The following is a 72,089-nucleotide window of genomic DNA, read 5'->3' as shown; positions in this document are numbered from 1 at the left end:
GCTATAGGGTCACCAGGAGCTAACAGTCAGTATTGCTATAGGGTCACCAGGAGCTAACAGTCAGTATTGCTATAGGGTCACCAATAGCTAACAGTCAGTATTGCTATAGGGTCACCAATAGCTAACAGTCAGTATTGCTATAGGGTCACCAATAGCTAACAGTCAGTATTGCTATAGGGTCACCAATAGCTAACAGTCAGTATTTGGATCATATAGGGTCACCAATAGCTAACAGTCAGTATTTGGATCATATAGGGTCACCAATAGCTAACAGTCAGTATTTGGATCATATAGGGTCACCAATAGCTAACAGTCAGTATTTGGATCATATAGGGTCACCAGGAGCTAACAGTCAGTATTTGGATCATATAGGGTCACCAATAGCTAACAGTCAGTATTTGGATCATATAGGGTCACCAATAGCTAACAGTCAGTATTTGGATCATATAGGGTCACCAATAGCTAACAGTCAGTATTTGGATCATGTGTGTGCAATGCTTGGATAGTGCGTGTGATGTTAACAGAGAGGTCTATTTTTCTGGGTGACCCTGAACATTGACTGGTTAGAAACTCGTTGTCCTCTCAAGAGGAAGCTTCTAACTGTGACTAATGCCTGTAATATGACCCAGGTTACCATTCAACCAACTAGAGTGTATATCAATAGTTTTGGATCTGTGACATCCATTTGTATTGATCGTATAGTCCAAACACACCAAGACAGTCGTGAAGAGGGCACGACAAAGCCTATTCCCCCTCAGGAGACTAAAAAGATTTGGCATGGGTCCTCAGATCCTCAAAAAATTATACAGCTGCACCATCGAGAGCATCCTGACTGGTTGCATCACTGCCTGGTATGGCAACTGCTTGGCCTCTGACCGCAAGGCACTACAGAGGGTAGTGCGTACGGCCCAGTACATCACTGGGGCAAAGCTCCCTGCCATCCAGGACCTCTATACCAGGCGGTGTCAGAGGAAGGCCCTCAAAATTGTCAAAGACTCCAGCCACCCTAGTCATACCCTAGTCATAGACTGTTCTCTCTGCTACCGCACGGCAAGCGGTACCGGAGTGCCAAGTCTAGGTCCAAAAGACTTCTCAACAGCTTCTACCCCCAAGCCATAAGACTCCTGAACAGCTAATCATGGCTACCCGGACTATTTGCACTGCCCCCCCACCCCATCCTTTTTACGCTGCTGCTACTCTGTTAAGTAAGTACTTATGCATAGTCACTTTAACTCTACCCACATGTACATATTACCTCAACTACCTCAACTAGCCGGTGCCCCCGCACATTGACTCTGCAACGGTACCCCCCTGTATATATAGCCCCCCTACTGTCACTTTATTTTTCTGTATATATAGCCTCCCTACTGTCACTTTATTTTACTTCTGCTCTTTTTTTCTCAACACTTTTTTTGTTGTTGTTTTATTCTTACTTTTTTTGTTTAAAATAAATGCACTGTTGGTTAAGGGCTGTAAGTAAGCATTTCACTGTAATGTCTGCACCTGTTGTATTCGGCGCATGTGACCAATAAAATTTGATTTGATTTGATTTGATATTCACTAATACTGCAGAGCTTTGCTCCAAAGCAATATCAATTCCCATTGGCTGTAGTGACCATAACATTATCAATTCCCATTGACTGTAGTGACCATAACAATATCAGTTCCCATTGGCTGTAGTGACCATAAGATTGTGGAAATGACAAGGAAAAGCCAAAGGTTGGGCCTGAAGTTATTTATATTGTTACAGTTATTCAAAGCCAGTTGTTGACAGGCACACAGCTGTTGAGAAACTAACGGTGAGAACAGTTAGAGCCCTCTGGATTGATGACGACGAACTGAACAAACGGCATGTTTCAAAGACATGATGCAAAAAGAGGTGGCCAACAAGTCAGGCTGCTCAGCTGATTGGTTGGACACACTGTCAATGGAGACACTTTGTGACTTAAACTCAACAAAAACAAAGAAGAAGAAGAAGAATACATTATATTGCCAAACCAAGATAAATGACATAAAACCTCAATGGGAAAAAACTTTAGACAGAAACCCCAATTCATCTCCATCATTTACTGAAGTTTATGGGTAATTTATAACGAAACCTTTTGGATATTGCCAATCACTTCAATTACTATTTCACTAGTAAAGTGGAAAAAAATCCTAAGTAAAATGACAACATTGAACCGTCATATTTTTGTATAAAAGATCTAATAATGAAACAGAAGGATTGCTGTTTTGAATATGGTCAAGTTAATGTGAAAGAGGTGGAAAAAACGTACAGTTATGAATGTATAACATATAACTGTTTCCTGAAGGAGGGAAAGAAATAACCTACTGCGGGGAGTCATATTCACGGATTCATATTCACTTTCAGAAAACTGAAATCACGCCAAAACGGGCAAGTGGATGCCGAGCCCGCCCTCGGAAGCCCCGCCTTCCTGGCTATAAAACCGGGCCTCGCATCCATTTCCTCAATTCAGTGCTGCTCTTCAGCGAGCTTAAATCCCCCGACGGCGCAGGGCCAGAATATGGTACACCTCCTTCCATCCTTCAGGAAACAGCAGTTATATTCATACCTGTACGTTCCCTTTCAGTCGGTTTAACATATTATAGGGGTACCAAACTAGGAGGCCCGTCGGTAACCGGGAATAACATATTATAGGGGTACCAAACTAGGAGGCCCATCGGTAACCGGGTATAACATATTATAGGGGTACCAAACTAGGAGGCCCGTCGGTAACCGGGTTTAACATATTATAGGGGTACCAAACTAGGAGGCCCGTCGGTAACCGGGTATAACATATTATAGGGGTACCAAACTAGGAGGCCCGTCGGTAACAAACTAGGAGGCCCGTCGGTAACCGGGTTTAACATATTATAGGGGTACCAAACTAGGAGGCCCGTCGGTAACTGGAAATAACATATTATAGGGGTACCAAACTAGGAGGCCCGTCGGTAACAAACTAGGAGGCCCGTCGGTAACCGGGTATAACATATTATAGGGGTACCAAACTAGGAGGCCCGTCGGTAACCGGGTATAACATATTATAGGGGTACCAAACTAGGAGGCCCGTCGGTAACTGGGTTTAACATATTATAGGGGTACCAAACTAGGAGGCCCGTCGGTAACCGGGTTTAACATATTATAGGGGTACCAAACTAGGAGGCCCGTCGGTAACCGGGTTTAACATATTATAGGGGTACCAAACTAGGAGGCCCGTCGGTAACCGGGTATAACATATTATAGGGGTACCAAACTAGGAGGCCCGTCGGTAACCGGGTATAACATATTATAGGGGTACCAAACTAGGAGGCCCGTCGGTAACCGGGTATAACATATTATAGGGGTACCAAACTAGGAGGCCCGTCGGTAACCGGGTATAACATATTATAGGGGTACCAAACTAGGAGGCCCGTCGGTAACCGGGTTTAACATATTATAGGGGTACCAAACTAGGAGGCCCGTCGGTAACCGGGTATAACATATTATAGGGGTACCAAACTAGGAGGCCCGTCGGTAACCGGGTATAACATATTATAGGGGTACCAAACTAGGAGGCCCGTCGGTAACCGGGTTTAACATATTATAGGGGTACCAAACTAGGAGGCCCGTCGGTAACCGGGTATAACATAGTATAGGGGTACCAAACTAGGAGGCCCGTCAGTAACCGGGTATAACATATTATAGGGGTACCAAACTAGGAGGCCCGTCGGTAACCGGGTATAACATATTATAGGGGTACCAAACTAGGAGGCCCGTCAGTAACCGGGTATAACATATTATAGGGGTACCAAACTAGGAGGCCCGTCGGTAACCGGGTTTAACATATTATAGGGGTAACAAACTAGGAGGCCCGTCGGTCATGGCAACCCAAACACACACAGGTTCCACTGGCTCCATAAAGGGGTTACAGAAGACACCTTTTTCCCCTGATACTTACCCGAGAAGACTGAACTGTCAGAGCCTCATATAGAGAACCAGAACCTGCTGCAACTTGGCTATGGGACACTGACACGCTGCAGCCCAAATCCATAGGACCCCCCACGGTTCCAAGAACAATACTTACCTTGCGAGTCTGAAATGTCAGAATTCGTACAAGGAACCACGAGTCCAAAAAAACAACAGAACGCCTGTCGTGACTTGGTAAAGCACATACACACACTGCGTAGCATGGACCAGAGCCGATGAACCACGGCAGCCCTCAAACCCCACAGGAACCTGTGGTAACCCTGATAATGCCCACTTTACGCGCTGCCGCACCCCAAGGTAGCCCAAGACTCAAACCCCACAGGAACCTGTGGTAACCCTGATAATGACCACTTTACGCGCTGCCGCACCCCACCAAGGTAGCCCAAGACTCAAACCCCACAGGAACCTGTGGTAACCCTGATAATGCCCACTTTACGCCCTGCCGCACCCCAAGGTAGCCCAAGACTCAAACCCCACAGGAACCTGTGGTAACCCTGATAATGCCCACTTTACGCGCTGCCGCACCCCACCAAGGTAGCCCAAGACTCAAACCAATCAATCAATCAATCAATTTTATTTTATATAGCCCTTCTTACATCAGCTAATATCTCGAAGTGCTGTACAGAAACCCAGCCTAAAACCCCAAACAGCTAGTAATGCAGGTGTAGAAGCACGGTGGCTAGGAAAAACTCCCTAGAAAGGCAAAACCTAGGAAGAAACCTAGAGAGGAACCAGGCTATGAGGGGTGGCCAGTCCTCTTCTGGCTGTGCCGGGTGGAGATTATAACAGAACCATGCCAAGATGTTCAAAAATGTTCATAAGTGACAAGCATGGTCAAATAATAATCAGGAATAAATCTCAGTTGGCTTTTCATAGCCGATCATTAGAGTTTAAAACAGCAGGTCTGGGACAGGTAGGGGTTCCATAACCGCAGGCAGAACAGTTTAAACTGGAATAGCAGCAAGGCCAGGCGGACTGGGGATAGCAAGGAGTCACCACGGCCGGTAGTCCCGACGTATGGTCCTAGGGCTCAGGTCTCTCAGTTGGCTTTTCATAGCCGATCATTTAGAGTTGAAAACAGCAGGTCTGGGACAGGTAGGGGTTTCGTAGCCGCAGGCAGAACAGTTGAAACTGGAATAGCAGCAAGGCCAGGCGGACTGGGGGCAGCAGGGTGTCATCATGCCCGGTAGTCCTGACGTATGGTCCTAGGGCTCAGGTTCTCAGAGAGAAAGAGAGAACGAGAGAATTAGAGAGAGCATACTTAAATTCACACAGGACACTGGATAAGACAGGAGAAGTACTCCAGGTATAACCAACTAACCCCAGCCCCCCGACACATAAACTACTGCAGCATAAATACTGGAGGCTGAGACAGGAGCGGTCCGGAGACACTGTGGCCCCATCCGAAGAAACCCCCGGACAGGGCCAAACAGGAAGGATATAACCCCACCCACTCCGCCAAAGCACAGCCCCCGCACCACTAGAGGGATATCCCCAACCACCAACTTACAATCCTGAGACAAGGCCGAGTATAGCCCACAGAGGTCTCCACCACAGCACAAACCAAGGGGGGGGGGGGGCGCCAACCCAGACAGGAAGATCACGTCAGTAACTCAACCCACTCAAGTGACGCACCCCTCCCAGGGACGGCATGAAAGAGCACCAGCAGGCCAGTGACTCAGCCCCTGCAACAGGGTTAGAGGCAGAGAACCCCAGTGGAGAGGGGAACCGGCCTGGCAGAGACAGCAAGGGCTGTTCGTTGCTCCAGCCTTTCCGTTCACCTTCACACTCCTGGGCCAGACTACACTCAATCATATGACCTACTGAAGAGATAAGTCTTCAGTAAAGACTTAAAGGTTGAGACCGAGTCTGCGTCTCTCACATGGGTAGGCAGACTGTTCCATAAAAATGGAGATCTATAGGAGAAAGCCCTGCCTCCCGCTGTTTGCTTAGAAATTCTAGGGACAATTAGGAGGCCTGCGTCTTGTGACCGTAGCGTACGTATTGGTATGTACGGCAGGACCAACTCGGAAAGATAGGTAGGAGCAAGCCCATGTAACGCTTTATAGGTTAACAGTAAAACCTTGAAATCAGCCCTTGCCTTAACAGGAAGCCAGTGTAGGGAAGCTAGCACTGGAGTAATATGATCAAATTTCTTGGTTCTAGTCAGGATTCTAGCAGCCGTATTTAGCACTAACTGAAGTTTATTTAGTGCTTTATCCGGGTAGCCGGAAAATAGAGCATTGCAGTAGTCTAATCTAGAAGTAACAAATGCATGGATTAATTTTTCTGCATCATTTTTGGACAGAAAATTTCTGATTTTTGCAATGTTACGTAGATGGAAAAAAGCTGTCCTTGAAACAGTCTTGATATGTTCGTCAAAAGAGAGATCAGGGTCAAGAGTAACGCCTAGGTCCTTCACAGTTTTATTTGAGACGACTTTACAACCATCAAGATGAATTGTCAGATTTAACAGAAGATCTCTTTGTTTCTTGGGACCTAGAACAAGCATCTCTGTTTTGTCCGAGTTTAAAAGTAAAAAGTTTTCAGCCATCCACTTCCTTATGTCTGAAACACAGGCTTCTAGCGAGGGCAATTTTGGGGCTTCACCATGCTTCATTGAAATGTACAGCTGTGTGTCATCCGCATAGCAGTGAAAGTTAACATTATGTTTTCGAATAACATCCCCAAGAGGTAAAATATATAGTGAAAACAATAGTGGTCCTAAAACGGAACCTTGAGGAACACCGAAATGTACAGTTGATTTGTCGGAGGACAGACCATTCACAGAGACAAACTGATATCTTTCCGACAGGTAGGATCTAAACCAGGCCAGAACTTGTCCGTGTAGACCAATTTGGGTTTCCAGTCTCTCCAAAAGAATGTGGTGATCGATGGTGTCAAAGGCAGCACTAAGGTCTAGTAGCACGAGGACAGATGCAGAGCCTCGGTCTGACGCCATTAAAAGGTCATTTACCACCTTCACAAGTGCAGTCTCAGTGCTATGATGGGGTCTAAAACCAGACTGAAGCATTTCGTATACATTGTTTGTCTTCAGAAAGGCAGTGAGTTGCTGCGCAACAGCTTTTTCTAAAATTTTTGAGAGGAATGGAAGATTCGATATTGGCCGATAGTTTTTTATATTTTCCGGGTCAAGGTTTGGCTTTTTCAAGAGAGGCTTTATCACTGCCACTTTTAGTGAGTTTGGTACACATCCGGTGGATAGAGAGCTGTTTATTATGTTCAACATAGGAGGGCCAAGCACAGGAAGCAGCTCCTTCAGCAGTTTAGTAGGAATAGGATCCAGTATGCAGCTTGAAGGTTTAGAGGCCATGATTATTTTCATCATTGTGTCAAGAGATATAGTACTAAAACACTTAAGTGTCTCTCCCGATCCCAGGCCCTCGCAGAGCTGTGCAGATCCAGGACAGCTAAGCCCTGGAGGAATACGCAGATTCAAAGAGGAGTCCGTAATTTGCTTTCTAATGGTCATGATCTTTTCCTCAAAGAAGTTCATGAATTTATCACTGCTGAAGTGAAAACCATCCTCTCTTAGGGAATGCTGCTTTTTAGTTAGCTTTGCAACAGTATCAAAAAGAAATTTTGGATTGTTCTTATTTTCCTCGATTAATTTGGAAAAGTAGGATGATCGAGCAGCAGTGAGGGCTCTTCGGTACTGCACGGTACTGTCTTTCCAAGCTAGTCGGAAGACTTCCAGTTTGGTGTGGCGCCATTTCCGTTCCAATTTCCTGGAAGCTTGCTTCAAAGCTCGGGTATTTTCTGTATACCAGGGAGCTAGTTTCTTATGACAAATGTTTTTCGTTTTTAGGGGTGCAACTGCATCTAGGGTATTGTGCAAGGTTAAATTTAGTTCCTCAGTTAAGTGGTTAACTGATTTTTGTCCTCTGACGTCCTTGGGTAGGCAGAAGGGGTCTGGAAGGGCATCAATGAATTTTTGTGTTGTCTGAGAATTTATAGCACGACTTTTGATGCTCCTTGGTTGGGGTCTGAGCAGATTATTTGTTGCGATTGCAAACGTAATAAAATGGTGGTCCGATAGTCCAGGATTTTGTGGAAAAACATTAAGATCTACAACATTTATTCCATGGGACAAAACTAGGTCCAGAGTATGACTGTGGCAGTGAGTAGGTCCAGAGACATGTTGGACAAAACCCACTGAGTCGATAATGGCTCCGAAGGACTTTTGGAGTGGGTCTGTGGACTTCTCCATGTGAATATTAAAATCACCAAAAATTAGAATATGATCTGCTATGACTACAAGGTCTGATAGGAATTCAGGAAACTCAGAGAGGAACGCTGTATATGGCCCAGGAGGCCTGTAAACAGTAGCTATAAAAAGTGATTGAGTAGGCTGCATAGATTTCATGACTAGAAGCTCGAAAGATGAAAACGTCATTTTTTTTTTTTGTAAATTGAAATTTGCTATCGTAAATGTTAGCAACACCTCCGCCTTTGCGGGATGCACGGGGAATATGGTCACTAGTGTAACCAGGAGGTGAGGCCTCATTTAACACAGCAAATTCATCAGGCTTAAGCCATGTTTCAGTCAGGCCAATCACATCAAGATTATGATCAGTGATTAGTTCATTGACTATGACTGCCTTTGAAGTGAGGGATCTAACATTAAGTAACCCTATTTTGAGATGTGAGGTATCACGATCTCTTTCAATAATGGCAGGAATGGAGGAGGTCTTTATCCTAATAAGATTGCTAGGGTGGACACCACCATGTTTAGTTTTGCCCAACCTAGGTCGAGGCACAGACACAGTCTCAATGGGTATGGCTGAGCTGACTACACTGACTATGCTATTGGCAGACTCCACTAAGCTGGCAGGTTGGCTAACAGCCTGCTGCCTGGCCTGCACCCTATTTCACTGTGGGGCTAAAGGAGTTAGAGCCCTATCTATGTTGGTAGATAAGAGGAGAGCACCCCTCCAGCTAGGATGGAGTCCGTCACTCCTCAGCAGGTCAGGCTTGATCCTGTTTGTGGGTGAGTCCCAGAAAGAGGGCCAATTATCCACAAATGTTATCTTTTGGGAGGGGCAGAAAACAGTTTTCAACCAGCGATTAAGTGCTGAGACTCTGCTGTAGAGCTCGTCACTTCCCCTAACTGGGAGGGGGCCAGAGACAATTACTCGATGCCGACACATCTTTCTAGCTGATTTACACGCTGAAGCTATGTTGCACTTGGTGACCTCTGACTGTTTCATCCTAACATCGTTGGTGCCGACGTGGATAACAATATCTCTATACTCTCTACACTCGCCAGTTTTAGCTTTAGCCAGCACCATCTTTAGATTAGCCTTAACGTCGGTAGCCCTGCCCCCTGGTAAACAGTGTATGATCGCTGGGTGATTCGTTTTAAGTCTAATACTGCGGGTAATGGAGTCGCCAATGACTAGGGTTTTCAATTTGTCAGAGCTAATGGTGGGAGCCTTCGGCGTCTCAGACCCCGTAACGGGAGGAGTAGAGACTAGAGAAGACTCAGACTCAGACTCCGACTCGCTACATAATGGGGAAAACCGGTTGAAGGTTTCTGTCGGCTGAATGAGCGACACCGGTTGAGCATTCCAACAGTATTTCCCTCCAGAAGCCATGAGAAAGTTGTCCGGCTGCAGGGACTGTGCGGGGGGAGTTATACTAACGTTACTGTCTGTACTTACTGGTGGCACAGACGCTGTTTCTTCCTTTCCTACACTGATAATACTCTTGCCTAACGATTGCGTCTGAAGCTGGGCTTGTAGCACAGCTATTCTCGCCGTAAGGCGAGAATTCTCCTGTATATTATGAGTACAGCGACTGCAATTAAAAGACATCATGTTAATGTTACTACTTAGCTTCGGCTGTTGAAGATGTTGATGAGCCATGTCCAGATAAAGCGTCCGGAGTGAAAAAGTTGAATAAGGGAAAAAAAGTTGCGATGGAAAAACGGAAAATAACGTAAAGTTGGCAGCTAAAACGCACAGGAAAATGACTCTTCTGTCTCGGGATAAACGTCCGGGGTGAAAAAGTTTAACGAAAAAAGATGAGTGAGGACAAAACTAAAAAGTTGGTAAATTTGTTGAACACAGAGATTGATTAAACGTTTATTAAAAGTAAAACGTGAATAGTTTGGCAGGTAGCCAAGTAGCAACAAACAGCAGAGCAGCACGGAGACAATGCGGAAGCGAGACGGAAGTCACGTGTCACTGATCTGTCAGTCCAAAGTACAAACCCCACAGGAACCTGTGGTAACCCTGATAATGCCCACTTTACGCCCTGCCGCACCCCAAGGTAGCCCAAGACTCAAACCCCACAGGAACCTGTGGTAACCCTGATAATGCCCACTTTACGCCCTGCCGCACCCCACCAAGGTAGCCCAAGACTCAAACCCCACAGGAACCTGTGGTAACCCTGATAATGCCCACTTTACGCCCTGCCGCACCCCAAGGTAGCCCAAGACTCAAACCCCACAGGAACCTGTGGTAACCCTGATAATGCCCACTTTACGCCCTGCCGCACCCCAAGGTAGCCCAAGACTCAAACCCCACAGGAAACTGTGGTAACCCTGATAATGCCCACTTTACGCGCTGCCGCACCCCACCAAGGTAGCCCAAGACTCAAACCCCACAGGAACCTGTGGTAACCCTGATAATGCCCACTTTACGCCCTGCCGCACCCCAAGGTAGCCCAAGACTCAAACCCCACAGGAACCTGTGGTAACCCTGATAATGCCCACTTTACGCGCTGACGCACCCCACCAAGGTAGCCCAAGACTCAAACCCCACAGGAACCTGTGGTAACCCTGATAATGCCCACTTTACGCGCTGCCGCACCCCAAGGTAGCCCAAGACTCAAACCCCACAGGAACCTGTGGTAACCCTGATAATGCCCACTTTACGCCCTGCCGCACCCCACCAAGGTAGCCCAAGACTCAAACCCCACAGGAACCTGTGGTAACCCTGATAATGCCCACTTTACGCGCTGCCGCACCCCCAAGGTAGCCCAAGACTCAAACCCCACAGGAACCTGTGGTAACCCTGATAATGCCCACTTTACGCCCTGCCGCACCCCACCAAGGTAGCCCAAGACTCAAACCCCACAGGAACCTGTGGTAACCCTGATAATGCCCACTTTACGCCCTGCCGCACCCCAAGGTAGCCCAAGACTCAAACCCCACAGGAACCTGTGGTAACCCTGATAATGCCCACTTTACGCCCTGCCGCACCCCAAGGTAGCCCAAGACTCAAACCCCACAGGAACCTGTGGTAACCCTGATAATGCCCACTTTACGCCCTGCCGCACCCCACCAAGGTAGCCCAAGACTCAAACCCCACAGGAACCTGTGGTAACCCTGATAATGCCCACTTTACGCGCTGCCGCACCCCAAGGTAGCCCAAGACTCAAACCCCACAGGAACCTGTGGTAACCCTGATAATGCCCACTTTACGCCCTGCCGCACCCCACCAAGGTAGCCCAAGACTCAAACCCCACAGGAACCTGTGGTAACCCTGATAATGCCCACTTTACGCGCTGCCGCACCCCAAGGTAGCCCAAGACTCAAACCCCACAGGAACCTGTGGTAACCCTGATAATGCCCACTTTACGCCCTGCCGCACCCCAAGGTAGCCCAAGACTCAAACCCCACAGGAACCTGTGGTAACCCTGATAATGCCCACTTTACGCGCTGCCGCACCCCACCAAGGTAGCCCAAGACTCAAACCCCACAGGAACCTGTGGTAACCCTGATAATGCCCACTTTACGCGCTGCCGCACCCCACCAAGGTAGCCCAAGACTCAAACCCCACAGGAACCTGTGGTAACCCTGATAATGCCCACTTTACGCCCTGCCGCACCCCACCAAGGTAGCCCAAGACTCAAACCCCACAGGAACCTGTGGTAACCCTGATAATGCCCACTTTACGCGCTGCCGCACCCCACCAAGGTAGCCCAAGACTCAATCCCACAGGAACCTGTGGTAACCCTGATAATGCCCACTTTACGCCCTGCCGTACCCCAAGGTAGCCCAAGACTCAAACCCCACAGGAACCTGTGGTAACCCTGATAATGCCCACTTTACGCCCTGCCGCACCCCACCAAGGTAGCCCAAGACTCAAACCCCACAGGAACCTGTGGTAACCCTGATAATGCCCACTTTACGCCCTGCCGCACCCCACCAAGGTAGCCCAAGACTCAAACCCCACAGGAACCTGTGGTAACCCTGATAATGCCCACTTTACGCCCTGCCGCACCCCACCAAGGTAGCCCAAGACTCAAACCCCACAGGAACCTGTGGTAACCCTGATAATGCCCACTTTACGCCCTGCCGCACCCCACCAAGGTAGCCCAAGACTCAAACCCCACAGGAACCTGTGGTAACCCTGATAATGCCCACTTTACGCGCTGCCGCACCCCAAGGTAGCCCAAGACTCAAACCCCACAGGAACCTGTGGTAACCCTGATAATGCCCACTTTACGCCCTGCCGCACCCCACCAAGGTAGCCCAAGACTCAAACCCCACAGGAACCTGTGGTAACCCTGATAATGCCCACTTTACGCGCTGCCGCACCCCACCAAGGTAGCCCAAGACTCAATCCCACAGGAACCTGTGGTAACCCTGATAATGCCCACTTTACGCCCTGCCGTACCCCAAGGTAGCCCAAGACTCAAACCCCACAGGAACCTGTGGTAACCCTGATAATGCCCACTTTACGCCCTGCCGCACCCCACCAAGGTAGCCCAAGACTCAAACCCCACAGGAACCTGTGGTAACCCTGATAATGCCCACTTTACGCGCTGCCGCACCCCACCAAGGTAGCCCAAGACTCAAACCCCACAGGAACCTGTGGTAACCCTGATAATGCCCACTTTACGCCCTGCCGCACCCCACCAAGGTAGCCCAAGACTCAAACCCCACAGGAACCTGTGGTAACCCTGATAATGCCCACTTTACGCGCTGCCGCACCCCACCAAGGTAGCCCAAGACTCAAACCCCACAGGAACCTGTGGTAACCCTGATAATGCCCACTTTACGCGCTGCCGCACCCCACCAAGGTAGCCCAAGACTCAAACCCCACAGGAACCTGTGGTAACCCTGATAATGCCCACTTTACGCCCTGCCGCACCCCACCAAGGTAGCCCAAGACTCAAACCCCACAGGAACCTGTGGTAACCCTGATAATGCCCACTTTACGCCCTGCCGCACCCCAAGGTAGCCCAAGACTCAAACCCCACAGGAACCTGTGGTAACCCTGATAATGCCCACTTTACGCGCTGCCGCACCCCACCAAGGTAGCCCAAGACTCAAACCCCACAGGAACCTGTGGTAACCCTGATAATGCCCACTTTACGCCCTGCCGCACCCCACCAAGGTAGCCCAAGACTCAAACCCCACAGGAACCTGTGGTAACCCTGATAATGCCCACTTTACGCCCTGCCGCACCCCACCAAGGTAGCCCAAGACTCAATCCCACAGGAACCTGTGGTAACCCTGATAATGCCCACTTTACGCCCTGCCGCACCCCAAGGTAGCCCAAGACTCAAACCCCACAGGAACCTGTGGTAACCCTGATAATGCCCACTTTACGCGCTGCCGCACCCCAAGGTAGCCCAAGACTCAAACCCCACAGGAACCTGTGGTAACCCTGATAATGCCCACTTTACGCCCTGCCGCACCCCACCAAGGTAGCCCAAGACTCAAACCCCACAGGAACCTGTGGTAACCCTGATAATGCCCACTTTACGCCCTGCCGCACCCCACCAAGGTAGCCCAAGACTCAAACCCCACAGGAACCTGTGGTAACCCTGATAATGCCCACTTTACGCCCTGCCGCACCCCACCAAGGTAGCCCAAGACTCAAACCCCACAGGAACCTGTGGTAACCCTGATAATGCCCACTTTACGCGCTGCCGCACCCCAAGGTAGCCCAAGACTCAAACCCCACAGGAACCTGTGGTAACCCTGATAATGCCCACTGTACGCCCTGCCGCACCCCAAGGTAGCCCAAGACTCAAACCCACAGGAACCTGTGGTAACCCTGATAATGCCCACTTTACGCCCTGCCGCACCCCAAGGTAGCCCAAGACTCAAACCCCACAGGAAACTGTGGTAACCCTGATAATGCCCACTTTACGCCCTGCCGCACCCCACCAAGGTAGCCCAAGACTCAAACCCCACAGGAACCTGTGGTAACCCTGATAATGCCCACTTTACGCGCTGCCGCACCCCAAGGTAGCCCAAGACTCAAACCCCACAGGAACCTGTGGTAACCCTGATAATGCCCACTTTACGCGCTGCCGCACCCCAAGGTAGCTCAAGACTCAAACCCCACAGGAACCTGTGGTAACCCTGATAATGCCCACTTTACGCCCTGCCGCACCACACCAAGGTAGCCCAAGACTCAAACCCCACAGGAACCTGTGGTAACCCTGATAATGCCCACTTTACGCCCTGCCGCACCCCACCAAGGTAGCCCAAGACTCAAACCCCACAGGAACCTGTGGTAACCCTGATAATGCCCACTTTACGCGCTGCCGCACCCCAAGGTAGCCCAAGACTCAAACCCCACAGGAACCTGTGGTAACCCTGATAATGCCCACTTTACGCGCTGCCGCACCCCACCAAGGTAGCCCAAGACTCAAACCCCACAGGAACCTGTGGTAACCCTGATAATGCCCACTTTACGCCCTGCCGTACCCCACCAAGGTAGCCCAAGACTCAAACCCCACAGGAACCTGTGGTAACCCTGATAATGCCCACTTTACGCGCTGCCGCACCCCACCAAGGTAGCCCAAGACTCAAACCCCACAGGAACCTGTGGTAACCCTGATAATGCCCACTTTACGCGCTGCCGCACCCCACCAAGGTAGCCCAAGACTCAAACCCCACAGGAACCTATGGTAACCCTGATAATGCCCACTTTACGCGCTGCCGCACCCCACCAAGGTAGCCCAAGACTCAAACCCCACAGGAACCTGTGGTAACCCTGATAATGCCCACTTTACGCGCTGCCGCACCCCACCAAGGTAGCCCAAGACTCAAACCCCACAGGAACCTGTGGTAACCCTGATAATGCCCACTTTACGCGCTGCCGCACCCCACCAAGGTAGCCCAAGACTCAAACCCCACAGGAACCTGTGGTAACCCTGATAATGCCCACTTTACGCGCTGCCGCACCCCACCAAGGTAGCCCAAGACTCAAACCCCACAGGAACCTGTGGTAACCCTGATAATGCCCACTTTACGCCCTGCCGCACCCCAAGGTAGCCCAAGACTCAAACCCCACAGGAACCTGTGGTAACCCTGATAATGCCCACTTTACGCGCTGCCGCACCCCAAGGTAGCCCAAGACTCAAACCCCACAGGAACCTGTGGTAACCCTGATAATGCCCACTTTACGCGCTGCCGCACCCCACCAAGGTAGCCCAAGACTCAAACCCCACAGGAACCTGTGGTAACCCTGATAATGCCCACTTTACGCCCTGACGCACCCCACCAAGGTAGCCCAAGACTCAAACCCCACAGGAACCTGTGGTAACCCTGATAATGCCCACTTTACGCCCTGCCGCACCCCACCAAGGTAGCCCAAGACTCAAACCCCACAGGAACCTGTGGTAACCCTGATAATGCCCACTTTACGCCCTGCCGCACCCCAAGGTAGCCCAAGACTCAAACCCCACAGGAACCTGTGGTAACCCTGATAATGCCCACTTTACGCCCTGCCGCACCCCACCAAGGTAGCCCAAGACTCAAACCCCACAGGAACCTGTGGTAACCCTGATAATGCCCACTTTACGCGCTGCCGCACCCCAAGGTAGCCCAAGACTCAAACCCCACAGGAACCTGTGGTAACCCTGATAATGCCCACTTTACGCCCTGCCGTACCCCACCAAGGTAGCCCAAGACTCAAACCCCACAGGAACCTGTGGTAACCCTGATAATGCCCACTTTACGCGCTGCCGCACCCCACCAAGGTAGCCCAAGACTCAAACCCCACAGGAACCTGTGGTAACCCTGATAATGCCCACTTTACGCCCTGCCGTACCCCACCAAGGTAGCCCAAGACTCAAACCCCACAGGAACCTGTGGTAACCCTGATAATGCCCACTTTACGCGCTGCCGCACCCCACCAAGGTAGCCCAAGACTCAAACCCCACAGGAACCTGTGGTAACCCTGATAATGCCCACTTTACGCCCTGCCGCACCCCAAGGTAGCCCAAGACTCAAACCCCACAGGAACCTGTGGTAACCCTGATAATGCCCACTTTACGCGCTGCCGCACCCCACCAAGGTAGCCCAAGACTCAAACCCACAGGAAACTGTGGTAACCCTGATAATGCCCACTTTACGCCCTGCCGCACACCAAGGTAGCCCAAGACTCAAACCCCACAGGAAACTGTGGTAACCCTGATAATGCCCACTTTACGCGCTGCCGCACCCCACCAAGGTAGCCCAAGACTCAAACCCCACAGGAACCTGTGGTAACCCTGATAATGCCCACTTTACGCCCTGCCGCACCCCACCAAGGTAGCCCAAGACTCAAACCCCACAGGAACCTGTGGTAACCCTGATAATGCCCACTTTACGCCCTGCCGCACCCCACCAAGGTAGCCCAAGACTCAAACCTACAGGGAATTGTGGGCGGCGGGTAGCTTAGTGGGTTAAGAGCGTTGTGCCCAGTAACCGAAAGGTCGCTGGTTTCTAATCCCCGAGCCGACTAGGTGAAAAATCTGTCGATGTGCGGTTGAGCAAGGCACTTAAGCCTAATTGCTCCTGTAAGTCGCTCTGGATAACAGCGTCTGCTAAATGACAAACAAAAAAACAAAAACTGGATAAATGCGCAACCTGAACGCTGCTTAACAACCTCATCCCCGGACCCAGCCATCAGAACACTGTGAGCCACAACGGGAGCAGCTACAGCCAAGCGATTAAAACTTAACGAAGGTATGTCGGGGGAATCCCAACTCGCCGCGGCACAGATATCACCACGCCGCCTCCTGAACAACGCCCAAGCAGCGGCAAACGCCGCCCCAGTGGAGTGAGAACCTCACGCGGCAAGGCAACCCTTTGTCCTTTGCTGTCATTCGCCAGGGGAGATCGCCTCCGCAATCCAATGAGAAAGACGCTGCTTAGAGAGCGCCCTGCTGTGAGCTGGATTAGTGAAACAGATCATTTTATTTGTTACATGAATACAAAAATAAAAGCAGTAAAATAACAGTAGAAATAACAGTAGGGAGGCTATATACAGGGGGTACCGGTACAGAGTCAATGTGAAATAACAGTAGCGAGGCTATATACAGGGGGTACCGGTACAGAGTTAATGGGAAATAACAGTAGGGAGGCTATATACAGGGGGGTACCGGTACAGAGTCAATGGGAAATAACAGTAGGGAGGCTATATACAGGGGGTACCGGTACAGAGTCAATGGGAAATAACAGTAGGGAGGCTATATACAGGGGGGTACCGGTACAGAGTCAATGGGAAATAACAGTAGGGAGGCTATATACAGGGGGTACTGGTACAGAGTCAATGGGAAATAACAGTATGGAGGCCATATACAGGGGGTACCGGTACAGAGTCAATGGGAAATAACAGTAGGGAGGCTATATACAGGGGGTACCAGTACAGAGTCAATGGGAAATAACAGTAGGGAGGCTATATACAGGGGGGTACCGGTACAGAGTCAATGGGAAATAACAGTAGGGAGGCTATATACAGGGGGTACCGGTACAGAGTCAATGGGAAATAACAGTAGGGAGGCTATATACAGGGGGTACCGGTACAGAGTCAATGGGAAATAACAGTAGCGAGGCTATATACAGGGGGTACCGGTACAGAGTCAATGTGAAATAACAGTAGGGAGGCTATATACAGGGGGTACCGGTACAGAGTCAATGTGAAATAACAGTAGGGAGGCTATATACAGGGGGGTACCGGTACAGAGTCAATGGGAAATAACAGTAGGGAGGCTATATACAGGGGGTACCGGTACAGAGTCAATGTGAAATAACAGTAGGGAGGCTATATACAGGGGGTACCGGTACAGAGTCAATGTGAAATAACAGTAGGGAGGCTATATACAGGGGGTACCGGTACAGAGTCAATGGGAAATAACAGTAGGGAGGCTATATACAGGGGGTACCGGTACAGAGTCAATGGGAAATAACAGTAGGGAGGCTATATACAGGGGGTACCGGTACAGAGTCAATGGGAAATAACAGTAGGGAGGCTATATACAGGGGGGTACCGGTACAGAGTCAATGGGAAATAACAATAGGGAGGCTATATACAGGGGGTACCGGTACAGAGTCAATGTGAAATAACAGTAGGGAGGCTATATACAGGGGGTACCGGTACAGTATATTTGTGTAATGTATGACATAGAAAGGGAGAGGTTGTTTGACAGGGTCGGAGAGGTTGGACGGTGAATGGGATTGGGTGGTGTTTTTGGGGTGTGGGTGATGGGTAGTAGTGTAAGTTTGTAAGGAATTGTTATTTGTTGTTAGAAATGCAGGGTTAGTTAAGAGAATAATTATCGGTGTAGGTAGGTCGTGACCGGCCTCACTCCAGTACAGTAGGTGGCGGTGTATTCACTTCTCGGTTGGTTGCGATCTGCCAATAAAAACTCAAAGAAGAGGAAGAAGGAGAACAACAACAGCTCGTCGGCCACCTCCGTAGCTTGCTAGCCAACATAACCGAACCAATAAAGCTCTTTAGACGCTTTCTGGTATATTAGCCACTGTGTTTTAAACCCACTTCTGTCGTCTAGCTATTTATCCCATTTAATTTCATATTTACTTTGTTGTTATTAGTCTGGCTTGATAAATTGGCCTAGCAATAGGCTAGTCGCTAATGCTAACTAGCTAGCTAACATCCCCGACCATGAGCTCACTAAGCTACTCTCCTCCTGCTAAAGAAGAGGAGGTCTGCTGGACGGAGGAAGAGGGTCTGTGGCTGAACGTTGTCGTGAAAGAGGAGGAGGAAGAGGAGGATGTCACAGTAAAGAAAGAAGTAGAGGGTGAAGCTGTTACCGTGAAAGAAGAAAATATGGAAGTTACAGTGAAAGAAGAAGAGAAAGACGTTACAGTGGAAGAAGAGGAGGAGGAGGAGGAGGATGTCACAGTAAAGAACGAAGTAGAGGGTGAAGCTGTTACAGTGAAAGAAGAAGAGGATGCGTTCAGAGTGAAAGAGGAGGAGGATGTTACAGTGAAAGAAGAGGAGGAGGAAGAGATAGAGGAGGATGCAGTTTTTAGAGTGAAGGAGGAGGGAGAGATTACTGTCACATTGAAAGAGGAAGAGGAGACAGGAGATCTGATTAACACCAGTAAGTAACGTTACTGTCTCAAGAACGGAGGCACTTACTCTGCAGTTGTTGAACTGATGTGTGATTTTTAAAAAGGGGAAATCTGCGGTTGTTACATCCATATTCGGACTATAAAGTAATTATATATATTGTGACTTAATTAATGATATAGCCATTGATTATTGAAGATTATAAACTGGGGTGGTTAAAACCCTGAATGCTGATTGGCTGACAGCCGTGGTATATCAGGCCGTATACCATGGGTATGACCAAACATTTTATTTGTACTACTCTAATAACGTTGGTAACCAGTTTATAATAGCAATAAGGAACCTCGGGGGTTTGTGGTATGTGGCCAATATACCACGGCTAAGGGCTGTATCCAGGCACTCCGCGTTGCATTGGGAAATATTGCTTAAATATAACTTATAAAATGCCTTATGAGCTTAGTTAAAATGTTGGAGACACCAGTTAGACCTCTCACCAAACCCTAATTCATCACACTGTCTGCGTGGGTGGACCATTTCAGTTTGTCAGTGGAACTTGAAGCTTTCCACCTTCTCCACTGCGGTCCCGTCGATGTCGATAGGGGGGTGCACCCTCTGCTGTTTCCTGATTAACCCCAAACTAAATCTACGTGTTGATATTAGTTGTCAGGGGTAATTTCCCCCAAACTAAATCTAAGTGTTGATATTAGTTGTCAGGGGTAATTTCTCCAAACTAAATCTAAGTGTTGATATTAGTTGTCATGGTAATTTCCCCCCCAAACTAAATCTAAGTGTTGATATTAGTTGTCAGGGGTAATTTCCCCCAAACTAAATCTAAGTGTTGATATTAGTTGTCATGGTAATTTCCCCCCCAAACTAAATCTAAGTGTTGATATTAGTTGTCAGGGGTAATTTCCCCCAAACTAAATCTAAGTGTTGATATTAGTTGTCAGGGGTAATTTTCCCCAAACTAAATCTAAGTGTTGATATTAGTTGTCAGGGGTAATTTCCCCCAAACTAAATCTAAGTGTTGATATTAGTTGTCATGGTAATTTCCCCCAAACTAAATCTAAGTGTTGATATTAGTTGTCAGGGGTAATTTCCCCCAAACTAAATCTAAGTGTTGATATTAGTTGTCATGGTAATTTCCCCCAAACTAAATCTAAGTGTTGATATTAGTTGTCATGGTAATTTCCCCCAAACTAAATCTAAGTGTTGATATTAGTTGTCATGGTAATTTCCCCCAAACTAAATCTAAGTGTTGATATTAGTTGTCAGGGGTAATTTCCCCCAAACTAAATATAAGTGTTGATATTAGTTGTCAGGGGTAATTTCCCCCAAACTAAATCTAAGTGTTGATATTATTTGTCATGGTAATTTCCCCCAAACTAAATCTAAGTGTTGATATTAGTTGTCAGGGGTAATTTCCCCCAAACTAAATCTAAGTGTTGATATTAGTTGTCAGGGGTAATTTTCCCCAAACTAAATCTAAGTGTTGATATTAGTTGTCAGGGGTAATTTCCCCCAAACTAAATCTAAGTGTTGATATTAGTTGTCAGGGGTAATTTCCCCCAAACTAAATCTAAGTGTTGATATTAGTTGTCAGGGGTAATTTCCCCCAAACTAAATCTAAGTGTTGATATTAGTTGTCAGGGGTAATTTCCCCCAAACTAAATCTAAGTGTTGATATTAGTTGTCAGGGGTAATTTCCCCCAAACTAAATCTAAGTGTTGATATTAGTTGTCAGGGGTAATTTCCCCCAAACTAAATCTAAGTGTTGATATTAGTTGTCATGGTAATTTCCCCCAAACTAAATCTAAGTGTTGATATTAGTTGTCATGGTAATTTCCCCCAAACTAAATCTAAGTGTTGATATTAGTTGTCAGGGGTAATTTCCCCCAAACTAAATATGTGTTGATATTAGTTGTCAGGGGTAATTTCCCCCAAACTAAATCTAAGTGTTGATATTATTTGTCATGGTAATTTCCCCCAAACTAAATCTAAGTGTTGATATTAGTTGTCAGGGGTAATTTCCCCCAAACTAAATCTAAGTGTTGATATTAGTTGTCAGGGGTAATTTCCCCCAAACTAAATCTAAGTGTTGATATTAGTTGTCAGGGGTAATTTCCCCCAAACTAAATCTAAGTGTTGATATTAGTTGTCAGGGGTAATTTCCCCCAAACTAAATCTAAGTGTTGATATTAGTTGTCAGGGGTAATTTCCCCCAAACTAAATCTAAAGTGTTGATATTAGTTGTCATGGTAATTTCCCCCAAACTAAATCTAAGTGTTGATATTAGTTGTCAGGGGTAATTTCCCCCAAACTAAATCTAAAGTGTTGATATTAGTTGTCATGGTAATTTCCCCCAAACTAAATCTAAGTGTTGATATTAGTTGTCAGTGGTAATTTCCCCCAAACTAAATCTAAGTGTTGATATTAGTTGTCAGGGGTAATTTCCCCCAAACTAAATCTAAGTGTTGATATTAGTTGTCAGGGGTAATTTCCCCCAAACTAAATCTAAAGTGTTGATATTAGTTGTCATGGTAATTTCCCCCAAACTAAATCTAAGTGTTGATATTAGTTGTCAGGGGTAATTTCCCCCAAACTAAATCTAAGTGTTGATATTAGTTGTCAGGGGTAATTTCCCCCAAACTAAATCTAAGTGTTGATATTAGTTGTCAGGGGTAATTTCCCCCAAACTAAATCTAAGTGTTGATATTAGTTGTCATGGTAATTTCCCCCAAACTAAATCTAAGTGTTGATATTAGTTGTCAGGGGTAATTTCCCCCAAACTAAATCTAAGTGTTGATATTAGTTGTCAGGGGTAATTTCCCCCAAACTAAATCTAAGTGTTGATATTAGTTGTCAGGGGTAATTTCTCCAAACTAAATCTAAGTGTTGATATTAGTTGTCATGGTAATTTCCCCCCCAAACTAAATCTAAGTGTTGATATTAGTTGTCAGGGGTAATTTCCCCCAAACTAAATCTAAGTGTTGATATTAGTTGTCATGGTAATTTCCCCCCCAAACTAAATCTAAGTGTTGATATTAGTTGTCAGGGGTAATTTCCCCCAAACTAAATCTAAGTGTTGATATTAGTTGTCAGGGGTAATTTTCCCCAAACTAAATCTAAGTGTTGATATTAGTTGTCAGGGGTAATTTCCCCCAAACTAAATCTAAGTGTTGATATTAGTTGTCATGGTAATTTCCCCCAAACTAAATCTAAGTGTTGATATTAGTTGTCAGGGGTAATTTCCCCCAAACTAAATCTAAGTGTTGATATTAGTTGTCATGGTAATTTCCCCCAAACTAAATCTAAGTGTTGATATTAGTTGTCATGGTAATTTCCCCCAAACTAAATCTAAGTGTTGATATTAGTTGTCATGGTAATTTCCCCCAAACTAAATCTAAGTGTTGATATTAGTTGTCAGGGGTAATTTCCCCCAAACTAAATATAAGTGTTGATATTAGTTGTCAGGGGTAATTTCCCCCAAACTAAATCTAAGTGTTGATATTATTTGTCATGGTAATTTCCCCCAAACTAAATCTAAGTGTTGATATTAGTTGTCAGGGGTAATTTCCCCCAAACTAAATCTAAGTGTTGATATTAGTTGTCAGGGGTAATTTTCCCCAAACTAAATCTAAGTGTTGATATTAGTTGTCAGGGGTAATTTCCCCCAAACTAAATCTAAGTGTTGATATTAGTTGTCAGGGGTAATTTCCCCCAAACTAAATCTAAGTGTTGATATTAGTTGTCAGGGGTAATTTCCCCCAAACTAAATCTAAGTGTTGATATTAGTTGTCAGGGGTAATTTCCCCCAAACTAAATCTAAGTGTTGATATTAGTTGTCAGGGGTAATTTCCCCCAAACTAAATCTAAGTGTTGATATTAGTTGTCAGGGGTAATTTCCCCCAAACTAAATCTAAGTGTTGATATTAGTTGTCATGGTAATTTCCCCCAAACTAAATCTAAGTGTTGATATTAGTTGTCATGGTAATTTCCCCCAAACTAAATCTAAGTGTTGATATTAGTTGTCAGGGGTAATTTCCCCCAAACTAAATATGTGTTGATATTAGTTGTCAGGGGTAATTTCCCCCAAACTAAATCTAAGTGTTGATATTATTTGTCATGGTAATTTCCCCCAAACTAAATCTAAGTGTTGATATTAGTTGTCAGGGGTAATTTCCCCCAAACTAAATCTAAGTGTTGATATTAGTTGTCAGGGGTAATTTCCCCCAAACTAAATCTAAGTGTTGATATTAGTTGTCAGGGGTAATTTCCCCCAAACTAAATCTAAGTGTTGATATTAGTTGTCAGGGGTAATTTCCCCCAAACTAAATCTAAGTGTTGATATTAGTTGTCAGGGGTAATTTCCCCCAAACTAAATCTAAAGTGTTGATATTAGTTGTCATGGTAATTTCCCCCAAACTAAATCTAAGTGTTGATATTAGTTGTCAGGGGTAATTTCCCCCAAACTAAATCTAAAGTGTTGATATTAGTTGTCATGGTAATTTCCCCCAAACTAAATCTAAGTGTTGATATTAGTTGTCAGTGGTAATTTCCCCCAAACTAAATCTAAGTGTTGATATTAGTTGTCAGGGGTAATTTCCCCCAAACTAAATCTAAGTGTTGATATTAGTTGTCAGGGGTAATTTCCCCCAAACTAAATCTAAAGTGTTGATATTAGTTGTCATGGTAATTTCCCCCAAACTAAATCTAAGTGTTGATATTAGTTGTCAGGGGTAATTTCCCCCAAACTAAATCTAAGTGTTGATATTAGTTGTCAGGGGTAATTTCCCCCAAACTAAATCTAAGTGTTGATATTAGTTGTCAGGGGTAATTTCCCCCAAACTAAATCTAAGTGTTGATATTAGTTGTCATGGTAATTTCCCCCAAACTAAATCTAAGTGTTGATATTAGTTGTCAGGGGTAATTTCCCCCAAACTAAATCTAAGTGTTGATATTAGTTGTCAGGGGTAATTTCCCCCAAACTAAATCTAAGTGTTGATATTAGTTGTCAGGGGTAATTTCCCCCAAACTAAATCTAAGTGTTGATATTAGTTGTCATGGTAATTTCCCCCAAACTAAATCTAAGTGTTGATATTAGTTGTCAGGGGTAATTTCCCCCAAACTAAATCTAAGTGTTGATATTAGTTGTCAGGGGTAATTTCCCCCAAACTAAATCTAAGTGTTGATATTAGTTGTCAGGGGTAATTTCCCCCAAACTAAATCTAAGTGTTGATATTAGTTGTCAGGGGTAATTTCCCCCAAACTAAATCTAAGTGTTGATATTAGTTGTCAGGGGTAATTTTCCCCAAACTAAATCTAAGTGTTGATATTAGTTGTCAGGGGTAATTCCCCCCAAACTAAATCTAAGTGTTGATATTAGTTGTCAGGGGTAATTTCCCCCAAACTAAATCTAAGTGTTGATATTAGTTGTCAGGGGTAATTCCCCCCAAACTAAATCTAAGTGTTGATATTAGTTGTCAGGGGTAATTTCCCCCAAACTAAATCTAAGTGTTGATATTAGTTGTCAGGGGTAATTCCCCCCAAACTAAATCTAAGTGTTGATATTAGTTGTCAGGGGTAATTTCCCCCAAACTAAATCTAAGTGTTGATATTAGTTGTCAGGGGTCTTTACTTCAACATGATTGTGTTTTGATGTATTTCTATTAATACCTTTTAAATATTTTTTCTGGTCGATGTTTTCCAAGAACCGTTTTCCATCTGTTTTGTCAAGAAATCAAAGCCTTTGCTTATTCCTAATTTTTAGGATGGAAAATTGTTGAAAAATCTATATATGCCTTAATAAAACAAATTATATATATATATAGACTCTTAGCTTTCATTTGATACCCAATTCGACAAAATGTATTCGACAACAGTATCTCCTATGAACTCCACCTGTTGGTGCTCATGGGACGTATTACATGGAGATGACCAGGTTTAACCAGGGTTTGAGGCTTTACGTTTACATTGTAGTCATTTAGCAGACGCTCTTATCCAGAGCCACTTACAGTTAGTGAGTCATTTAGCAGACGCTCTTATCCAGAGCCACTTACAGTTAGTGAGTCATTTAGCAGAACGCTCTTATCCAGAGCCACTTACAGTTAGAGTCATTTAGCAGACGCTCTTATCCAGAGCCACTTACAGTTAGTGAGTGCATACATTTTTCATAGTTTTTTTTTCTTTCGTACTGGTCCACCGCGGGTATCGGATCCACAACCCTGAACGTTGCAAGCGCCATGCTCTACCAACTGAGCTACACGGGATGGGCAACTTGGCCCCCTTTTGAAGGCCCTCAGATCAATCCCCCCCCTCAGTCGGAGTCTCAACTTCTACAACATTATATTAGATCGACCCCCAGACAGGGCTTAATGGATACAGAATGTAAATCTCCCTTAAAAAGGAGAACTTTCCATCTTTTTTTTCATCCAAATCTTTATTTTCTATTTTGTGATGTTGAGAAACGTCCCCCAACCAGCAATCACTTCCTCATCCTCATTGTGTAGTGGGCTCCTTCCTCATCCTCGTTGTGTAGTGGGCTCCTTCCTCATCCTGGTTGTGTAGTGGGCTCCTTCCTCATCCTGGTTGTGTAGTGGGCTCCTTCCTCATCCTGGTTGTGTAGTGGGCTCCTTCCTCATCCTGGTTGTGTAGTGGGCTCCTTCCTCATCCTGGTTGTGTAGTGGGCTCCTTCCTCATCCTGGTTGTGTAGTGGGCTCCTTCCTCATCCTGGTTGTGTAGTGGGCTCCTTCCTCATCCTGGTTGTGTAGTGGGCTCCTTCCTCATCCTGGTTGTGTAGTGGGCTCCTTCCTCATCCTGGTTGTGTAGTGGGCTCCTTCCTCATCCTCGTTGTGTAGTGGGCTCCTTCCTCATCCTGGTTGTGTAGTGGGCTCCTTCCTCATCCTCATTGTGTAATGGGCTCCTTCCTCATCCTGGTTGTGTAGTGGGCTCCTTCCTCATCCTGGTTGTGTAGTGGGCTCCTTCCTCATCCTGGTTGTGTAGTAGGCTCCTTCCTCATCCTGGTTGTGTAGTGGGCTCCTTCCTCATCCTGGTTGTGTAGTGGGCTCCTTCCTCATCCTGGTTGTGTAGTGGGCTCCTTCCTCATCCTGGTTGTGTAGTGGGCTCCTTCCTCATCCTCATTGTGTAATGGGCTCCTTCCTCATCCTGGTTGTGTAGTGGGCTCCTTCCTCATCCTGGTTGTGTAGTGGGCTCCTTCCTCATCCTGGTTGTGTAGTAGGCTCCTTCCTCATCCTGGTTGTGTAGTGGGCTCCTTCCTCATCCTGGTTGTGTAGTGGGCTCCTTCCTCATCCTGGTTGTGTAGTGGGCTCCTTCCTCATCCTGGTTGTGTAGTGGGCTCCTTCCTCCTCCTGGTTGTGTAGTGGGCTCCTTCCTCATCCTGGTTGTGTAGTGTGCTCCTTCCTCATCCTTGTTGTGTAGTGGGCTCCTTCCTCATCCTGGTTGTGTAGTGGGCTCCTTCCTCATCCTGGTTGTGTAGTGGGCTCCTTCCTCATCCTGGTTGTGTAGTGGGCTCCTTCCTCATCCTCGTTGTGTAGTGGGCTCCTTCCTCATCCTCATTGTGTAGTGGGCTCCTTCCTCATCCTGGTTGTGTAGTGGGCTCCTTCCTCATCCTGGTTGTGTAGTGGGCTCCTTCCTCATCCTGGTTGTGTAGTGGGCTCCTTCCTCATCCTGGTTGTGTAGTGGGCTCCTTCCTCATCCTGGTTGTGTAGTGGGCTCCTTCCTCATCCTGGTTGTGTAGTAGCTAACTAACCCTAACGCTCCTGAAAAAACATGAACAAAGGCAACAAAAAAAAAAGGTCCTTTTAGAAACGGTAAAAGCTCTCGGTATAGTGATGCAGATCTTTAGATGTTGTCATTCCAAAACTTTATCCACAGCCTTATATTCCCCTTTCGTTCCACTCATTTCAAACCAAAAGGTACAGGTGAACCCATTAACACCTGGATGAATGAAGGACAACAGTAGGTCAAAGTGCATGAGTAGTCGCCCAATAGTCATCTTCTGGTCCCTCATTGGTTTGCTTGTTTGTCCACCACTGAAGGTTCTATCCCTGATGTCCTTCAACCCAGGTCTTATTCTTTCCCCCTCGGCATCATCCACTTCCTGTCCACTCCAGACGTCTTGGAGAGAGCACAGAGCTTCCTAATGGTTTCTAATTATTATTATTATTTTTTTATTATTTTTTTTTTTCACCTTTATTTAACCAGGTAAGCCAGTTGAGAACAGGTTCTCATTTACAACTGCGACCTGGCCAAGATAAAGCAAAGTAGTGCAATAAAAACAACACAGAGTTACATATGGGGTAAAAAACATAAAGTCAGAAATACAACAGAAAATATATATACAGTGTGTGCAAATGTAGCAAGTTATGGAGGTAAGGCAATAAATAGGCTATAGTGCAGAATAATTACAATAGTATTAACACTGGAATGCTAGATGTGCAAGAGATTATGTGCAAATAGAGATACTGGGGTGCAAAAGAGCAAAATAAATAACAATATAGGGATGAGGTAGTTGGGTGGGCTAATTTCAGATGGGCTGTGTACAGGTGCAGTGATCGGTAAGGTGCTCTGACAACTGATGCTTAAAGTTATTGAGGGAGATAAGAGTCTCCAGCTTCAGAGATTTTTGCAATTCGTTCCAGTCATTGGCAGCAGAGAACTGGAAGGAATGGCGGCCAAAGGAGGTGTTGGCTTTGGGAATGACCAGTGAGATATACCTGCTGGAGCGCAGACTACGGGTGGGTGCTGCTATGGTGACCAATGAGCTAAGATAAGGCGGGGATTTGCCTAGCAGTGATTTATAGATGGCCTGGAGCCAGTGGGTTTGACGACGAACATGTAGTGAGGACCAGCCAACAAGAGCGTACAGGTCACAGTGGTGGGTAGTGTATGGGGCTTTGGAGACAAAACGGATGGCACTGTGATAGACTACATCCAATTTGCTGAGTAGAGTGTTGGAGGCTATTTTGTAAATTACATCGCCGAAGTCAAGGATCGGTAGGATAGTCAGTTTTACGAGGGCATGTTTGGCAGCATGAGTGAAGGAGGCTTTATTGCGAAATAGGAAGCCGATTCTAGATTTAACTTTGGATTGGAGATTCTTTATGTGAGTCTGGAAGTTGAGTTTACAGTCTAACCAGACACCTAGGTATTTGTAGTTGTCCACATACTCTAGGTCAGACCCGTCGAGAGTGGTGATTCTAGTCGGGTGGGCGGGTGCCAGCAGCGTTCGATTGAAAAGCATGCATTTAGTTTTACTAGTGTTTAAGAGCAGTTGGAGGCTACTGAAGGATTGTTGTATGGCATTGAAGCTCGTTTGGAGGTTTGTTAACACAGTGTCCAATGAAGGGCCAGATGTATACAAAATGGTGTCGTCTGCGTAGAGGTGGATCTGAGAGTCACCAGCAGCAAGAGCGACATCATTGATATACACGGAGAAAAGTGTCGGCCCAAGAATTGAACCCTGTGGCACCCCCATAGAGACTGCCATAGGTCCAGACAACAGGCCCTCCGATTTGACACACTGAACTCTATCTGAGAAGTAGTTGGTGAACCAGGCGAGGCAGTCATTTGAGAAACCAAGGCTATTTAGTCTGCCAATAAGAATGCGGTGGTTGACAGAGTCGAAAGCCTTGGCCAGGTCGATGAAGACGGCTGCACAGTACTGTCTATTATCAATCGCGGTTATAATATCGTTTAGGACCTTGAGCGTGGCTGAAGTGCACCCGTGACCAGCTCGGAAACCGGATTGCATAGCGGAGAAGGTACGGTGGTATTCGAAATGGTCGATGATCTGTTTGTTAACTTGGCTTTCGAATACTTTCGAAAGGCAGGGCAGGATGGATATAGGTCTGTAGCAGTTTGGATCTAGAGTGTCACCCCCTTTGAAGAGGGGGATGACCGCGGCAGCTTTCCAATCTCTGGGGATCTCAGACGTTATGAAAGAGAGGTTGAACAGACTAGTAATAGGGGTAGCGACAATTTCGGCGGCTAGTTTTAGAAAGAAAGGGTCCAGATTGTCTAATCGTGGTAACGGCACCGTGGCTAGATGTACAATATGCAGAACTGGAGTTTTTGTGGTTTAATCTCAACTACATGCTTATGTTCATTGAATACAGTATTGGGGATATCAACACTCTAATCCCCCATTTGTTTCAATGCAAACTGGGCTTATTAGGAGCATACTGGGCTTATTAGGAGCATACTGGGCTTATTAGGAGCATACTGGGCTTATTAGGAGCATACTGGGCTTATTAGGAGCATACCTGGCTTATTAGGAGCATACCTGGCTTATTAGGAGCATACATTTACATTTACGTCATTTAGCAGACTCTCTTATCCAGAGCGACTTACAAATTGGTTCATTCACCTTATAGCCAGTGGGACAACCACTTTACAATATGTATTTATTTTTATTTTGTTGGGGGGGGTGGGGTAAGGGGGGGTAGAAGGATTACTTTATCCTATCCCAGGTATTCCTTAAAGAGGTAGGGTTTCAAGTGTCTCCAGAAGGTGGTGAGTGACTCCGCTGTCCTGGCGTCGTGAGGGAGCTTGTTCCACCATTGGGGTGCCAGAGCAGCGAACCGTTTTGACTGGGCTGAGCGGGAACTGTGCTTCCGCAGAGGTAGGGGGGCCAGCAGGCCAGAGGTGGATGAACGCAATGCCCTCGTTTGGGTGTAGGGACTGATCAGAGCCTGAAGGGACGGAGGTGCCGTTCCCCTCACAGCTCCGTAGGCAAGCACCATGGTCTTGTAGCAGATGCAAGCTTAAACTGGAAGCATACTGGGTTATTAGGAGCGTACTGGGCTTATTAGGAGCGTACTGGGCTTATTAGGAGCATACTGGCATTATTAGGAATATACTGGGCTTATTAGGAGCGTACTGGTATTATTAGGAATATACTGGGCTTATTAGGAGCATACTGGGCTTATTAGGAGCGTACTGGCATTATTAGGCGCATACTTGCATTATTAGGAGCATACTGGGCTTATTCGGAGCATACTGGGCTTATTAGGAGCATACTGGGCTTATTAGGAGCATACTGGCATTATTAGGAATATACTGGGCTTATTAGGAGCGTACTGGTATTATTAGGAATATACTGGGCTTATTAGGAGCATACTGGGCTTATTAGGAGCGTACTGGCATTATTAGGCGCATACTTGCATTATTAGGAGCATACTGGGCTTATTCGGAGCATACTGGGCTTATTAGGAGCATACTGGGCTTATTAGGCGCATACTGGGCTTATTAGGAGCATACTGGGCTTATTAGGAGCATACTGGCATTATTAGGAATATACTGGGCTTATTAGGAGCGTACTGGCATTATTAGGAATATACTGGGCTTATTAGGAGCATACTGGGCTTATTAGGAGCGTACTGGCATTATTAGGCGCATACTTGCATTATTAGGAGCATACTGGGCTTATTAGGAGCATACTGGGCTTATTAGGAGCATACTGGGCTTATTAAGCGCATACTGGGCTTATTAGGAGCATACTGGGCTTATTAGGAGCATACTGGCATTATTAGGAATATACTGGGCTTATTAGGAGTGTACTGGCATTATTAGGAATATACTGGGCTTATTAGGAGCATACTGGGCTTATTAGGAGCATACTGGCATTATTAGGAATATACTGGGCTTATTAGGAGCGTACTGGCATTATTAGGAATATACTTGCATTATTAGGAGCATACTGGGCTTATTAGGAGCATACTGGGCTTATTATGAGCATACTGGGCTTATTATGAGCATACTGGCAATATTAGGAGCATACTGGGCTTATTAGGATCATACCGGGCTTATTAGGAGCATACTGGGCTTATTAGGAGCATAGTGGGCTTATTAGGAGCATACTGGCAATATTAGGAGCATACTGGGCTTATTAGGAGCATACTGGGCTTATTAGGAGCATACTGGGCTTATTAGGAGCGTACTGGGCTTAATTGGTGATTCATGGTAAAAAAGACAATAGTTTAGTCTACTCATAAAATATTTGTAAACCGATGGTTTGGAGGTATAAATATACACTATGGACTCCAATATTATGCTACATTAGTATTGATCATATTGAACAATATGTATTTAATGCTGTTTCCATTCTGTGTAGAGGGAGGGCTTTTTGTGCTACTGTACCCTTAAAGCCCACCTGAGATCAATGTCAAATTTACAAAAAAAGCCTTTGATGTATAACGACGCAAGGTTCATTTAACAGTAAAAATCAGACTAAATGCATTTTAAACATGTGAGCTGTGAATGCCTGAAATCTATTATCTTGTTGTGGTTCTCCAAGTTACAGTGGGGGAAAAAAGTATTTAGTCAGCCACCAATTGTGCAAGTTCTCCCACTTAAAAAGATGAGAGAGGCCTGTAATTTTCCACATAGGTACACGTCAACTATGACAGACAAATTGAGGGGAAAAAATCCAGAAAATCACATTGTAGGATTTTTAATGAATTTATTTGCAAATTATGGTGGAAAATAAGTATTTGGTCACCTACAAACAAGCAAGATTTCTGTCTTTCACAGACCTGTAACTTCTTCTTTAAGAGGCTCCTCTGTCCTCCACTCGTTACCTGTATTAATGGCACCTGTTTGAACTTGTTATCAGTATAAAAGACACCTGTCCACAACCTCAAACAGTCACACTCCAAACTCCACTATGGCCAAGACCAAAGAGCTGTCAAAGGACACCAGAAACAAAATTGTAGACCTGCACCAGGCTGGGAAGACTGAATCTGCAATAGGTATGCAGCTTGGTTTGAAGAAATCAACTGTGGGAGCAATTATTAGGAAATGGAAGACATACAAGACCACTGATAATCTCCCTCGATCTGGGGCTTCACGCAAGATCTCACCCCATGGGGTCAAAATGATCACAAGAACCACACGGGGGGACCTAGTGAATAACCTGCAGAGAGCTGGGACCAAAGTAACAAAGCCTACCAGACGTGTCCCCCTGCTTAAGCCAGTACATGTCCAGGCCCGTCTGAAGTTTGCTAGAGTGCATTTGGATGATCCAGAAGAGGATTGGGAGAATGTCATGTGGTCAGATGAAACCAAAATATAACTTTTTGGTAAAAACTCAACTCGTCGTGTTTGGAGGACAAAGAATGCTGAGTTGCATCCAAAGAACACCATACCTACTGTGAAGCATAGGGGTGGAAACATCATGCTTTGGGGCTGTTTTTCTGCAAAGGACGACTGATCCGTGTAAAGGAAAGAATGAATGGGGCCATGTATCGTGAGATTTTGAGTGAAAACCTCCTTCCATCCGCAAGGGCATTGAAGATGAAACGTGGCTGGGTCTTTCAGCATGACAATGATCCCAAACACACCGCCCGGGCAACGAAGGAGTGGCTTCGTAAGAAGCATTTCAAGGTCCTGGAGTGGCCTAGCCAGTCTCCAGATCTCAACCCCATAGAAAATCTTTGGAGGGAGTTGAAAGTCCGTGTTGCCCAGCGACAGCCCCAAAACATCACTGCTCTAGAGGAGATCTGCATGGAGGAATGGGCCAAAATACCAGCAACAGTGTGTGAAAACCTTGTGAAGACTTACAGAAAACGTTTGACCTGTGTCATTGCCAACAAAGGGTATATAACAAAGTATTGAGAAACTTTTGTTATTGACCAAATACTTATTTTCCACCATAATTTGCAAATAAATTCATTAAAAATCCTACAATGTGATTTTCTGGAATTTTTTTTGTCTGTCATAGTTGACGTGTACCTATGATGAAAATTACAGGCCTCTCATCTTTTTAAGTGGGAGAACTTGCACAATTGGTGGCTGACTAAATACTTTTTTCCCCACTGTATGTTGCTACTGAGAGACTGTGATACGCAGGCAGGGAAAAACCCAGATTTTTAATTGGCAAGAAATAGTAATTAATGTCCATGAAATATGCTATCATGTGCAATTTTATGTAAAGCATGATCACTTATCTGAGAAGGTACTGAAAATATCTGAAGAATGTGTTTATCTGATGGTAACCTCGACACCAAAGTTTCTTTGCAACTTTGAAATTGGCCCACTAGCGGGGAACTATCACAAAACGATCAATAACCTGATAGTAATAAAGCAACTGATTGGCTTAGAATAAAACCTGTTATGGGTATAACATTTTACATTTACATTTACATTTTAGTCATTTAGCAGACGCTCTTATCCAGAGCGACTTACAGGAGCAATTAGGGTTAAGTGCCTTGCTCAAGGGCACATTTACGTCATTTCGCAGACGCTCTTATCCAGAGCGACTACAAATTGGTGCATTCACCCTATAGCCAGTGGGAACACCAGACGGGCTGCGGCATTCTGGATGAGTTGTAGGGGTTTAATGGCACAGGCAGGGAGCCCAGCCAACAGCGAGTTGCAGTAATCCAGACGGGAGATGACAAGTGCCTGGATTAGGACCTGTGCCGCTTCCTGTGTAAGGCAGGGTCGTACTCTCCGAATGTTGTAGAGCATGAACCTGCAGGATCGGGTCACCGCCTTGATGTTAGCGGAGAACGACAGGGTGTTGTCCAGGGTCACGCCAAGGCTCTTCGCACTCTGGGAGGAGGACACAACGGAGTTGTCAACCGTGATGGCGAGATCATGGAACGGGCAGTCCTTCCCCGGGAGGAAGAGCAGCTCCGTCTTGCCAGGGTTCAGCTTGAGGTGGTGATCCGTCATCCATACTGATATGTCGGCCAGACATGCAGAGATGCGATTCGCCACCTGGTTATCAGAAGGGGGAAAGGAGAAGATTAGTTGTGTATCGTCAGCGTAGCAATGATAGGAGAGGCCATGTGAGGATATGACAGAGCCAAGTGACTTGGTGTATAGGGAGAAAAGGAGAGGGCCTAGAACTGAGCCCTGGGGGACACCAGTGGTGAGAGCACGTGGTGCGGAGACAGCTTCTTGCCACGCCACTTGGTAGGAGCGACCGGTCAGGTAGGACGCAATCCAGGAGTGAGCCGCGCCGGAGATGCCCAGCTCGGAGAGGGTGGAGAGGAGGATCTGATGGTTCACTGTATCAAAGGCAGCAGACAGGTCTAGAAGGACAAGAGCAGAGGAGAGAGAGTTATTTTTAGCAGTGCGGAGAGCCTCCGTGACACAGAGAAGAGCAGTCTCAGTTGAATGACCAGTCCTGAAACCTGACTGGTTTTGATCAAGAAGGTCATTCTGAGAGAGATAGCAAGAGAGTTGGCTAAAGACGGCACGCTCAATAGTTTTGGAAAGAAAAGAAAGAAGGGATACTGGTCTGTAGTTGTTGACATCAGTGGGATCGAGTGTTTGTTTTTTGAGAAGGGGTGCAACTCTCGCTCTCTTGAAGACGGAAGGGACATGGCCAGCGGTCAAGGATGAGTTGATCAGCGAGGTGAGGTAGGGGAGAAGGTCACCGGAGATGGTCTGGAGAAGAGAGGAGGGGATGGGGTCAAGCGGGCAGGTTGTTGGGCGGCCTGCAGTCACTAGTCGCAAGATTTTATCTGGAGAGAGAGGGGAGAAAGAAGTCAAAGCATAGGGTAGGGCAGTGTGAGCAGGACCAGCAGTGTCATTAGACTTAACAAACGAGGATCGGATGTCGTCAACCTTCTTTTCAAAGTGGTTGACAAAGTCATCCACAGAGAGGGAGGAGGGGGGGGGGGTGGGGGAGGATTCAGCAGTGAGGAGAATGTGGCAAAGAGCTTCCTAGGGTTAGAGGCAGATGCTTGGAATTTAGAGTGGTAGAAAGTGGCCTTAGCAGCAGAAACAGATGAAGAAAATGTGGAGAGGAGGGAGTGAAAAGATGCCAGGTCGGCAGGGAGTTTAGTTTTCTTCCATTTCCGCTCAGCTGCCCGGAGCTCTGTTCTGTGAGCTCGCAATGAGTCATCAAGCCACAGAGCTGGAGGGGAGGACCGAGCCGGCCGGGAGGATAGGGGACACAGGGAGTCAAAGGATGCAGAAAGGGAGGAGAGGAGGGTTGAGGAGGCAGAATCAGGAGATTGGAGGGAGAAGGATTGAGCAGAGGGAAGAGATGATAGGATGGAAGAGGAGAGAGTAGTGGGAGAGAGAGAGCGAAGGTTGCGGCGGCGCGTTACCATCTGTGTAGGGGCAGAGTGAGTAGTGTTGGAGGAGAGCGAGAGAGAAAAGGATACAAAGTAGTGGTCGGAGACATGGAGGGGAGTTGCAGTGAGATTAGTAGAAGAGCAACATCTAGTAAAGATGAAGTCGAGCGTATTGCCTGCCTTGTGAGTGGGGGGGGGTGGTGAGAGGGTGAGGTCAAAAGAGGAGAGGAGTGGAAAGAAGGAGGCAGAGAGAAATGAGTCAAATGTAGACGTAGGGAGGTTGAAATCCCCCAAAACTGTGAAGGGTGAGCCATCCTCAGGAAAGGAACTTATCAAGGCGTCAAGCTCATTGATGAACTCTCCAAGGGAACCTGGAGGGCGATAGATGACAAGGATATTAAGCTTAAATGGGCTAGTGACTGTGACAGCGTGGAATTCAAATGAGGAGATAGACAGATGGGTTAGGGGAAAAATTGAGAATGACCACTTGGGAGAGATGAGGATTCCTGTGCCACCACCCCTCTGACCAGATGCTCTCGGGGTATGCGAGAACACATGGTCAGACGAGGAGAGAGCAGTAGGAGTAGCAGTGTTTTCAGTGGTAATCCATGTTTCCGTCAGCGCCAGGAAGTCGAGGGACTGGAGGGTAGCATAGGCTGGGATGAAGTCAGCCTTGTTGGCGGCAGAACGGCAGTTCCAGAGGCTGCCTGAGACCTGGAACTCCAGGTGTGTGGTGCGTGCAGGGACCACCAGGTTAGAGAGGCAGCAGCCACGCGGTGTGAGGCGTTTGTGTAGCCTGTGCGGAGAGGAGAGAACAGGGATAGGCAGAGGCATAGTTGACAGGCTGCAGCAGATGGCTACAATAATGCAGAGGAGATCGGAATGAAATGAACTAAACATCTGGGAAAGGAGAGAGCAGGCCTCCCTCACCAAAAAAAAATATATATATAACTCTCCCAACTTCCACCTCAGAAACTATAATTGTTTCACTGAACCACCCGAGTAAAACTCTCCCAACTTCCACTTTAGAAATTAGAATTGTTGTAAACTACAGCAGACTGTTATCAGTAGCTGTAATTAAGTACAGCAGCTACCAACCATTAATGCCTCGGATGAGGTTAGAAAAACAGCTGAATGGTAGCAGCTAGCTGGCTCAATCACAGGTACTCTTAAGCATGAAATAACATTGGAAACAATTAACCACAGTTGCAAAAAGTTACCAGTAGCTACCCGCTAGCTAGCTAGCTAGCTTTGTTGGTCCAAGTAGTGGGTAAGCTAGCCTCGTGCTTCGCCGGGGTCCGCCGAATACAGTCCTTACCTACAATAATTACCTACAATAACCTTCAATAACTACCTGAGTAAGCTACCTATAATACCAAACTACAATACCTACCTACAATCTAAATACATGGTTTAAGCTTAACTCAACACCATATAAGAAGCCAAGCTTACCTTTCATAACGCAGCAATGATTAAACGTTGGGTAGCTAGCACAAACAACCAGATGAATTGGTTGAAACATTCAGCAGAACATTTAGTGTTTTTGTATTTTGACTTCAGAGGGAAGTGGGCGTAATGGGTACGTGGGCTGTTTTAATGTTACGCAAAATAGAACGCTTCTAACCGAAATTCACCTTTAAATACGTGGGCTGTTTTAATGTTACGCAAAATAGAACGCTTCTAACCGAAATTCACCTTTAAATACGTGGGTTGTTTAATGTGACGCAAAATAGAACGCTTCTAACCGAAATTCACTTTTAAATACGTGGGTTGTTTATTGTTACGCAAAATAGAACGCTTCTAACCGAAATTCACTTTTAAATACGTGGGCTGTTTAATGTTACGCAAAATAGAACGCTTCTAACCGAAAGTCACCTTTAAATACGTGGGTTGTTTAATGTGACGCAAAATAGAACGCTTCTAACCGAAATTCACCTTTAAATACGTGGGTTGTTTAATGTGACGCAAAATAGAACGCTTCTAACCGAAATTCACCTTTAAATACGTGGGTTGTTTAATGTGACGCAAAATAGAACGCTTCTAACCGAAATTCACCTTTAAATACGTGGGTTGTTTAATGTTACGCAAAATAGAACGCTTCTAACCGAAATTCACCTTTAAATACGTGGGTTGTTTAATGTGACGCAAAATAGAACGCTTCTAACCGAAATTCACCTTTAAATACGTGGGTTGTTTAATGTGACGCAAAATAGAACGCTTCTAACCGAAATTCACTTTCAAATACGTGGGTTGTTTAATGTTACGCAAAATAGAACGCTTCTAACCGAAATTCACTTTTAAATACGTGGGCTGTTTAATGTCACGCAAAATAGAACGCTTCTAACCGAAAGTCACCTTTAAATACGTGGGTTGTTTAATGTTATGCAAAATAGAACGCTTCTAACCGAAAGTCACCTTTAAATACGTGGGTTGTTTAATGTGACGCAAAATAGAACGCTTCTAACCGAAATTCACCTTTAAATACGTGGGTTGTTTAATGTTACGCAAAATAGAACGCTTCTAACCGAAAGTCACCTTTAAATACGTGGGTTGTTTAATGTTATGCAAAATAGAACGCTTCTAACCGAAAGTCACCTTTAAATACGTGGGTTGTTTAATGTTACGCAAAATAGAACGCTTCTAACCGAAATTCACCTTTAAATACGTGGGTTGTTTAATGTTACGCAAAATAGAACGCTTCTAACCGAAATTCACCTTTAAATACGTGGGTTGTTTAATGTTACGCAAAATAGAACGCTTCTAACCGAAAGTCACCTTTAAATACGTGGGTTGTTTAATGTTATGCAAAATAGAACACTTCTAACCGAAAGTCACCTTTAAATACGTGGGTTGTTTAATGTTACGCAAAATAGAACGCTTCTAACCGAAATTCACCTTTAAATACGTGGGTTGTTTAATGTTACGCAAAATAGAACGCTTCTAACCGAAATTCACCTTTAAATACGTGGGTTGTTTAATGTTACGCAAAATAGAACGCTTCTAACCGAAAGTCACCTTTAAATACGTGGGTTGTTTAATGTTATGCAAAATAGAACGCTTCTAACCGAAATTCACCTTTAAATACGTGGGTTGTTTAATGTGACGCAAAATAGAACGCTTCTAACCGAAATTCACCTTTAAATACGTGGGTTGTTTAATGTTACGCAAAATAGAACGCTTCTAACCGAAATTCACCTTTAAATACGTGGGTTGTTTAATGTGACGCAAAATAGAACGCTTCTAACCGAAATTCACCTTTAAATACGTGGGTTGTTTAATGTGACGCAAAATAGAACGCTTCTAACCGAAATTCACTTTCAAATACGTGGGTTGTTTAATGTTACGCAAAATAGAACGCTTCTAACCGAAATTCACTTTTAAATACGTGGGCTGTTTAATGTCACGCAAAATAGAACGCTTCTAACCGAAAGTCACCTTTAAATACGTGGGTTGTTTAATGTTATGCAAAATAGAACGCTTCTAACCGAAAGTCACCTTTAAATACGTGGGTTGTTTAATGTGACGCAAAATAGAACGCTTCTAACCGAAATTCACCTTTAAATACGTGGGTTGTTTAATGTTACGCAAAATAGAACGCTTCTAACCGAAAGTCACCTTTAAATACGTGGGTTGTTTAATGTTATGCAAAATAGAACGCTTCTAACCGAAAGTCACCTTTAAATACGTGGGTTGTTTAATGTTACGCAAAATAGAACGCTTCTAACCGAAAGTCACCTTTAAATACGTGGGTTGTTTAATGTTACGCAAAATAGAACGCTTCTAACCGAAATTCACCTTTAAATACGTGGGTTGTTTAATGTTACGCAAAATAGAACGCTTCTAACCGAAAGTCACCTTTAAATACGTGGGTTGTTTAATGTTATGCAAAATAGAACACTTCTAACCGAAAGTCACCTTTAAATACTTGGGTTGTTTAATGTTACGCAAAATAGAACGCTTCTAACCGAAATTCACCTTTAAATACGTGGGTTGTTTAATGTTACGCAAAATAGAACGCTTCTAACCGAAATTCACCTTTAAATACGTGGGTTGTTTAATGTTACGCAAAATAGAACGCTTCTAACCGAAAGTCACCTTTAAATACGTGGGTTGTTTAATGTTATGCAAAATAGAACGCTTCTAACGGAAAGTCACCTTTTAAATACGTGGGTTGTTTAATGTTATGCAAAATAGAACGCTTCTAACGGAAAGTCACCTTTTAAATACGTGGGTTGTTTAATGTTACGCAAAATAGAACGCTTCTAACCGAAATTCACTTTTAAATACGTGGGCTGTTTAATGTCACGCAAAATAGAACGCTTCTAACCGAAATTCACCTTTTAAATACGTGGGCTGTTTAATGTTACGCAAAATAGAACGCTTCTAACCGAAATTCACCTTTAAATACGTGGGTTGTTTAATGTTACGCAAAATAGAACGCTTCTAACCGAAATTCACCTTTAAATACGTGGGTTGTTTAATGTTACGCAAAATAGAACGCTTCTAACCGAAAGTCACCTTTAAATACGTGGGTTGTTTAATGTTATGCAAAATAGAACGCTTCTAACCGAAAGTCACCTTTAAATACGTGGGTTGTTTAATGTTACGCAAAATAGAACGCTTCTAACCGAAAGTCACCTTTAAATACGTGGGTTGTTTAATGTTACGCAAAATAGAACACTTCTAACCGAAATTCACCTTTAAATACGTGGGTTGTTTAATGTTACGCAAAATAGAACGCTTCTAACCGAAAGTCACCTTTAAATACGTGGGTTGTTTAATGTTACGCAAAATAGAACGCTTCTAACCGAAATTCACCTTTAAATACGTGGGTTGTTTAATGTTACGCAAAATAGAACGCTTCTAACCGAAATTCACCTTTAAATACGTGGGTTGTTTAATGTTACGCAAAATAGAACGCTTCTAACCGAAATTCACCTTTAAATACGTGGGTTGTTTAATGTTACGCAAAATAGAACGCTTCTAACCGAAATTCACCTTTAAATACGTGGGCTGTTTATTGTTACGCTGTGCAGACAGTTTTCACATTGATGAGTTAGCGAAATAGAACACTTCTAATAATAATAATATAATATGCCATTTAGCAGACGCTTTTATCCAAAGCGACTTACAGTCATGCGTGCATACATTTTAAAGTATGGGCGGTCCCGGGGATCGAACCCACTACCCTGGCGTTACAAGCGCCGTGCTCTACCAGCTGAGCTACAGAGGACCAGAAGTCACCTTTTTTTAATTGATTCAGAACACCAAAAGCAATACTGTCATTAACCTGGCTCTTCAATAATTACACATGGCTTATTTTTAAACTTGTTTTTTAAACTATCATCAGCAGATCCAGGAAGTCTTTTTCTGAAGTCAAGTCATAAACAGCACGACATGTAACAACAGCCAAAGTGTTCACAAGGAACGTCCAAAATATTTTGGTGTCTCATTCGCTGCTCTGGTAAAGACAGTTATGGCGTGCTCCATGTTGGATCTAATATCTCTAGCAATAAGACAGTTATGGTGTGCTCCACGTTGGATCTAATATCTCTAGCAATAAGACAGTTATGGCGTGCTCCACGTTGGATCTAATATCTCTAGCAATAAGACAGTTATGGCGTGCTCCACGTTGGATCTAATATCTCTAGCAATAAGACAGTTATGGCGTGCTCCACGTTGGATCTAATATCTCTAGCAATAAGACAGTTATGGTGTGCTCCACGTTGGATCTAATATCTCTAGCAATAAGACAGTTACGGTGTGCTCCACGTTGGATCTAATATCTCTAGCAATAAGACAGTTATGGTGTGCTCCACGTTGGATCTAATATCTCTAGCAATAAGACAGTTACGGTGTGCTCCACGTTGGATCTAATATCTCTAGCAATAAGACAGTTATGGTGTGCTCCACGTTGGATCTAATATCTCTAGCAATAAGACAGTTATGGCGTGCTCCACGTTGGATCTAATATCTCTAGCAATAAGACAGTTATGGCGTGCTCCACGTTGGATCTAATATCTCTAGCAATAAGACAGTTATGGTGTGCTCCACGTTGGATCTAATATCTCTAGCAATAAGACAGTTATGGCGTATCTAATATCTCTAGCAATAAGACAGTTATGGCGTGCTCCACGTTGGATCTAATATCTCTAGCAATAAGACAGTTATGGTGTGCTCCACGTTGGATCTAATATCTCTAGCAATAAGACAGTTATGGTGTGCTCCACGTTGGATCTAATATCTCTAGCAATAAGACAGTTATGGCGTGCTCCACGTTGGATCTAATATCTCTAGCAATAAGACAGTTATGGTGTGCTCCACGTTGGATCTAATATCTCTAGCAATAAGACAGTTATGGTGTGCTCCACGTTGGATCTAATATCTCTAGCAATAAGACAGTTATGGCGTATCTAATATCTCTAGCAATAAGACAGTTATGGCGTGCTCCACGTTGGATCTAATATCTCTAGCAATAAGACAGTTATGGCGTGCTCCACGTTGGATCTAATATCTCTAGCAATAAGACAGTTATGGCGTGCTCCACGTTGGATCTAATATCTCTAGCAATAAGACAGTTATGGCGTGCTCCACGTTGGATCTAATATCTCTAGCAATAAGACAGTTATGGCGTGCTCCACGTTGGATCTAATATCTCTAGCAATAAGACAGTTATGGCGTGCTCCACGTTGGATCTAATATCTCTAGCAATAAGACAGTTATGGTGTGCTCCATGTTGGATCTAATATCTCTAGCAATAAGACAGTTATGGCGTGCTCCACGTTGGATCTAATATCTCTAGCAGTAAGACAGTTATGGTGTGGGCCTTTAACCATCTGTCTGACTTTGTCGTTCATACAGGAGAGAGACATGACCTTCGTGGATCCTCTGGGGAGCCTGAACAACAACATGATGCTGACGAGGCAGAGAAAAGTCTCTCCACATCAGAACACCTCAAGAAACACCAGCAGAGACCCACAGGAACGAAACCTCACTGCTGCGCTGACTGTGGGAAGAGTTACTCAAGATCAGATTCACTAAAACTACACCAGAGAATTCACACAGGTGATAAATCTCACTGCTGCTCTGACTGTGGGAAGCGACTTACCTCTTCAGCAGACCTTAAAAGACATGAGAGAATCCATACAGGAGAGAAACCTTATAGCTGTGATCAGTGTGGGAAGAGTTTTAATGTTCCAAGCAGCCTGAAATCACACCAGAGAACACACACAGGGGAGAAACCTTATAGCTGTTATCAATGTGGGAAGAGTTTTACTACATCTAGCCGTCTGACTATACACCAGAGAACACACACAGGAGAGAAACTTTATAGCTGTGATCAATGTGGGGAGAGTTTTACTACATCTAGCCAGCTAACTATGCACCAGAGAACACACACAGGAGAGAAACCTTATAGCTGTAATCAATGTGGGAAGAGTTTTGCTCACTCACGCAGCCTGATAGCACACCAGAGAATACACACTGGAGAGAAACCTCACTGTTGCTCCGACTGTGGGAAGAGATTCACCTCTTCAGCAGACCTTAAAATACATCAGAGAATCCATACAGGAGAGAAACCTTATAGTTGCTCTGACTGTGAGAAGAGCTTTACAAAATCATCTACATTACAATCACACCAGAGAATTCACACTGGAGAGAAACCTTATAGCTGCGCTGACTGTGGGAAGACCTTTACAAAATCATCTACTTTACAATCACACCAGAGAATTCACACAGGAGAGAAACCTTATAGCTGTTATCAATGTGGGAAGAGTTTTACTGAATCTAGAAGGCTGACTACACACCAGAGAACACACACAGGAGATAAACCTTACCACTGCGCTGACTGTGGAAAGAGATTTGTTTCGTCAGGACATTTAAAATCACACCAGAGAACACACACAGGAGAAAAGCCTTATCGCTGTAATCAATGTGGGAAGAGTTTTACTCACTCAAGCAGCCTAACTATACACCAGAGAACACACACAGGAGAGAAACCTTATAGCTGTGATCAATGTGGGAAGAGTTTTGTTACATCTAGCCAGCTGACTATACACCAGAGAACACACACAGGAGAGAAATATTATAGCTGTGATCAATGTGGGAAGAGTTTTGTTACATCTAGTCGTTTGACTATACACCAGAGAACACACACAGGAGAGAAACCTTATAGCTGTGATCAATGTGGGAAGAGTTTTGTTACATCTAGCAGTTTGACTATACACCAGAGAACACACACAGGAGAGAAACCTTATAGCTGTGATCAATGTGGGAAGAGTTTTACTACATCTAGCCATCTGACTATACACCAGAGAACACACACAGGAGAGAATCCTTATAGTTGAAATCAATGTGGGAAGAGTTACTCAGCCAAACAGCCTGATATCACACCAGAGAACACACACAGGAGAGAAACGTTATAGCTGTGATTAATGTGGGAAGAGATACTCTGGTAAAAGATCTCTGATTAAACATCAGAAAATACATGCATGAAAGAGTTGCTTCATGATATCAATGAAATAATGTCACAATGTAGAATGTTTTAACTTTGTAGTAGGAGTATTTTAATTAATAATGTCAACGTTTAAAATATATATTGATGATGTGTTTCTCATTTGGAAGGATCCCTTCAATGTGTTTTAATGATTTTCTCGCTTACCTTAATGATATGGTTAAATCTATCGAGTTTACAGCAGAGATTAGTCCTAGTGAGATTTCCTTCCTTTATTCCCTCCGGGTCTTTGTCCACAAAGACTACAGACAGGAACAGTATCCTACATGCTTCTAGTGCGCGTCCCACATTTCTGAAGAAGGGATTACCGTTCACACCATTTCTGAGACTGAAGCTCGTGTGTACTACTAGTAAAACAGAGGCTGAACAGGTAAGAGACAGTTTGAGAGGCTCGCCCCCTAAAAGAATGTCTTGATGATGCTGTCGGTAGAGTACCATTGATGAGACCTCAACCAAAAGGGATCAAGACTAGAGTGATGACATCACGACTAGTGACGACATCAGATCAAGACTAGTGGCGACAGCAAGATGAGTGATAACATCACTCAAGATGTTTGTTGTGTAGCTCAGTTTAGTAGAGCATGGCGCTTGCAACGCCAGGGTTGTGGGTTCGTTTCCCACGGGGTGGGGGGTGGGGGGGCAGTACGAAAAATGTATGCACTCACTAACTCTAAGTCGCTCTGGATAAGAGCGTCTGCTAAATGACTAAAATGTAATGAGTGATGACGTCAAGGGAGACATGAAGAAACTGGAATGGCTGATCCTGCCAAAAGATTTCTCATTTTCTGTAATTGTTATATTGCCTCTTATTGGTGCTGGATACCCCCATCTAGTGGTGTCTCCAGCCCCCTACTCTTTTACAATCCTGTCTTATGTATTCTGAGGAAACGTTCCCGTGGTAATATGTAGAAGCAATAAATGATGACGTTTCTCTGTCCGCTTTTGTATATTTCGGATATAATGTAGATCACGCATTCTATTGTTGCTAGGTACTGATATATTTCGGATATAATGTAGATCACGCATTCTATTGTTGCTAGGTACTGATATATTTCGGATATAATGTAGATCACGCATTCTATTGTTGCTAGGTACTGATATATTTCGGATATATATAATGTAGATCACGCATTCTATTGTTGCTAGGTACTGATATATTTCGGATATAATGTAGATCACGCATTCTATTGTTGCTAGGTACTGATATATTTCGGATATAATGTAGATCACGCATTCTATTGTTGCTAGGTACTGATATATTTAGGATATAATGTAGATCACGCATTCTATTGTTGCTAGGTACTGATATAATGTAGATCACGCATTCTATTGTTGCTAGGTACTGATATATTTCGGATATAATGTAGATCACGCATTCTATTGTTGCTAGGTACTGATATAATGTAGATCACGCATTCTATTGTTGCTAGGTACTGATGTATAGATGTTCTAATGTGTTTTCTTGCCGATCACGTGACATGTAATTCTCATTGAAATAGAAGCCAGATGTCTGTTCCCGCTGATGACGGCCCGAGGAACTAACGCTTATTTTGGTTTCACCTTTCATTTGGGCACTTCTTTCCTGTACTGTGATATATTCTTTGGGCACCAGGATGTTTCAATAAACATCTTTATTTTGCTTTCAAGCCTCAGTTCTGGATCTGTTTTTTGACAGTGGTTCTCTATCTCTTCCAGCAATGTAAATGAAAGAGTTAAAGAGTTACTATTTATGTGATTAACAAAAAGTGTGGCGTTACACTTACTCCGTTGGTGACCCGCTTGAATCAAAATGCAACACTTCAAAATGGTCATAACTGTTTTCTACAAATTGTCCTCTGACCAGTGATCTACACATTATTCCCAGATTCCGTGTGGTGTTTGAGCTATTCGTTTTAACAGGATGTGCAACCTCATCTCCCCCCTTTCGCACAATTGATTTCAACATGATATCGATGAAATAAGTGTTGCGTTCCTTTGTTTAGCGACCCATAAATGGAAATACATCACTCCAAAATGTAGCTGACTGTCTTCTGCAGGTTGTCCTCTAACCAGTGAGGTAAAAGATATCTTCCATTTCCATGTGTTTTTTTAGTTGTGTTAGTTTCAACAGCAGGTACAACCTGATTTCACCCCTAATCGATATTTAATCGATAGTGATTTATTGCTACTTGTCAAAACAACAGCGTTTTTGGTGCTTGTGAAGTTTATAAGATCCTCGTTAAAAAAATACAAGTAATATTACTACTATTGTGGCACGTGTTCGTGTAGATAGTTAATTTGATGTTTAGGTTTTCAATATATCACAAACTGTTTCTGCATATTGGTTATTGATTTGGACACGTTAAAAATGTTTTGACATGGGCTATATCCCACCTAACAAAATGTAGTTGAAAATACATTGAAAATAAGACTATGTCCGACATCCAATCTACTTCGATTTTGGTTGAAAGTGAAAGTTGAAAAGTGGTATTTTCGGGTCGTTGTTTCAACGACTTGACAACAACTTAATTTCAACGTACTTGCAGCCTATAAACATGGACGCAGTATAATACATAGGTCTATAATCAGTTTTATTAACAATCCTACATCACTCCAGTATTTCTTTACAACATTCACTACTGAAGAAGCATAACTCGAATCACCTACTCATATTTCAAACATCCAGCCTGACAAAAGATACATTTTAAATTATTCCATGCCTCACCATTAATTATTGCCAACACATATTAACAAAGGGGGTGTACATTCTGTTTTGATATTCCATAATATTTACATTTCATGTAACATCTAGTAATCATAATAATTTATGCAACCAACTGACACTTTTTTTTGTTGGTACAATTATATTGTTGACAAACAATGGATGAAAAACAAGCTTCCATTTTGGGTTGGAGCCCAAAGCCAATGAGCTAACTGACATTCTAGATAAGGAGTTCCAGTCAGTATCAGAATGGGTGATTTATAATAAAATGGGTTTTTAAATACATCTAAAACTAAAACCATTCTCTATGACCTAAACCTCAACTGGAGTTGTTCATAAAGGTTGTAACCAGTGAACCAGTTCAAGAAGCTGAACTCCTAGGAGTACATCGGACGGTCCGTTATCATGGTCAAGTCATATTGACAAAGTTGTTTGTGAAGATGGGGAGGGGTACGTCTGTTATTAAAAGTTGTTCTGTCTTTTTGACACAAAGATCAACTGTGCTAGTTTTTCAGACTCTGATCTTGTCCCAGTAATATGATCAACTGCAGCAAAGAAAGACCAAGCAAAGCTGCAGCTGGCCCAGAACAGAGCAGCACGCCTTGCCCTTAACTGCACACACAGAACTAACATCAACAACATGCTTGATAGTCTTTCCTTGTTGAGGGTTGACGAGAGATGAACCACTTCTCTTCTGATTTTTATGAAAAATATTACTGTGATAAATTCCAGATTGTCTGCATAATCAAATAACATTCAGCTCTGCCAGCCATAAGACATGCCACCAGGGGTCTCTTCACGGTCCCCAATTCCAAAACAAATTCATGGCAATCCACAGTATTATACAGAGCCATGATCGCATGGAACTCCATCTCCAACTACTCAGCAAACAGCAAAATATCTTTATAATAATAATAATAATAAGCCATTTAGCAGACGCTTTTATCCAAAGCGACTTACAGTCATGCGTGCATACATTTTTACGTATAGGTGGTCCCGGGGATCGAAACCCACTACCCTGGCGTTACAAGCGCCGTGCTCTACCAGCTGAGCTACAGAGGACCACTTTATAAAACAGATTAAACAACATTGAACGGCTATGACTGTGAGGGGACACACACACACACACACACACACACACACACACACACACACACAGGCACACACACACACAGGCACACACATTATTTGTTAGTTGTATTGTTTGTGTATCGTTGTATGTTAAATGTGTGTCCTTCAGTCTATCAGTGTTTTGTTCCTTGTCATGTTTTGTGGATCCCAGGGAGATTAAGCTAATGAGGATCCAAATTAATAAATAAATAAACAGCTAATTCATCTGGGGGGGGGGCAGCAGCCGCTTGATTCTCCAGATATTCCTCCTCATCTTGTTTCATCCTGTATTCTGGGTCAGAAGGTTGTAATCTTCCAACTCTGCAGGGGGGGTAATCGCTTGCAGCATCCATTCTACACGCTATCTGTGCTGTAGGTTCTCTGACAGAGAGAAGCTCTCTGACTGACACACAACTACGGTCTCATGACCGTTTAACTAGGAACACCCACTTTTTCAAATTCCCCAGCGTTCGGGGGGGTGTGTCAAGCGGAGACCAGGAAATCCACCTCACTCCCAAACACCGAGCCCATATGTCCCGTGGTAGACGGGTCATTCCCTCTGAAGGTCAACATGCTGAGACCATATGTCCCGTGGTAGACGGGTCATTCCCTCTGAAGGTCAACACCGAGCCCATATGTCCCGTGGTAGACGGGTCATTCCCTCTGAAGGTCAACATGCTGAGACCATATGTCCCGTGGTAGACGGGTCATTCCCTCTGAAGGTCAACACCGAGCCCATATGTCCCGTGGTAGACGGGTCATTCCCTCTGAAGGTCAACATGCTGAGACCATATCCAGGGAAGATACTGTAAATGCATGTGACTTTGTTGCTAAATTCTGCCCGGCCTCATCCATTTCAACCTGGTGATGCACTGATTACATGCTGGAGCCAGTGGAGACTGGAGTGTATCCTGTTTACCACTGGAGACTAGAGTGTATCCTGTTTACCAGTGATTTCATGCTGGAGCCAGTGGAGACTAGAGTGTATCCTGTTTACATGCTGGAGTCAGTGGAGACTAGAGTGTATCCTGTTTACCACTGATTTCATGCTGGAGCCAGTGGAGACTAGAGTGTATCCTGTTTACCAGTGATTACATGCTGGAGCCAGTGGAGACTAGAGTGTATCCTGTTTACCACTGATTACATGCTGGAGCCAGTGGAGACTAGAGTGTATCCTGTTTACCAGTGATTACATGCTGGAGTCAGTGGAGACTAGAGTGTATCCTGTTTACCAGTGATTACATGCTGGAGTCAGTGGAGACTAGAGTGTATTCTGTTTACCAGTGATTACATGCTGGAGCCAGTGGAGACTAGAGTGTATCCTGTTTACCACTGATTACATGCTGGAGCCAGTGGAGACTAGAGTGTATCCTGTTTACCAGTGGAGACTAGAGTGTATCCTGTTTACCAGTGATTACATGCTGGAGTCAGTGGAGACTAGAGTGTATTCTGTTTACCACTGGAGACTAGAGTGTATCCTGTTTACCACTGGAGACTAGAGTGTATCCTGTTTACCACTGATTACATGATGGAGCCAGTGGAGACTAGAGTGTATCCTGTTTACCAGTGATTACATGCTGGAGCCAGTGGAGACTAGAGTGTATCCTGTTTACCACTGATTACATGCTGGAGTCAGTGGAGACTAGAGTGTATCCTGTTTACCACTGGAGACTAGAGTGTATCCTGTTTACCAGTGATTACATGCTGGAGTCAGTGGAGACTAGAGTGTATCCTGTTTACCACTGGAGACTAGAGTGTATCCTGTTTACCAGCGATTACATGCTGGAGCCAGTGGAGACTATATTGTATCCTGTTTACCACTGATTACATGATGGAGCCAGTGGAGACTAGAGTGTATCCTGTTTACCAGTGATTACATGCTGGAGTCAGTGGAGACTAGAGTGTATCCTGTTTACCACTGATTACCTGCTGGAGCCAGTGGAGACTAGAGTGTATCCTGTTTACCAGTGATTACATGCTGGAGTCAGTGGAGACTAGAGTGTATCCTGTTTACCACTGATTACCTGCTGGAGCCAGTGGAGACTAGAGTGTATCCTGTTTACCAGTGATTACATGCTGGAGCCAGTGCAGACTAGAGTGTATCCTGTTTACCACTGGAGACTAGAGTGTATCCTGTTTACCAGTGATTACATGCTGGAGTCAGTGGAGACTAGAGTGTATCCTGTTTACCACTGGAGACTAGAGTGTATCCTGTTTACCAGCGATTACATGCTGGAGTCAGTGGAGACTAGAGTGTATCCTGTTTACCAGTGATTACATGCTGGAGCCAGTGGAGACTAGAGTGTATCCTGTTTACCACTGATTACATGATGGAGCCAGTGGAGACTAGAGTGTATCCTGTTTACCACTGGAGACTAGAGTGTATCCTGTTTACCACTGATTACATGCTGGAGTCAGTGGAGACTAGAGTGTATCCTGTTTACCAGTGATTACATGCTGGAGCCAGTGGAGACTAGAGTGTATCCTGTTTACCACTGAATACATGATGGAGCCAGTGGAGACTAGAGTGTATCCTGTTTACCAGTGATTACATGCTGGAGCCAGTGGAGACTAGAGTGTATCCTGTTTACCACTGATTACATGCTGGAGTCAGTGGAGACTAGAGTGTATCCTGTTTACCAGTGATTACATGCTGGAGCCAGTGGAGACTAGAGTGTATCCTGTTTACCACTGGAGACTAGAGTATATCCTGTTTACCAGTGATTACATGCTGGAGTCAGTGGAGACTAGAGTGTATCCTGTTTACCACTGGAGACTAGAGTGTATCCTGTTTACCAGCGATTACATGCTGGAGTCAGTGGAGACTAGAGTGTATCCTGTTTACCAGTGATTACATGCTGGAGCCAGTGGAGACTAGAGTGTATCCTGTTTACCACTGATTACATGATGGAGCCAGTGGAGACTAGAGTGTATCCTGTTTACCACTGGAGACTAGAGTGTATCCTGTTTACCACTGATTACATGCTGGAGTCAGTGGAGACTAGAGTGTATCCTGTTTACCAGTGATTACATGCTGGAGCCAGTGGAGACTAGAGTGTATCCTGTTTACCACTGAATACATGATGGAGCCAGTGGAGACTAGAGTGTATCCTGTTTACCAGTGATTACATGCTGGAGCCAGTGGAGACTAGAGTGTATCCTGTTTACCACTGATTACATGATGGAGCCAGTGGAGACTAGAGTGTATCCTGTTTACCACTGATTACATGCTGGAGCCAGTGGAGACTAGAGTGTATCCTGTTTACCACTGATTTCATGCTGGAGCCAGTGGAGACTAGAGTGTATCCTGTTTACCACTGATTACATGCTGGAGTGAGTGGAGACTAGAGTGTATCCTGTTTACCAGTGATTACATGCTGGAGCCAGTGGAGACTAGAGTGTATCCTGTTTACCACTGATTACATGCTGGAGTGAGTGGAGACTAGAGTGTATCCTGTTTACCAGTGATTACATGCTGGAGCCAGTGGAGACTAGAGTGTATCCTGTTTACCAGTGATTACATGCTGGAGTGAGTAGAGACTAGAGTGTATCCTGTTTACCAGTGATTTCATGCTGGAGCCAGTGGAGACTAGAGTGTATCCTGTTTACCAGTGATTACATGCTGGAGCCAGTGGAGACTAGAGTGTATTCTTGCAAGGACAATAAAAAACAAAGCAAGGACAGAGACGAAAATACGTTTGACCAGTGAAGACAGAGAATCCGGCTGTCACACTGATTACAGCCATACACCCCCCCCCCCCCTTCTTTTCAAGAGCAACCTGATGCTGATTTCTACATCAAACAAGCAGTGGAACAGGCGTGTCAGTCAGATAAAAAGAGGCTCTCCCAGATGTTGGAGATGAACGGGGAGGTCTGTATTCTTCCACTCGACCGTCTTCAAAACACAAAACCCGACATGAGGCCCCCCATTAAGCAGCGTCCCTACAGGCTGTCCGTCGCCAAACTGCCCATTCTCAATGAACAGCTCGAGAGCATGTTGGCTAATGGCTTTGTGGAACCTTCCTTCTCCGGATGGGCTTCTCCGGTTGTCCTGATTCCAAAGAAATATGGTGGATATCGATTTTGTGTGGATTACAGGAAGCTGAATGCCAATAACAGAAAGCGATGCTTACCCTCTACCGAACATCAATGGCATACTGGAATTTCTGTCCGGAGCAACCATCTTGAGTAATCTGGATCTGAACAGCAGATGTTGGCAGGTGGCAATGGATCCCGCCAGCCAGGACAAGACTGCCTTCGTCACCCCTGCTGGTTTGTTCTCATTCAAAGTCATGCCTTTTGGTGTGAAGAACGCTCCAGCAACCTTCCAAAGGCTCATGGAGACTGTCCTGGGAGTGCTAGCTGTGCCGCTATCTGGTAAACAGACTACACTCTAGTCTCCAATGGCTATCTGGCAAGGAATAGCCATTAGTTAGCTAGATAGCTAACTTGGTTAACCTCAGTTAGGTAGATATAACTAACATTAGCTAACTAGCTTGGCGAGGTAACTTATCTAGCTAGTTGGCTAGTTAGTTACCTCAAAGTTACCTCGGCTAGTAATCTAACTCAGCCGAGGTCGGAGCGCTCAACTCCGTTCTCTTATATCAAGGACGTTCTATCCGATATAAGATAACGGGGTGGAGTGTTCCTCAGCAACTAGCTATTTAACTAGCTGTCACAAATTAGCTAATAATTGTCTAGCTAAATTAGCAATCATTAGTAAAGTTAATTGAAGCTTAGCTACGTACCTCTTTCAATTATTTAGTTGTGTCCACTTTAATTTGATCGTACACCTTTGATACATTCCTCGACGCGGTTCTTCCAATTGGCAGTACATCTGAGGCGCTAACCCCTCCGGGATCCCGAGTGGCGCAGCGGTTTAAGGCACTGCATCTCAGCGCTTGAGTCGTCACTACAGACCCCTCTGGTTCGGTTCCAGGCTGTATCACAACGGGCCGTGATTGGGAGTCCCCATAGGGCGGCGCACAATTGGCCCAGAGTCGTCCGGGTTTGGCCGGTGTAGGCCGTCATTGTAAATAAGAATTTGTTCTTAACTGACTTGCCTAGTTAAATAAAGGTAAAATAAAAAAATCAGGGGTTTGGCTCACGATTTGGAAACCTTTGCCCTCAACCAGATTAAATGACCAGAGGTCTTTGGCGCACATATCTGGCACCCTATCGGCCGTCCTACGTTTCACCTCAGATGGCTCCAGGTTGAGTTAAAAACGCAAACAACTGGGCTTGACCGGTAACTCTGCTGGTAGTAGAGCAGCTATGCCTCTTGTCCCGCTCTCTGGTTCCTATTGGATTAAACCGCAACATTTCTACAAAAGCCGTGTACTCGGTTGCTTAGTTGTCGAAGACAACTTTTAATCAAATTTAGCTAAAACATTGATCTTATTCTTTTTGAATGGCTCTAATGCTAGTGATGGGTTCTTGGCTGCAATGAGATGTTGCAATTCCTCTCTTGAAGGCTTGAGGTACGTTGGTATCCGAGGTAAAGTAGTGACTGGAGCAAGGAGTGAGAAATGAGCCGATGGAAGGCCTACATACAGTTTATTCTTTATGAAATGCTCCATCTATTCCTAATTACTCCTGAACTTGACTCCTTAAGGTGTTTGCAACCAGAATTACTCCTGAACTTGACTCTAAAACTTCAGTCTCATTCCTGCCGGAATCCCACAGAAAAACCAGCAGCCTATATCCAGTAGGAGGATGGGGGCCTACAGTGAGGGGAAAAAAGTATTTGATCCCCTGCTGATTTTGTACGTTTGCCCACTGACAAAGACATGATCAGTCTATAATTTTAATGGTAGGTTTATTTGAACAGTGAGAGACAGAATAACAACAAAATAATCCAGAAAAACACATGTCAAAAATGTTATAAATTAATGTGCATTTTAATGAGGGAAATAAGTATTTGACCCCTCTGCAAAACATGACTTAGTACTTGGTGGCAAAACCCATGTTGGCAATCACAGAGGTCAGATGTTTCTTGTAGTTGGCCACCAGGTTTGCACACATCTCAGGAGGGATTTTGTCCCACTCCTCTTTGCAGATCATCTCCAAGTCATTAAGGTTTCGAGCCTAATGTTTGGCAACTCGAACCTTCAGCTCCCTCCACAGATAGTCTATGGGATTAAGGTCTGGAGACTGGCTAGGCCACTCCAGGACCTTAATGTGCTTCTTCTTGAGCCACTCCTTTGTTGCCTTGGCCGTGTGTTTTGGGTCATTGTCATGCTGGAATACCCACCCACGACCCATTTTCAATGCCCTGGCTGATGGAAGGAGGTTTTCACCCAAGATTTGACGGTACATGGCGCCGTCCATCGTCCCTTTGATGCGGTGAAGTTGTCCTGTCCCCTTAGCAGAAAAACACCCCCAAAGCATAATGTTTCCACCTCCATGTTTGACGGTGGGGATGGTTTTCTTGGGGTCATAGGCAGCATTCCTCCTCCTCCAAACACGGCGAGTTGAGTTGATGCCAAAGAGCTCGATTTTGGTCTCATCTGACCACAACACTTTCACCCAGTTCTCCTCTGAATCATTCAGATGTTCATTGGCAAACTTCAGACGGCCCTGTATATATGCTTTCTTGAGTAGGGGGACCTTGCGGGTGCTGCAGGATTTCAGTCCTTCACGGCATAGTGTGTTACCAATTGTTTTCTTGGTGACTATGGTCCCAGCTGCCTTGAGATCATTGACAAGATCCTGCCGTGTAGTTCTGGGCTGATTCCTTACCTTTCTCATGATCATTGCAACTCCACAAGGTGAGATCTTGCATGTTCCTGTTCAACACTAATGATCGCCTTCATGTTCCTGTTCAACACTAATGACAGCCTTCATGTTCCTGTTCAACACTAATGACAGCCTTCATGTTCCTGTTCAACACTAATGACAGCCGTCATGTTCCTGTTCAACACTAATGACAGCCTTCATGTTCCTGTTCAACACTAATGACAGCCGTCATGTTCCTGTTCAACACTAATGACAGCCTTCATGTTCAACACTAATGACAGCCTTCATGTTCCTGTTCAACACTAATGACAGCCTTCATGTTTCTGTTCAATACTAATGACAGCCTTCATGTTCCTGTTCAACACTAATGACAGCCTTCATGTTCCTGTTCAACACTAATGATAGCCTTCATGTTCCTGTTCAACACTAATGACAGCCTTCATGTTCCTGTTCAACACGAATGATAGCCTTCATGTTCCTGTTCAACACTAATGATAGCCTTCATGTTCCTGTTCAACGCTAATGACAGCCTTCATGTTCCTGTTCAACACTAATGACAGCCTTCATGTTCCTGTTCAACACCAATGACAGCCTTCATGTTCCTGCTCAACACTAACGACAGCCTTCATGTTCCTGTTCAACACTAATGACAGCCTTCATGTTCCTGTTCAACACTAATGACAGCCTTCATGTTCCTGTTCAACACTAATGACAGCCTTCATGTTCCTGTTCAACACTAATGACAGCCTTCATGTTCCTGTTCAACACTAATTACATGCTTTTTTTCATTCAAACTGGCAGAACGGGTGTTGTATGTGGAGGATGAGGGCTGCAGTAGGTATCTCAGATAGGGGGTAACACCACCTTGTCTGTTTCCAGATGTTTAAACTATTCATGCTAATCAGTATGATACAATACAATAATATTATTTAATGAAAGAAATGAAATACAAATCGTTTCGAAATAAAATAAACTTCTCTCAACTGCGTTACCCACTCCAGTCGGCAGATGGCGATGTGCGTTTTTCAGGAGATGCCTACCAGTGTGACGTGTAATCTAGTGGACGGGACGTTTCTTCCACAACAACAGCTAATCAGCAACCTCGAAATATTGGAGCTCTTTAGACGCCTTTGTCGTGTATATTAGCCACTGTGTTTTAAACACACTTCTGTCGTCTAGTTAGTTATCCCATTTAATTCCATATTTACGTTGTTACTCATCTAGCTAGCTGGTTAACTTAACAGTAGTACTCGGCTGGTCGCTAACTAGCTAGCTAACATCCCCGACCAGCTACTCCACCAGCTGCTAAAGAAGAGGAGGTAGTGAAAGAGGAGGAGGAGGAAGAGGAGGGTGTTACAATACAAAAACAAGTAGAGGGTGAGGCTGTTACCGTGAAAGAAGAAGAGAAAGACGTTACAGTGAAAGAAGAGGAAGACGCGTTCAGAGTGAAAGAGGAGGAAGATGTTACAGTGAAAGAAGAGGAAGACGCGTTCAGAGTGAAAGAGGAGGAGGATGTTACAGTGAAAGAAGAGGAAGACGCGTTCAGAGTGAAAGAGGAGGAGGATGTTACAGTGAAAGAAGAGGAAGACGCGTTCAGAGTGAAAGAGGGTGAAGCTGTTACCGTGAAAGAAGAAGAGAAAGACGTTACAGTGAAAGAAGAGGAAGACGCGTTCAGAGTGAAAGAGGAGGAGGATGTTACAGTGAAAGAAGAGGAAGACGCGTTCAGGGTGAAAGAGGAGGAGGATGTTAGCTACCGTGAAAGAAGAAGAGGAGGAAGAGAAGGATGCCGTTTTTGGAATGAAGGAGGAGGAGGAGAAGGAGGAGATGACCGTCACAGTGAAAGAAGAGGAAGACGTTTTTGGAGTTAAGGAGGAAGGGGAGATTACTGTCACATTGGAGGAGGAAGAAGAAGAAGAACAGAAGACTGGAGATCTGATTAACACCAGTAAATACAGTGAGCACTATCTTAAAAACAGGGGCGCAAACTCTGCAGTTGTAATTAGTCAACTAATGTGTGGTTTTAAAATGTCATTCTACACTTGGATATGTTGTTCTGTACTGTAGGAATTGATCAAGCGTGGAGGCGTCAACAAAATGTTAATAGAACAAATGCTTTTATTTTTCACAACATTTTTAAACGTCGCTGAATATCTCTTTCTGTAGTGCTTTGCTCAGTCTCTATACGCGACATCCCATGACAGCAAAGTTATAATTTTTTAAAAACATGATTAAATATCAATGGTGTTAGTATTAGGTCCATAGTTTTTCAGTTATAAGTTAGGCAGACTGATCTGATTTGAAATCTCTTATGATACCATATCATATATTACAGCCAACTCATGTCTGATTTAAAATGATAAAAGAGGACACAACCAAGACAAGGAATTATTATTTTTTATCTGGATTAAATGTTCTAAAAATACTGGCCACCGGTTATTTGAATTTAAGCAATAAGGCGTGAGAACCTGTGGATTATCATAAATAACACAACTAAGGGCTGTTCTTAAGCATGAGGTGAAGAGCAGTGCTTCACCAGAACATGGGTTTGACTGCCTTCATTCTTTCATAAAACAGTTTTATTTTTTAAAAAGATGAACAACATGTTTTCATTAACTTTATTTTATTGAGTAAATGCATTTTATTTATCCTTCATGACCGGTGTAGATTGCGTTGTGTTTTGATCAGCCAACAGATGGCCAAGGAATCAGGGTTGGTCTAATGATGTTTTATTATCTGATAAAGAAACCCAACATATGACAGGTGTAGATTGCCACTGCGTTGTGTTTTGATCAGCCAATAGATGGCCAAGGAATCAGGGTTGGTCTAATGATGTTTTATTATCTGATAAAGAAACCAACATATGACAGGTGTAGATTGCCACTGCGTTGTTTTTAGATCTGCCAACAGATGGCCAAGAAATCAGGGTTGGTCTAATTATGTTTTATTATCTGATAAAGAAACCCAACATATGACAGGTGTAGATTGCCACTGCGTTGTGTTTTGATCAGCCAACAGATGGCCAAGGAATCAGGGTTGGTCTAATGATGTTTTGTTATCTGATAAAGAAACCGACATATGACAGGTGTAGATTGCCACTGCGTTGTTTTTAGATCTGCCAACAGATGGCCAAGGAATCAGGGTTGGTCTAATGATGTTTTATTATCTGATAAAGAAACCAACATATGACAGGTGTAGATTGCCACTGCGTTGTTTTTAGATCTGCCAACAGATGGCCAAGGAATCAGGGTTGGTCTAATGATGTTTTATTATCTGATAAAGAAACCAACATATGACAGGTGTAGATTGCCACTGCGTTGTTTTTAGATCTGCCAACAGATGGCCAAGGAATCAGGGTTGGTCTAATGATGTTTTATTATCTAATAAAGAAACCAACATATGACAGGTGTAGATTGCCACTGTGTTGTTTTTAGATCTGCCAACAGATGGCCAAGGGATGTTGCTTCCAGAGGTAGTTGGAAATCGTAGTGAATGTTGCAACCGTGGACAGACAATTTTTTGGCGCTACGCACTACAGTTCTCGCCGGTCCCGTTCTGTGAGCTTGTGTGGCCCACACACATATATATATACATACATACATACAGTGCATTCGGAAAGTATTCAGACCCCTTGACCTTTTCCACATTTTGTTACGTTACAGCTTTATTGTAAAATTGATTAAATAACGTTTTTCCTCATCAATCTACTCACAGAACCCTGTAATGACAAATCAAAAACAGGTTTTTAGAAATTGTAGCAAATGTATTAAAAATAAAAATCTGAAATACCTTATTTACATAAGTATTCAGACCCTTTGCTATGAGACTCGAAATTGAGCTCAGGTACATCCTGTTTCCATTGATCATCCCTGATATGTTTCTACAACTTGATTGGAGTCCACCTGTGATAAATTCAATTGATTGGACATGATTTGGAAAGGCACACACCTGTCTATATAAGGTCCCACAGTTGACAGTGCATGTCAGAGCAAAAACCAAGCCATGAGGTCGAAGGAATTGTCCGTAGAGCTCCGAGACAGGATTGTGTCGAGGCACAGATCTGTGGAAGGGTACCAAATAATTTCTGCAGCATTGAAGAACTCCAAGAACAGAGTGGCCACCATCATTCTTAAATGGGAGAAGTTTGGAACCACCAAGACTCTTCCTAGAGCTGGCTGCCCGTTCAAACTGCGCAATCAGGGGAGAAGGGCCTTGGTCAGGGAGGTGACCAAGAATCCGATGGTCACTCTGACAGAGCTCCAGAGTTCCTCTGTGGAGATGGGAGAACATTCCAGAAGGACAACCATCTCTGCAGCACTCCTCCAAGCAGGCCTTTATGGTAGAGTGGCCAGACGGAAGCCACTCCTCAGTAAAAGGCACATGACAATCCGCTTGGAGTTTGCCAAAAGGCACCTAAAGGACTCTCAGACCATGAGAAACAAGATTCTCTGATCTGATGAAACCAAGATTGAACTCTTTGGCCTGAATGCCAAGCATCACGTCTGGAGGAAACCTGGCACCATCCCTACAGTGAAGCATGGTGGTGGCAGCATCATGCTGTGGGGATGTTTTTCAGCGGCAGGGACTGGGAGACTAGTCAGTATCGAGGGAAAGATGAACGGAGCAAAGTACTGAGAGATCCTTGATGAAACCTGCTCCAGAGCGCTCAGGACCTCAGACTGGGGCGAAGGTTCACCTTCCAACAGGACAACAACCCTAAGCACACAGCCAAGACAACGCAGGAGTGACTTCAGGACAAGTCTCTGAATAACCTTGAGTGGCCCAGCCAGAGCCCGGACTTGAACCCGATCGAACATCTCTGGAGAGACCTGAAAATAGCTGTGCAGCGACGCTCCCCATCCAACCTGACAGAGCTTGAGAGGATCTGCAGAGAAGAATGGGAGAAACTCCCCAAATACAGCTGTGCCAAGCTTGTAGCGTCATACCCAAGAAGACTCGAGGCTGTAATCGCTGCCAAAGGTGATTCAACAAAGTACTGAGTAAAGGGTCTGAATACTTATGTAAATGTTATATTTACGTTTTGTATTTTTAATAAATTAGCAAACATTTCTAAAAACCAGTTTTTGCTTTGTCATTATGGGGTATTGTGTGTAGATTGATGAGGGGGGGAACAATTAAATTTAGAATAAGGTTGTAACGTAACAAAATGTGGAAAAAGTCAAAGGGTCTGAATACTTTCCAAATGCACTGTATATAATAAAACAACTATAGAAGCACACTGGTTGGTCATTCTGTTGGTATAGTTTCTAGCCAAGCACACTGGTTGGTCATTCTGTTGGTATAGTTTCTAGCCAAGCACACTGGTTGGTCATTCTGTTGGTATAGTTTCTAGCAAAGCACACTGGTTGTTCATTCTGTTGGCATAGTTTCTAGCAAAGGACACTGGTTGTTTTTTTCTAAACAGAAATGGTTGCTATGCAGGCTGGCTAACGTTCTTCTCTCTTGCTAGCTAGCCAACTAAAGCTAACTCAGTCACATCAACCTCTGCAGCTGGATGACAGCAACTAGATGGATTGTATTTTTGCTAGCTAGACAACTAAAGCTAACTCAGGCCGCAGCTGACCAATAAATATTCACGTGGGTGTGGTCTGTCACATGAATGCATATAAATCAGTCAGGGATATTCGTATCGTAAGAACTTGGTACACATCATTTCTTGGTGGAACAGAAAACCCATTTATTATTATACTCAAAGGTTTGTCACACAGTTATTTTGTTGTTGAATGGTAAAGAAAGCAAAAATCCAGGTAAACATAGACCGGTCCGAGTTGATATTGATGGTAAAACAGGTTCTAATTGATATTGATGGTAAAACAGGTTCCAGTTGATATTGATGGTAAAACAGGTCCCAGTTGATATTGATGGTAAAACAGGTTCTAATTGATATTGATGGTAAAACAGGTTCTAATTGATATTGATGGTGAAACAGGTTCTAATTGATATTGATGGTAAAACAGGTTCTAATTTATATTGATGGTAAAACAGGTTCCAATTGATATTGATGGTGAAACAGGTTCTACTTGATATTGATGGTAAAACAGGTTCTCATTTATATTGATGGTAAAACAGGTTCTAATTGATATTGATGGTAAAACAGGTTCTAATTGATATTGATGGTAAAACAGGTTCTAATTGATATTGATGGTTAAACAGGTTCCTATTGATATTGATGGTAAAACAGGTTCCAATTGATATTGATGGTAAAACAGGTTCTAATTGATATTGATGTAAAACAGGTTCTAATTGATATTGATGGTAAAACAGGTTCCTATTGATATTGATGGTAAAACAGGTTCCAGTTGATATTGATGGTAAAACAGGTTCTAATTGATATTGATGGTAAAACGGGTTCCAATTGATATTGATGGTAAAACAGGTTCCAGTTGATATTGATGGTAAAACAGGTTCCAGTTGATATTGATGGTAAAACAGGTTCTAATTGATATTGATGGTAAAACGGGTTCCAATTGATATTGATGGTAAAACAGGTTCCAGTTGATATTGATGGTAAAACAGGTTCCAATTGATATTGATGGTAAAACAGGTTCCAGTTGATATTGATGGTAAAACAGGTTCCAATTGATATTGATGGTAAAACAGGTTCCAGTTGATATTGATGGTAAAACAGGTTCCAATTGATATTGATGGTAAAACGGGTTCCAATTGATATTGATGGTAAAACAGGTTCCAGTTGATATTGATGGTAAAACAGGTTCCAATTGATATTGATGGTAAAACAGGTTCCAATTGATATTGATGGTAAAACAGGTTCTAATTGATATTGATGGTAAAACAGGTTCCAGTTGATATTGATGTAAAACAAACTAAAGTGATGATGAGAGTAAAAAGGGTGAAATAAATGGAAATAAAATAAAAACATTTAAACATTTAAAAAATCGATTTCTATCCAATATTAAATCACCAAAATAAGTTCTATACTAATGTTATTTTACATACAAAATGGTTCTAACACTTGCAGACGTCGGAGAGACAGAGGTTTATACAAATCATTTCTGTTACAAACCAACTGCTAGACTAGAAACATGGGGTAATAATGACTAGATGATTGTTTCCAGTGGAGATTAGTTTATGAATTGCCTGGCCGGGGCTGTGGGACAGTGGATGTGTAGGAATAATTCAAATAGAACTGTTAACAGCCATTACCCATGGATTATCGTAGATAACTAATGCTATCAACCAATCAGCATCCAGGATGCAAATGTCCTATTTTATAATGAGGGATCTAGTCTGGATTAAACCTCATAGGAAGACAGTTTTATCATGTGGAGGTTTCATTCAGGTCTCTGTTTAACTAGATACTATGTTTGTCTTTGACAGGAGAGAGACCTGACTCTCACTCTGACAGCGGGAAGAGTCCTACAGCGGAACCAGACCCAGAGACGCCCAAACCAGCAGGACGACATCACTGTTCCCAGTGTAATATGAGTTTTAAGTGGTTATGGAAACTGAAAATCCATGATAGAACACACACAGGAGAGAAGCCTTCCCAATGTTCCCAGTGTGGAAAGGGTTTTACACGGTTAGGGAACCTGAAAAGGCATGAGAGAACACACACAGGAGAGAAGCCTTTCCAATGTTCCCAGTGTGGAAAGAGTTTTACACGGTTAGGGAGCCTGAAAGAACATAAAATAATACACACAGGAGAGAAGCCTTTCCAATGCTCCCAGTGTGGAAAGGGATTCAGGTGGTTAGGAAACCTGAAAAAGCATGAAACGATACACAAAGGGGAGACATCTTACCATTGCTCTCTGTGTGGAAAGGATTTTACCAAGTTAAGGAACCTAATAAAACATACAAAATTACACACAGGAGAGAAGCCTTTCCAATGTTCCCAGTGTGGGAAGGGTTTTACACGGTTAGGGAATCTGAAGGACCATAAGAGAATACACACAGGAGAGAAGCCTTTCCAATGTTCCCAGTGTGGAAAGAGTTTTACACGGTTACGGAGCCTGAAAGAACATCAATTAATACACACTGGAGAGAAGCATTTCCAATGTTCCCAGTGTGGAAAGGGTTTTACCCTGTTAGGGAACCTGAAAAAGCATGAGAGAACACACACAGGAGAGAAGCCTTTCCAATGCTCCCAGTGTGGAAACAGTTTTACACAGTTAGGGAGCCTGAAGGTCCATGAAAGGACACACACAGGGGAGACATCTTACCATTGTCCTCTGTGTGGAAAGAATTTTACCAAGTTAGGGAACCTAAAAAAACATAAACAATTACACACAGGAGAGAAACCTTTTCAATGCTCCCAGTGTGGAAAGGGTTTTACACGGTTAGGGAATCTGAAAGATCATAAAAGAACACACACAGGAGAGAAGCCTTTCCAATGCTCCCAGTGTGGAAACAGTTTTACACGGTTAGGGAACCTGAAAAAGCATGAGAGAACACACAAAGGGGAGACATCTTACCATTGCTCTCTGTGTGGAAAGGATTTTACCAAGTTAGGGAACCTAAAAAAACATGAAAAATTACACACAGGAAAGAAGCCTTTCCAATGCTCCCAGTGTGGAAAGGGTTTTACACGGTTAGGGAACCTGAAGGACCATAAAAGAATACACACAAGAGAGAAGCCTTTTCAATGTTCCCAGTGTAAAAAGGGTTTTACCCAGTTAGGGAACCTGAAAAGGCATGAGAGAATACACACAGGAGAGAAGTCTCTCCATTGTTCCCAGTGTGGAAAGGGTTTTACCCAGTTAGGGAACCTGAAAAGGCATGAGAGAACACACACAGTCTTAACAATGACCCTAGGAGTTGGAAATGGTTCGGAGAACAGAACATAAAACCGCATAAGAACAAAAAATATTGAGGAACAGAAACAGAACCGGGAAAGAAAGCATTGTCACTCGTTAATTAGTGGTCCTCTGTAGCTCAGCTGGTAGAGCACGGCGCTTGTAACGCCAAGGTAGTGGGTTCGATCCCCGGGACCACCCATACGTAAAAATGTATGCATGCATGACTGTAAGTCGCTTTGGATAAAAGCGTCTGCTAAATGGCATATTATATTATATTATATTAATAACATTGTTTTAAAGCAGCCGTCCAGTGAAAATCTCACTTTTAAAAGTTCATATTCTGTTAACTCATCCAAATAAACGTTGTTGAGTCATCCTATACTCGTATTTGTGGCCAAAGTATAAATTCACACTTCAAAAACCCTTTGAACTTCTCAAACTATTTCCTCATAGAACATGATGTCATCTCCCTGAGGAGGATGAGCTGGCCAATCAGCGGTCTAAAGGAGGATGAGCTGGCCAATCAGCGGTCTAAAGGAGGATGAGCTGGCCAATCAGCGGTCTAAAGGAGGATGAGCTGGCCAATCAGCGTTCTAAAGGAGGATGAGCTGGCCAATCAGCGTTCTAAAGGAGGATGAGCTGGCCAATCAGCGTTCTAAAGGAGGATGAGCTGGCCAATCAGCGGTCTAAAGGAGGATGAGCTGGCCAATCAGCGGTCTAAAGGAGGATGAGCTGGCCAATCAGCGTTCTAAAGGAGGATGAGCTGGCCAATCAGCGTTCTAAAGGAGGATGAGCTGGCCAATCAGCGTTCTAAAGGAGGATGAGCTGGCCAATCAGCGTTCTAAAGGAGGATGAGCTGGCCAATCAGCGTTCTAAAGGAGGATGAGCTGGCCAATCAGCGGTCTAAAGGAGGATGAGCTGGCCAATCAGCGTTCTAAAGGAGGATGAGCTGGCCAATCAGCGTTCTAAAGGAGGATGATCTGGCCAATCAGCGTTCTAAAGGAGGATGAGCTGGCCAATCAGCGTTCTAAAGGAGGATGAGCTGGCCAATCAGTGGTCTAAAGGAGGATGAGCTGGCCAATCAGTGGTCTAAAGGAGGATGAGCTGGCCAATCAGTGGTCTACTCGCGTTCATATTTTTCATGACCGATATACACCCACACCATTCCTCCATAGCAAACTGCTCTGTCCACATGTAAACAACTAGCTGGCCCGCTCCATAGCAAACTGCTCTGTCCACATGTAAACAACTAGCTGGCCAGCTCCATAGCAATCTGCTCTGTCCACATGTAAACAACTAGCTGGCCCCCTCCATAGCAATCTGCTCTGTCCACATGTAAACAACTAGCTGGCCCCCTCCATAGCAATCTGCTCTGTCCACATGTAAACAACTAGCTGGCCCCCTCCATAGCAATCTGCTCTGTCCACATGTAAACAACTAGCTGGCCCCCTCCATAGCAATCTGCTCTGTCCACATGTAAACAACTAGCTGGCCAGCTCCATAGCAATCTGCTCTGGCCACATGTAAACAACTAGCTGGCTCCCTCCATAGCAATCTGCTCTGTCCACATGTAAACAACTAGCTGGCCAGCTCCATAGCAATCTGCTCTGGCCACACTGATTGGTGAATAATTGAATGAGCTAAATGTAAAAAATGTGAATTTCAAAGGTTAAAAAAGGAACAGAAAGGAACGATATCAATCGGTACTTTTTGGGGGGTTTGAACCAGTTCAGAACTTTTTTGAAAAAAATAGTGGTGCTCTTCAGAACAAAACAATTGGAATAAAATGTTGGTTACAACCCCTGGGGTGTATTCATTCCAAAACGTTTCTTAAATGGAGTGAAACGGGGAGGGACTTACCAGAATTTGTCCAATAGAAACTCGAAACAGTTGCAAAATGTTCTGTTGTGCAATAGAATAGAATCTGCAAATGTTTTACCCAGTTAGGGAGTCTGGAAATGCTCGAGTAGGCGCACACAGGAGAAAAAGCCTTTCCAATGTCCCACTGTGGAAAGAGTTTTACCCAGTTATGGAATCTGAAAACACATGAGAGGGCACACACAGGATAGGATAAGAAATACCACTGCTCCCAGTGTGGAAAGAGTTTCAGTCAGTTAGGGAACCTAATTGTGGAAAGCGTTTCAGTCAGTTAGGGAACCTAATTGTGGAAAGACATTTTCTAGGACACAGGACCTAAATAAGAGAATAGAGGGGCTGTGTTCTGACTTGTGTTTTTGATTGAGAATTTGTTTTTGTTTAAGCCACATGAAATCATGTTTATATGAAATCTTACATTTACATTTTAGTCATTTAGCAGACGCTCTTATCCAGAGCGACTTACAGTTAGTGAATACATCTTTTTTTTTATACTGGCCCCCCGTGGGAATCGAACCCACAACCCTGGCGTTGCAAACGCCATGCTCTATCAACTGAGCTACATCCCTGCCGGCCATTCCCTCCCCTACCCTGGACGACGCTGGGCCAATTGTGCGCCGCCCATGAGTCTCCCGGTCGCGGCCGGCTGCGACAGAGCCTTACAAAAAAATGTGGCATACTTGAGTTTTTTCTTCTCGAGACATGATCATGTCTAACATCAGATTAACATTTTAAAATGTGTATTTTATTTTGATTATGATTTTGATTGATTGAATACAAGTCTAAACCCTTAGATGTCCATGAAATGATTTGGATATTTGTAGATTATTAAATAGATGAATAGAATGTGTAGCCTATTTATTGATTCTAACCTTGAAACCTCGTCAATTTAGTCGTTTTGTTTCATTGACTTAATTTGTGTTCTAGTCATCAAGCTAAAGGTGTATGAAAATGTGATGACGTTGTTCTGATAACTTTGATAAGTTGTTGACATGTGGAACATTCACTAGCTACCTCCTCAATGTTCCCAAAAGTATTATTCCACCATGTCAGAGAAAGAAAGCACAGGTGCTGATTGTAAAAAGCATTTGATTATTGCAACATATTTTTGTCTGAATATAAATCAAATGTGGAACGCCGCTAGTGGACGTTCATTACAGTGCATTCGGAAAGTATTCAGACCCATTGACTTTTTCCACATTTTGCTACGTTACAGCCTTATTCTAAAATGGATTACATTGTTGTTGTTTTTCCTCATCAATCTACACATAATACCCCAAAATGACAAATCAAAAACAGGTTTTTATACAATAAAAACTGAAATATCACATTTACATAAGTATTCAGACTCTTCACTCAGTACTTTGTTGAAGCACCTTTGGCAGCGATTACAGCCTCGAGTCTTTTTGAGTATGACGCTACAAGCTTGGCACACCTGTATTTGGGGAGTTTCTCCCATTCTTCTCTGCAGATCCTCTCAAGCTCTGTCAGGTTGGATGGGGAGCGTCGCTGCACAGCTATTTTCAGGTCTCTCCAGAGATGTTATATCGGGTTCAAGTCCGGGCTCTGGCTGGGCCACTCAAGGACATTCAGAGACTTGTCCCAAAGACACTCCTTGGCATTCGGGCCAAAGAGTTCAATCTTGGTTTCATCAGACCAGAGAATCTTGTTTCTCATGGTCTGAGTCCTTTGGGTGCCCTTTGGCAAACTCCAAGCGGGCTGTCATGTGCCTTTAACTGAGGATTGGCTTCCATCTGGCCACTACCATAAAGGCCTGATTGGTGGAGTGCTGCAGAGTTGGTTGTCCTTCTGGAAGGTTCTCCCATCTCCACAAAGGAACTCTGGAGCTCTGTCAGAGTGATCATCGGGTTCTTGGTCACCTCCCTGACCAAGGCCCTTCTCCCCCGATTGCTCAGTTTGGCCGGGCAGCCAGCTCTAGGAAGAGTCTTGGTGGTTCCAAACTTCTTCCATTTAAGAATGATGGAGGCCACTGTGTTCTTGGGCACCTTCAATGCTGCAGAAATGTTTTGGTACCCTTTCCCAGATCTGTGCCTCGACACAATCCTGTCTCGGAGCTCTACGGACAATTCCTTCGACCTCATGGCTTGGTTTTAGCTCTGACTAGGCACTGTGGGACGTTATACAGAGAGGTGTCTGCCTTTCCAAATCATGTCCAATCAATTACATTTACCACGGGTGGACTCCAATCAAGTTGTTGAAACATCTCAAGGATGATCAATGGAAACAGGATGCACCTGAGCTCAATTTTGAGTCTCATAACAAAGTGTCTGAATACTTATGTAAATAAGGTATTTCTGTTTTTAATGTTTTATCAATTAGCTAACATTTCTAAAAAACAGTTTCCACTTAGTCATTATGGGGCATTCCATAATAAACCCCAGGAAGAGTAGCTGCTGCCTTGGCAGGAACTAATGGGGATCCATAATAAACCCCAGGAAGAGTATCCGCTGCCTTGGCAGGAACTAATGGGGATCCATAATAAACCCCAGGAAGAGTAGCCGCTGCCTTGGCAGGAACTAATGGGGATCCATAATAAACCCCAGGAAGAGTAGCCGCTGCCTTGGCAGGAACTAATGGGGATCCATAATAAACCCCAGGAAGAGTAGCCGCTGCCTTGGCAGGAACTAATGGGGATCCATAATAAAGAAATACAAATACAAATACACTGAGCCATTTTCTACAATGTTTTATGAGATTGGAGAACACATTGTGAGGGATCTTAGACCATTCCTCCATACAGAATCTTTCCAGATCCTTGATATCCTTCGTCTGCTCTTATGGACTGCCCTCTTCAATTCAAACCACAGGTGTTCAATGGAATTCAAGCCCGAAGACTGAGATGGCCATTGAAAAATGTTGATTTTGGGCCCAATTAACCATTTCTTTGTGGATTTTCATGTGTGCTTGGGGTTACGGTCTTGCTGGAAGATCCACTTGCGTCCAAGTTTCAGCCTCCTGGCAGAGGCAACCAGGTCTTGGGCTAAAATATCCTGGTACCGGGTAAAGTTCATGATGCTGTTGACCTTAACATGGGCCCCAGGACAAGTAGAAGCAAAAATAGCCCCATAACATCAAAGATCCAGCACCATATTTGACAGTAGGTATGGGGTTATTTTCTGCTCATGCGTTCTCATTTCGACTCTAAACCCACCATTGGTGTGCGTTGCCAAGGAGATCTATTTTCAGCCCTTTCTCTTAGCAATTGTATTACTTTTTAAAAGAAATGTTTTGCAAACAAAATAGCAAAGTATTTGAATTAGTTATTTTTTAAAGTAATTTTTCCTCATCTTTATCAAGGGTGTCAACTGTAGGTGCCTATTTTGATAATTTTGATTATATCTGAACTAATCAATCAACACATGCTGTTCTCTGTACGTGTTGATATAATATTATTCAATGAAATAACGTTTTTTTTCTCCCCTCAACTGCGTTACCCACTCCAGACAGCAGATGGCGATGTGGGTCTTTCAGGCGATGCTGCTAGTGTGACGTATAATCTAGTGGACGGAACGCTTCTTCACCAACTGCAGCCTCCTCGGTAGCTCGCCAACATAGTCGAAACGTTCAACTTCTTTAGACGATTTATTTGCAACTATGTTTTAAACACACTTCTGTGGAAACAACTGGTTTTCCCATTTAATTTCGTATTGACGTTGTTGCTGTTCATCTGCTAGCTGGCTGGTTAAGTTAGCACTAGCCTAGCTAGCTAACATCCCCGACCATGAGCTCACTAAGCTACTCTCCTCCTGCTAAAGAAGAGGAGGTCTGCTGGACGGAGAAAGAAGCTCTAGTGAAAGAGGAGGAGGAAGAGGAGGATGTTACAATACAAAAACAAGTAGAGGGTGAAGCTGTTACCGTGAAAGAAGAAGAGAAAGACTTTACAGTGAAAGAAGAGGAAGACGCGTTCAGAGTGAAAGAGGAGGAGGATGTTACAGTGAAAGAAGAGGAGGACGCGTTCAGAGTGAAAGAGGAGGAGGATGTTACAGTGAAAGAAGAGGAAGACGCGTTCAGAGTGAAAGAGGAGGAGGATGTTACAGTGAAAGAAGAGGAGGACGCGTTCAGAGTGAAAGAGGAGGAGGATGTTACAGTGAAAGAAGAGGAAGACGCGTTCAGAGTGAAAGAGGAGGAGGATGTTACAGTGAAAGAAGAGGAAGACGCGTTCAGAGTGAAAGAGGAGGAGGATGTTACAGTGAAAGCAGAGGAAGATGCAGTTTTTGGAATGAAGGAGGAGGAGGAGGATTTGACTGTCACAGTGAAAGAAGAGGAAGACGTTTTTGGAGTTAAGGAGGAAGGGGAGATTACTGTCACATTGGAGGAGGAGGAAGAAGAAGAACAGAAGACTGGAGATCTGATTAACACCAGTAAATACAGTGAGTACTATCTTTAAAAACAGGGGAACAAACTCTGCAGTTGTTGAACTAATGTGTGGTTTTAAAATGGCATTCTACACTTGAATATGTTTCTGTACTGTAGGAATTGGAAGAAGATCTCCAGTGATTTAAAAAAAAAAAAAATCCTGTTAAAGTGATATATACATGTAAATACAGTACACACACTAAAGGGTAATAAAAAAAAATGTTTAGAGCAAACTATTTTATTTTTCAACTGCAAACTTCAAAGAGTTGGTCTGATGGGAGGAAGTCATGATGTCAATCAGCACTCCATCACTCTGCTTCTTCCTAAAAAAGCCTGGAGGTGTGTTGGGTCATTGTCCTGTTGAAAAACAAATGATAGTCCCACTAAGCCCAAACCAGATGGGATGGCGTATCGCTGCAGAATGCTGTGGTAGCCATGCTGGTTAAGTGTGCCTTGAATTCTAAATAAATCACAGACAGTGTCAACAGCAAAGCACCCCCACACCATAACACCTCCTCCTCCATGCTTTACGGTGGGAAATACACATGCAGAGATCATCCGTTCACCCACACCGTGTCTCACAAAGACACGGCGATTGGAACCAAAAATCTCAAATTTGGACTCCAGACCAAAGGACAACTTTCCACCGGTCTAATGTCCATTGCTCGTGTTTCTTGGCCCAAGCAAGTATTTTATTCTTATTGGTGTCCTTTAGTAGTGGTTTCTTTGCAGCAATTCGACCATGAAGGACTGATTCACGCAGTCTCCTCTGGACAGTTGATGTTGAGATGTCTGTTACTTGAACTCTGTGAAACATTTATTTGGGCTGCAATTTCTGAGGCTGGTAACTCTAATGAACTTATCCTCTGCAGCAGAGGTAACTCTGGGTCTTCCATTCCTGTGGCGGTCCTCATGAGAGCCAGTTTCATCATAGCGCTTGATGGTTTTTGCGACTGCACTTGAAGAAACGTTCAAAGTTCTTGACATTTTTCGGATTGACTGACCTTCATGTCTTAAAGTAATGATGGACTGTCATTTCTCTTTGTTTATCTGAGCTATTCTTGCCATAATATGGACTTGGTCTTTTACCAAATAGAGCTATCTTCTGTATACCACCCCTACCTTGTCACAACACAACTAATTGGCTCAAATGCATTAAGAAGGAAGGAAATTCCACAAATTAACTTTTAACAAGGCACACCTGTTAATTGATATTCATTCCCGGTGACTACCTCATGAAGCTGGTTGAGAGTATGCCAAGACTTTGCAAAGCTGTCATCAAGGCAAAGGGTGGCTATTTTGAAGAATATTAAATATAAAATATATTTTGATTTGTTTAACACTTTTTTGGTTACTATATGATTCATTTATATTACATTTACATTTACGTCATTTAGCAGACGCTCTTATCCAGAGCGACTTACAAATAGCAAAGGTGCATTCACCTTATAGCCAGTGGGATAACCACTTTACACCTTTTTTTATTTTTTATTTTTGGTGGGGTAAGGGGGGGGGTTAGAAGGATTACTTTATCCTATGCCAGGTGTTCCTTAAAGAGGTGGGGTTTCAAATGTCTCCGGAAGGTGGTGAGTGACTCCGCTGTCCTGGCGTCGTGAGGGAGCTTGTTCCACCATTGGGGTGCCAGAGCAGCGAACAGTTTTGACTGGGCTGAGCGGGAACTGTGCTTCAGCAGAGGTAGGGGAGCCAGCAGGCCAGAGGTGGATGAACGCAATGCCCTCGTTTGGGTGTAGGGACTGATCAGAGCCTGAAGGTACGGAGGTGCCGTTCCCCTCACAGCTCCGTAGGCAAGCACCATGGTCTTGTAGCAGATGCGAGCTTCAACTGGAAGCCAGTGTAGTGTGCGGAGGAGCGAGGTGACGTGAGAGAACTTGGGAAGGTTGAACACCAGACGGACTGCGGCATTCTGGATGAGTTGTAGGGGTTTAATGGCACAGGCAGGGAGCCCAGCCAACAGCGAGTTGCAGTAATCCAGACGGGAGATGACAAGTGCCTGGATTAGGACCTGTGCCGCTTCCTGTGTAAGGCAGGGTCGTACTCTCCGAATGTTGTAGAGCATGAACCTACAGGATCGGGTCACCGCCTTGATGTTAGCGGAGAACGACAGGGTGTTGTCCAGGGTCACGCCAAGGCTCTTCGCACTCTGGGAGGAGGACACAACAGAGTTGTCAACCGTGATGGCGAGATCATGGAATGGGCAGTCCTTCCCCGGGAGGAAGAGCAGCTCCGTCTTGCCAAGGTTCAGTTTGAGGTGGTGATCCATCATCCATACTGATATGTCTGCCAGACATGCAAAGATGCGATTCGCCACCTGGTTATCAGAAGGGGGAAAGGAGAAGATTAGTTGTGTGTCGTCTGCGTAGCAATGATAGGAGAGGCCTTGTGAGGATATGACAGAGCCAAGTGACTTGGTGTATAGCGAGAATAGGAGAGGGCCTAGAACTGAGCCCCGGGGGACACCAGTGGTGAGAGCACGTGGTGCGGAGACAGATTCTCGCCACGCCACTTGGTAGGAGCGACCTGTCGGGTAGGACGCAATCCAAGAGTGAGCCGCACCGGAGATGCCCAGCTCGGAGAGGGTGGAGAGGAGGATCTGATGGTTCACAGTATCAAAGGCAGCAGACAGGTCTAGAAGGACAAGAGCAGAGGAGAGAGAGTTAGCTTTAGCAGTG

At 44.2% G+C, this 72,089-nt stretch overlaps 2 protein-coding genes across 2 annotated transcripts; both read left to right on the top strand.

The window, feature by feature from the left end:
- Window positions 1-18,816: 18,816 nt before the first annotated feature.
- LOC311125209 (uncharacterized protein) lies at window positions 18,817-68,092 on the top strand (the record flags this gene model as incomplete). The annotated part of the gene is made up of 6 exons (XM_084199262.1): window positions 18,817-18,957; window positions 55,936-56,100; window positions 56,186-56,318; window positions 61,730-61,911; window positions 62,332-62,535; window positions 68,084-68,092. Exons 1-6 carry the CDS (start codon window positions 18,850-18,852, stop codon window positions 68,090-68,092), a joined length of 801 nt encoding a protein of 266 aa, XP_084055388.1. The 5' UTR covers window positions 18,817-18,849.
- On the top strand, window positions 42,265-45,421 carry LOC311125219 (uncharacterized protein). The gene is made up of 2 exons (XM_084199271.1): window positions 42,265-45,163; window positions 45,215-45,421. Exon 1 carries the CDS (start codon window positions 42,692-42,694, stop codon window positions 43,655-43,657), a length of 966 nt encoding a protein of 321 aa, XP_084055397.1. The 5' UTR covers window positions 42,265-42,691; the 3' UTR covers window positions 43,658-45,163; window positions 45,215-45,421.
- Window positions 68,093-72,089: the final 3,997 nt, after the last annotated feature.

The sequence above is a fragment of the Coregonus lavaretus genome, assembly GCF_964263955.1.
Source record: "Coregonus lavaretus genome assembly, contig: HAP1_SCAFFOLD_230, whole genome shotgun sequence".
Lineage (NCBI taxonomy): Eukaryota > Metazoa > Chordata > Actinopteri > Salmoniformes > Salmonidae > Coregonus > Coregonus lavaretus.
The sequence above is the reverse complement of the archived record's forward strand: the minus strand, read 5'-3'. Positions and strand labels throughout refer to the sequence as shown.

Coding starts and splice junctions, on each gene's coding strand:
- LOC311125219 (XM_084199271.1), top strand. CDS start 42,692: ATGCACCAGAGAACACACACAGGAGAGAAACCTTATAGCTGTAATCAA.